Genomic DNA, 72,089 nt, shown 5'->3' with positions numbered 1-72,089 from the left:
CCATACATTGCTCCATCATGGGCAACCCATCTGAGAGGTGTTCCAAGTCATAAAATCAAAGTAGGCCTAAGTATATTTTAATACTTCAGCTCTGTATTGTCCATTATTCGTCTGTCCAGAGGAGATTTTTTATTTTTTTTATGATTTAAAAAAAAAAAAAAAAACATTTATGGCTCTCCTAATCAAGGGGATTACGTGAAGCCAGACGCAGTCTCCGCGGAACATATCCCCGACAAGACACAGACCAATCGGTCTGTAAATACGTCACCTTGTGCTTTGTGGTCTGTTGTGATTGTAATAACCTATTTATATAACTCACTGTTACATTGTACCATTACAAATGTATTGACATCCGATTACGAAGTTGGTATTGCTTCTCATTTTTTCATTGATATGGCTTGGACTATGGAGGGCAGTCGCATGCTGCTACTACTTCTAAGCTACTAGTACTAATATAGACTATAGTACTTTTAGTAGTAAACTTAGTTAAAATTGCTTCTATACCTGCAAGTGGGTTTTTGTAGGCCCCTGTGATCAATATTCTGGTAGGGTTGTCTTGTTAGTGTTTTAGAAATTTATGCGAGATGTATTGAATGTAATCCAAGAAGTTTTCCATTTCTATTTTCAAGTGAATGTTCTTGCTCTGCAGCTGGCAATGCTGGACACCCCTATTCATAGGTGGCGCCTTCCAGGAACACCAGAAGAGTTTGAGGTCTTTATCAAGCGTGATGATATGACTGGGAGCTCTCTCTCTGGAAATAAGGTTTGACCTTCTTCTTTTTTTTCTTTTATAATAGCTTTGATTGCAAAAATATGCCTGGTATTTCAGTCAACTGTATAATCGCCTCTCTTACATTTTTTATGATAAAATGGTAAAAGAAAAAGAAAACAACAAAAAAAGGTTGATTAGAATTCGTATTATGTGAATAAGCAAGCAATCCTTGTCAGTTCTCAAATTTTGATCATTGATAAAGTAAAAAAAAAAAAAAATAGAAGCTATAAGATGCCTGTATGTTCACAAATTAAAATTAATCATATCATTGTTTTGTTGTTATTGTTGTTGTTTTGCCCTTCTAAAAATTGCTGTTGTTTTGCCCTTCTAAAAATTGCTGTTGTTTTGCCCTTCTAAAAAAGTACAAGACCAGTCTGCAGTTGAACTTGCTGTTCGTCATATTGGCCCAAGCACAACCTGCACTCATATGATAATTAGCCTAGGAAAAAGACTACATATATTCTCAACTTTGATTCCTTAATGTCATCCACACAGATGTTTAATTGATTTGCTTCTTTTTGCTTCAAATTGATACCACTTCACTGCACATGTTGTGAAAGTAGAGACAATGCATGAAGTAGTTATCCCATCGAAGAAAACTTTTATTGAAATTTTAATTTTGTAATGCTGACATAAGGCAATACCTTAATTTCTTAATTTTGTGTCTTAGATCCGTAAGCTTGAATTCCTATTGGCTGATGCTGTGTCCCAGGGCTGTGATACTGTAATAACATGTGGTGGAGTGAGATCAAATCACTGTCGGACAACCGCAGTTGCTGCTCGCCAGCTCGGTATGGACTGCCATCTACTGTTGAGGTCTGACACATCGGTAGGTCTTTACAAGGTTTAGTGAGCTGTTCTAATCTGTCACCAGTGACCTGGAAGGGAAACCCTATACATGTATTACAAAATACTATGTTGGGAGATGGGATGGTATCTGTGGATTTTGGCTGTAATTGGTCATGAACCAAATTAGAAAAAATGTCAACAATAATGGGACTATCAGAAAATTGTTTCTATTTTTTTTTTTTTTTTTTTGGGGGGGGGGGGGGAGGGCACAAGTGGCACTTCAAATCCAGATGATATTATATCGGTATGAGAGATTTTGACTTAAGTTGTCATTTTAAATATCAAGGTTTTGTACAGTGGGGAATGAAATGCTATTTCAGAAATATGTTGAAACTAAACAAAACATGTCAGGTCTCCTGACAGTAGCTTTTCTATCAGTGATTACACTTTGTCAGATGTGAAATATTGCCACTTCCAGTAGTATCTGCTAAACTATGTATGACCCAGTATTTCTTTGCTGTATGCCTTCAGCTTTCCAGATACTCATAATCACAGTCTAATATATGACAAAGTCATTCATTTATATTTTGCAGTATGATAAGTGACAGTTGCTTTCAAACAATGGAATGTGATATTGGCTGATGTGCATTAAAACCATTGATGGAGTTTTTACTGTGTTGGCTGGTGTTTATGAGTTCTTATGTACTTGATACATCTGAGTAAAATGTACATGCAAAAGACCCAAAATACTGTATGTGGGAATTTTTATGACACTTTTTTCTTGAATAGAAATTAATTCATACTATTATAGCAATACTTTACAAGTCATAGTAAAATTCTAAGTTTATTAAATTGCTTGAATTTGTTGATGTTTGGCAATGAAGTGACTGTTTAGGCATGAAGTGAAAAAAGCAGGGTCATTTGTAGAATTGAGACTACGCTAGTTTCAGTGAAAGTCATTCTGATACCTAGCAGCACTATGCAGCCCCAAAGTGCTCTCATGTCTTAGTAATCATGCAATAATGGTTTCGTAACAGAGCAGAGCGGGCTCTGAAAAATTCAAACAAGCTGTTAGTTTGACTCGACGCGGTACCGCCAGAATCAATATACACGTATTGTACGAAACCATTATTGCATGATTACTAACACATGAGAGCACTTTGGGGCGAGTGAGTCTCACAGTGTTAATTATATGAAAGGTACTTTAACCTGAAACACAAACTAAGACAAGGAAACTCAGGGAAACTTTTGAGGTACCAAAACTTTATATTATCTTTAACATGGATTTCCCATTGAACCCTGCCTGAGGATACTCATGACCTGTCCTCAAGGGGTTAATACGATATCAATGACATTACAGATTTTGGACTTGAGAAGGTTGAAGCAGTGTGGAAATTGAGTGGAAGTGTATCAGGCCCAAAGTGGAATGTATAGGGAATATTCCTAGTTTTGTGTTGTCAATTTGTATATGAATATCTTGAGTTACTTTTCTTCATCAATTATTTTTCAGAATCTGAATGGATCCTTCACTGGTAACACCTTGATGGATAGAATGGTTGGCTGCCATTTTTACTTAATACCAAAGAAGACTCCCTACAGGACCCAGATTCGCCCAAGAATGCAACAGCTCACTGAGTATCTCGGGTACCGTCAACGTATAGAACATACAGATGCAATATTACATTATTAACACCATTTTTAATAGCATTCTGAGAAAATTGTGTGTGGAAGAAAAGAATGGAAAAATTAAGATCAAAACTTTAATATTTCATCTCTTAAATAAGCTGGCCAGACATTACATGTGTGTCTTTTAAGAGCTATCACTAAATCGATAATTCAGTGTTTTGATTTCCACATAGAGAATGGATAGATAAACCACAATTTTTTTTGAAATGATGCAGTATTCCTCTTTTAGACTATATTAATGCCATCATAACTGTCTTGCAATGTATTGGAAATAACATAACACATGTATAAAGGTGCATGGTCCCGGTGTTTTAGTCAAATGCGTACGCGGGCGCACGGCGCAAGTTTCCTATAGAGACCTACGCTATCGACTCCTCTTTAGGGCTTACGCTTTGGCCCACTTCACCAAGTCCGAAGAAGTCCGATCCTCTGTAGTCAGTGGTCCGATCACAGTTCGGCTCATGATTCGGCTGAGGGGGATGACAGCTTTAGCAAACTTCTTTTGTGATGTCATAATAACAAGCACATATGCACGCACCCTGGCATTACCACAGACTGCGCAATGCGCAGAGAAGACAGTGAAGGCAACGTTACTTAGCAACACCTACGCACTTTACTCTTGATGACAGCTCAACTTCGGTAATCTTCGCATCAATGCTAATGGTGACCGGCAGTATCATCAACAGCGCCCTCTACACTACCAGGACTATGCCCCTTTAAAGCATGATAAGTCCTTAGCATGTCAACGATTTGGCAATACACGTATCATATTCAGTATTCAGTGACTTTTTGTGGCAAAAGGTCATATCTTATGACTGCAGTGATTCCTCGACTTGTAGTCATATCTGATGAACATGAGGACAATGGCTGAGTAGTATAGATAAAGAATTCTCTGAACATAGTTGTATTTCGCCGTTTTACTATGCTTTTGCATAATATCTATTCTTGATGTGTTTGGAGAACTCTTTATCTATATCCAACAACCCTCTTCATGAACTACTGGCAGTAATTGTATCCCCCGAACAGAGTTCGGGGGATACTGGTACTATGGATTTGGCCTCGTTGCGCCACGTCCGCCGCCGCCGCAGAGATTTCATTGTTAGCGCTCTACCAGCTGCATTTTTTTTCCCGATCATCTTCAAATTTGGCACGAAGGTGTATTATGGTTAGACGAAGACGCCTATTGTTTTTGGTGATGGCGCCCTCGCTTGTTCCGTCTTTATACATGAAAAGGTAAATTCAATAGGGTCTGCTTGTGAGCGCTCTACTGGCTGCAGTTCTTCATCAATCATCTTCAAATTTGGCATGAAGGTGTATTATGGTAAGATGAAGAGGCCTATTGTTTTTGGTGGTGGCGCCCTTGCTTGTTCCATCTTTATACATGAAAAGGTAAATTCAATAGGGTCTGCTTGTGAGCGCTCTACTGGCTGCAATTCTTCTTCGATCATCCTCAAGTTTGGCATGAAAAGGTAAATCCAATAGGGTCTGCTTGTGAGCACTCTACTGGCTGCAGTTCTTCTTCAATCTATACACCTACACCTATTTGGATTTTATTGTATCCTGCAACAGTTGCCATATCATACAAAATTCTGGCCTAAAAAGTAATCCAGATGGAGTATGGGAGACGTGTTCAGGGGATACATGTGCTCGATTGCAAGTGTTCTAGTTTTGCAAGGGTTGTGGAAGATCAGGGTACCTTCATTCTTGATGATCAGTTTGACATGCAGGCATTCTTATTTCTGTCACACTTCATATCATTGCTGAAATAGGGTGTCTAATGAAGGCCAAATATTTGCATTTCTGTCATGTGACACATTGTTGAAAGATGATGAATTATGTTTCCTTTGATTGCCTACATTTTTCTTCCCAATACCAGTATATGTGATGCAAATATGAATATCATGTATCAGTTTCGTAAATCTGAATTTAAGCATTTTGTTCATTTTTTTTTTTTTTATGTTGAAGACATGCATCCTTGTGCTTGTACAATCCTGTGTATATACTATAGCAAAAAATGAAGAACTGCAACAGTGTGGAGAGAACTCAATTATCGGGGTAACCAGGTTAAATCCTTTTATTACTTTGATTGCATTAAATTTCTGCAGAACTTCACAGGGAAAGAAGGCATACCAAATTCCAATAGGAGGATCCAACAGTGTAGGTGTCTATGGCTACATTCATTGCTTTGAAGAACTCCTGCAACAGGTAATTTTGATATGATTAGTATGCCATAATAGACCTGTTATGTTCCATTAATTCAATTTTCAAAGTTTAGTGGGCTATCTCATAGGTATTGTAGAATATTTCAAATGCAACGGGCAAGAAAGAGAAGAAAACTAAAACATTGCAATAAACCAATGAACATGTCAAGACTGTAGTGATAACTCAGCTGATGTATAATTGTGTATCTGTTGTCATTATTTCATAATTTCAGCATTCCTCGCGAGCTGGCTTCATCACATAATACCTGCAGATAGCATTTGATTTAAACCAGACTACAATGTGTCACAGAGTATGTGGCATCTTGCTGGTGTAACAGTATACAGTGTACTTCATGAGGTAAATGGCACAATATGAACTGGAATTTGATGTTTCGGTGTACATGCTTAATTTGTTGCTGTTAGCCAATACATGAGCCTGTTTCTTACATGGCAACTCTCGTCCCACCCCCCCCCCCCCAATCCCATCAGCTACCACAAGGCATTGCTGCCAACATGAAAATGATGGTGTGGGACTATCAGTGTTGTGTTTGTCACCCGACATGCTATTTAGGATGTGCAAGACCGGTTCACAGATATTGTCATAACAACTGGTAGCAGTGGATCTTTAGCTGGGCTTGCAATTGGCAACTACCTTACTGGCAGCAAACTGAAGTGAGTCAACTAGAAGTTCCTTTATAGGTGTGGATAAACATTCATAGAATGATGTAAGAAGACTTTAATGCTCTTGAGAGAAGGTCAATGGTCATGAGATGTTTCAGAGGATCTTCTTTATCAATCAGATATTATTTCAAAGAAAAATAAAATTAGACCTCATCCTAATAGACATCAGTTTGAAACAAATGTTTATTCGTGATGAAACGACACAGGACTGGATCTAAAGGACTCTCTGAAAATTTTGAAAAAAAAAAGTATCTTGTAATTCATAACAGTCTTCCCATTCACAAATTTTTGGACAACATCGAGACTTGTACTCTGTCAATTAAAGTTCAAGTGAAACATTTCATTTTATTTGTCAAGACATTTTTAAGATAATTTTTCACAAATTCATAAAATTATAGAGCAAATCTTACTTCACAAACATATAATTGAATACTTGTATATGATTAATACATACATACAGTATTAAAATGTGTTTGGTACTACCACTAATTATTGCAAAATATGAAAGTATGAACTATCACAATATGAAATTGGAGCTTCACCCATCTTAAAAATGAATGGAAAAAAAAAACAAGTCTATGAATATTGAAAATCATATGCATAAACTTAATCCAATGTGATAATTTGGTGAACTATGATTTCGTAGAGTTTCATTCCTTTCTGCAGACCGAACGACAATCTGTGCAGTGTGTATCTAGATCCCATCATTACTGTGAGTGCAACCCCTAAATGTTGGTTTTAACATCCCCCACTCCCCACCCCCACCCCCCCCCCCAAACAAAAAAACAAACAAACAAACAAAAAAAAAAGAGAAGAAAGAAAAATTACAGTTGCATTCCTCTTTTGGTTTCATTTTCTGTTTCAGGATCCATGGAATGGCAGTGTGTGATGATGCTAGATACTTCCATGAAGAAATTAACCTGATTCTACAGAAGCTTGGCATACAGGGAGGTCAGGGGTCAACCCAACTGAGGTCAGAAGACATTGTGGATGTTGTTGAAGGTGTGAAAGGTCTTGGCTATGGTGTTTCACAGCCAGAAGAGCTAGGTAAGATTTGGTTATTTGTTCCACCTCAATGTCCTGTAGGCTATAAACATATATCTACAGAATGTATTTGCTATCATGTGATCAGACCTTTGAATATGATGGATTCATCAGCACTTTGACTCTCAGAGAAGTTAATTAGCTTCATTCTTTTGACACCAGAAACCCTGTGGTGTCCCCTTCTTGTAGTATCAATTTTCTAAAAGGTAGGTTGTAATGTGTTAGTAGAAGCAATTTTTTTTTGCGATCGTTTCATGGAATGCCATAATGGAGAAAGACAAGAATATCACACTAACATCAGTGTATTTGTATTATAAATGATTCAATTTTTTCATTTATCTAATCAGAATGCATTGAGCAGGTTGCAAGAACAACTGGGATCTTTGTGGATCCAGTATACACTGGTAAGGCAACATACCACTTGATCCGCCTCCTGCGAGAAGAACCACAGCGATTCAAAGGCAATAAAGTTCTCTTCGTACATACAGGTGTGTGTGTGGAATTATTACCCCTTATCAATTTCAAGGTGACAAAGGGTGTGTTCAAGCGCTCTCCTAAAGCGAACTGAACCGTACCGAACCCTCACCAGAGGAGCGCTCGAATACTCCTAAAGTGTACTGAACCCTGCCACAAGTGGACCACTTCCCAATGTACTCCAAAAGGGTACCAAAGCGCACCAAAAGTTTGCGTGTATCATGTACATACGTCATAATGCAAAGAGTTCATTCTCTTTGTTGGGAACATCTGTATGTAGTTGGAGCGTGCTAGGTGAATGACCTTCTTGCTTCAAAATGTGTGACCCTCTCTAAAAATAATGCATGAGATACGCTTTCTTCACAGAGCGCTGGAACGCTCCAAATCTGGCACAGTTCAGTATGGTAAGCTTTGGTTCAGTTCGCTTTGGTTCACTTTAGAGCCCTCAAACGCACCCAAAGTGTTTGCTAGCACCAGCTTTTATATACAGTGCACTCCCGGTAAAACAAATATGGTTGCAACAAAATTTCGGATATAATGAAGTAAAATTCAAGGCCCAAAATTATTATGTAGATACCTTTATACACTTTACTTGTGTGGATATGATGAAATTTCAATATAATGAAAGAAAACCGCCAGTCCTGAGGACTTCATTTTAACAGGAGTCGCCTGTATTTGTGATTATTGGTTTTGCATTGAAATGCATTCACTTTCTTTGTGTCATTACCATGTTCATGTGTAGATTTTGTAACATGATGGAGCTGTATTGACCACAATATATAATATATGACAGCTTCAGGGGCTGCGGAACTTGGGGGGGGGGGGCTGGGAGTGCTGCAGCTCCCTACTTTTTTTTTTTTTTTTAAAGTAGAAAGAAATAAAAAAAAAAGTAATCAAAAAGTTATAACAAAACCTGTGCCTTCATGTGTGCAAACTCATGCTATTAAGTGTGCAAAGCTACAAGTGCAAATCACTACTTTTTTAGTGCAGAGTCAAAATCTACTTTAAATTCTAGTACATGTACAAGTACGCTAACTACTTTTTACAGTTTATACCTTCTCTAGATAATCTTTGCTGTCTGTGTTATGAAATCTTTTTTTTTTTCTTTCCCTTCTTCCCGCCATGTTGCTTTAGGTGGAGCATATGACGTGTTCAGTGGCACATTCGAATCTCTCATGGAATCAAAGAGCACAGAAGAAAACAAAGTCTATGACTGGATGGAACTAACGGACAAGACACCTCTGGATCACTGAAACATACAGCTTCGATGCAAACTTGTGATTGTTAATGCTGCATATCATTGTTTCTCAATGCAGAGAAGAAAAGATACCATGCTTGTGGATTGCTATATTGTGCTATGGACAGCCAAGGATTGATTGGTTAGCAGGAGGAAGTCACACTTTTATCCCATGCTCTGAAGATCTGGATAGATGATGCAGGGATCCTTTCAGTTTTCAACTAAATATCTTCTCTTGTACTTCTAGTGCCAACGAGAGATGCACATTTTTTTTTTCTTTTTTTTTTTTTTTGGGGGGGGGGGCGTGAAAATAGCAGACACACACAAAGCATTATCTTTTTTTTATCCATGGACAGACAGAAGTGGAGTTGACTGCACCTTGCATTCCTTGGTCTCAACCTGGTTCTGACATCCTTAACTCAGTCGTAGTTGCTTACAACCAAATTATATACTACAGTATAACTAATATCACAGGCGTTGGAGGTGCTGCCGCTGAGATGGGTAAATTGTGTGATTGTGTTGCCAGTCACACTGGCTAAAGATCACAAAGTTTAAGATTGCAATTTTAAAGATCTAGAAGATTTGCCTGTGTGACTGCAAACTTCTCGCAAAACTTTTGTGAACTTTTCCACCAAACTTCCTACTCAGTCTAGGGATATTTCCTGGACCCTGCCAATCTTCTTGATCTTTAGGCAGTGTGAACGCTAGCAACTGAAACTTAGCAAAGTTTGTTGCGTGACCAGTCCATCATCTGTTTGCGGATGGTGCATCTGACAAGCGCGCGCTTTCATTGTGATGAACACACATATGCATTGTTACATCACAATCACCAGCTGTCAGACGGTACACTTTTTCTGTTTTTTTTTTCTCTTTTTTTTTGCGCACGTGTACCAGTGACCCAAACTTCAAACTTAAAGAGCAAAAAGGTTGGCTGCCAGTGTGAACAGGTGTGCAAGCTTAGAGAAGACCTTATGATCTTAAACTTCATAATATTATGTCAGTGTGACTGTGGCTAATGATAGCACTTTGCAGGAACCTAATCAAACATACAACAATTGAACCTGCTTAGCTGGTTACATATTATGGAAGCCATGCTGATACAGTGCACTCCTGTTGTGACGACCACTGCTGTAACAAAATTCTTGTTACAATGAATTGATAAAACTTCAGGTCCCCAAATTATCATCTATATATCTTTATATACTTTAGTGTTCAGCTATAATGAAAGTTTGATATAGCAGAAGACATTTCTGGTCCCGAAGACTTCCTTATAACAGGAGTCACCTATATGTGATACTGTACAAGCATACTCTCCTCTCTCTTATTTCCATCCCGCCACCCATTTTCACCATTTTAATGATGCTTGACTAGATTATGACATCCTATATATTTGTTTCCCAGGAAACTCTTGAGAATGTTCATCGACCACTTTCATTCATAATATTTTATATACACGTGTATCTTTACCCTCCCCCCCCAAAAAAAAAAACCCCAAAAAACTCACCATCTCTTCTCATATTACGTGATTCATTGACATTTGACAATTGACTTTATACCATGCAATATCTAATCATGGAGCTACTCTGTTAGTAGCTCCATGATCTAATCTTGTTAGAATTTATTTTGTGCTTTTTTTAAAATGATTATCATTTTTTCTGATACTAAAAATATTAAGATCTTTCGTATTGATTCTGCAAAAAGACTTTATTAGATAAATTTGCTTATCATGAATCGAGTACATAGTTCATAATTACATGTGTATGTGGGTGTAATGGTAACTACTTGAATGATTGAACAGATGGCAGGTACCGAAATGTCACCAGTAGAAATGAACACCATCAAGTATACCTGATAGCAACTGCCAATAAATGCTGCTCTTTTTAAATACCAGTACCCTGTACAAATTCATCCAACAACTGTTAAATGGGCCAAAGAAAAAGAAAAGGACCCTCCACTTGAAATGTGTAGTAAACCAGCAGGAGGTAATGCCACAAAAGTGACTCAAGGCAAATGGGGTTTTTGTTCTAAGACAAAGTGATGCATATGCCCCAAGTGGAGATGTTATGTCTCAAGGAAGGAAATCCCTTAAGCTGACAAGACTGATGTGGATGATATTATAATTTAAACCTTTTTGCTCCGTGCATCCTAGTGTTGCAAACAGGAAAATTTCTGTCTTGTCTACTTCTTGCAGCCACAGAAGTCGAAAGGCTTTGCAAAGTGAAATGTCACAAACCAGTATGGGTGAATTGGCGGTACAGCACAGAGCCTAGGAAAAGGGTTGTTTGTGGAAACCTGGAGAAATGACAACTAAAGTCAGAATAGTGTTGAGGTGTCATCTAGTTGAGGTCATGCAGACTTGTCCTTTTGGGTGAAAGGGGATGCCAGGACCAGGACCCAATTTAAGATTTACATCCGCAACTCAGAATCCACTGTACAAAACAGTTAATAAGACAGTTAATCAGCATTTAATAGCCTTGATCTGATATGATTTTGTATGTATTTTTGTTTATCACCAATTTATCTTGATGTCTGAAAAATTATACTATATTTTAGCTCAGTTAATGAAATTTAACTGAATAAGAAAATAAAAGATTTGTTTCAGTGTATCATGTAGACTGTCAGTGAAGCATAGAACCAGTTACGTGAAGGTTTGTAATGGCGAGAGTCCTTTGTGCCCTCTTGAGCTGTGGAATGGTTTCCCATCATGAAAAGCTCATGTCAGTAAGTGAAGTACACCGCATAAACATTTCCTCTTCCAGAAATCTGTAACAATATGCTCTCTGCTGATGATTCAATACAGTTATTTCCTCATTTCCTGCCATTTTTCTCAACTTGACCCTGGCCTCTGACACTTTCAAACTAAGTGTAAAATCTTGAATCTCTCTCGAATTGGAGCGCGCGCTTCCTAGGGAAACCTGCAACACTTCTACTACCTAGCTGCTTTAACCCGTTGAGGACTACTCCCGAGTATACTCGGGCATGTGTGTATGGGAAATGGTTGTTGTGGCAAAATCGGTCCGTCCTCAACGGGTTAAAGAGTACAGCAGTAAAAAACAAACTTTGCTAGGGGTCATGTTTACCTCATAGACTTGTGCTGTATAGACTGTTAGCCTTTTTGCTTCCCTTCTCAGTTCTTCTGCATCAACTTTCTTTTGAAATGTTGAGTAACTTCTTCTTTGGACTCTGAATTTGGATTTTCATTAAAACAAATCAATCGGGCGAGATTGAATGAAATATTTATACACATTTTTAGGGATCTTATTTAGGATATATTATCAAACAAGAGTCAGTACATACAGCTGTATGTAAAAAATTTCATTCAGTCGTTCGTTTATTTCATTCTTCAGGTAAAAATAGTAAAATAACAAATACTCATATTATACACAGTATGTACTGGTGTGGAAAAAAAAAATCAGCAAACAAATAAATAGAACAAAGAGTTGATTACAAAAAAGGAAAATGAAATAGGATGTACCAGTAAAAGCCTATGAGGCTCGACAGGTAGATACACCCATTATGACATAAAAATGATTACAGCACAAAATTACTCGTGTATTTACGTGTGAGTGTGTGTGTGTGTGTGTGTGTGAATGTGTGTGTATGACAGATGTTCAACAGGAGATTGAGTTCAACATAAAAAGACAAAAGATGAGACTTATACTTGGGTTTAAATGAGTTCAGAAATTGAATATTGTGTAACGATGGAGGCAGGGAATTTCAGTCCTATTTGGCCCAATATACCGAATAGATTTATGAAGGGAATGGGAAGTCACTTTAGATTTGTAAAAAAAGTTGCAGGCAGGTAGTCTAGTATACATCCAAGTTCAAAGAAAATATTTCCATCAAATACTCTGGTACATAGGCCCTATTGGAAAAAATAACAATGTATTACGTATCATACAAATTGTTCAACATGCATTCCCTTTGCTGCCGATGCAGACACTGCTTTGAATCTGAACTACATGTATAAGATTTATCTTGGCGATTACAATCATAAATTTGAACAAAATATACGTGCCAGTGTAGTTAGGCGGACCTGTTAAATTGCCGATGTTATTACATAAATTGTATAAACTTGTGTACCACCTAAACATTGACGCTCCATCTTCCTATATTCCTAGTAGCCTTGGCAGTTGACCAAACTTGCTGGAATGTACAACTCTGTGTGACCTTTCAGTAGGTTAAGCATGCCGGTATAGGTAGCCTATACCATTCCGCGTACAAAGAGCTGTTGCCACTCGTGAACGCTGTTCCGTCTGTTCTGCCTATACATGTAACTGAAAAAAGAAGCCAAAGTTTCAGAAAAAAAACAAAAACCAACACATAACAAAACTTGTGAGTCAAGGTAAGTTGGTTGTTGCCCCTAGAATAACTGGAATAACCCCCTTTCCTCTCACTCTCTATATTTATACAATCTTCTCGCCTCTCACTTTTACCTTTTCCTCAGTCCAGTACCCCCCCCCCTCTCGTATAGTTACCTCCTTCAACTACATTGTACACCCCCCCCCCCTAATTCTTGGTCGCTGATCTAATGCGCTCCTCTTTTGGGGACCTCGACACCGATCATCTTCCCCTGACCGATGCAACAATCTTGACTCTTAAATGGAATGATTAGCGGGTGCTGATGAGTACTCTCCAGTCACGAGATTGAATAAGTGTTCGTTTTTATTGCAGCGTGAATAGTACAATAACTGAATTCACCGTTTAAATGCATGCTCTTCATCCGAAGCCACACCTGAAGCCACTTCAGCTCTCCGGGTCTCACAGCTGTAATTAGAATAGATAGGCATGAACCCCATCCTTTTGACGTATGCCATACTATAATGATGAGATACATCTGAAAGATGTCCAACCTTCCCAACTTAATTTTAAGAACTTTAAGCTGTTGGTAATTAGGATAAACCTCTCTGCATAACACCGTACAGGGCCGGCGGAGCGTTTTCAAAAGTGTGGGGCCCACTTCCGGGTTTCATGAGCTAACAAGCAAAAAAAAAAAAAAAAAAAGGTCTTCAGCTCTTCTCTCCCCTTCCATTTCCGGGTTTCTTCAGCTGACAATAAAAAAGGGGTCTTCAGCGGAAAAACATAACCTTACCGCGCTCACACTTCAAGGTCTCTATCTACATGTATTTCTTTTTAGTGCCACTAACGTACTTCCGGGTTAAAAACAAAGTGGGGCCAAAAGTGATGACACCGTATGTATTCTTTGTATGGTGCACAAAAAGTGTGAATTTTTAAAATCTTGGTGTTAGAACCGCTGGATGAGGAGACTACTAGAGGTTATGATGTCAAGTGTGTACAACAATTATAAAGAAAATGTGAAGGGAATTCCACAAAAAAAAAAAAAAAAATCACTTTTGTAGTATAATGAAAAAGCACTTGACCAACCGCTTTCAGAAAGCAGGGGGGGATAACTGCACCCTTAACATTCATGACCTATTTCAGGAAGTTGATGGAATGTGTAATTTTTATGAAAAATGCAGGGTCCGCCTGAACAAAATCTAATTTTAGAGTTTGTTTTTCTGTTTGTTTTACATAATGATTATATTTCTCCTCATGGCCGCGTATGTGCAGCGGGAGGCAGGTCACCTTCCCCACTCTGAAATGTTCACCCTTCCTTTCCGACTTTAGACTCAGATACCGGTACTAGATTTTCAAATGCATGTTGATAGGCCCTCGTTGATCAGTAAATGAGTAAATTCCCCAATATCAAACAAAATAACAGCAACAAATTAGGACTAAAAAAAAAAAAGATATGCCTAGTTTGCTTTGGGACTTTTTTCTAATGAAATTTGAATGAATGACCATGCCAACATATCGTCTTACTTGTTGATTAGAAGTATTCGAATTGTTCAGCCCAATTTGTGCACCAGCTGATCTTTGGATTTCACTTCTAAAAATCATAATACAAAAGCTCCCTCGTGTTGGAGGGCCGGGGGAACACGCGCCTCCCACATTGATTCTCCAACCGATCCTGCTCGGTTGCGCGCGGCTGCACTTAGAAATAAGTTGTTCAAAAAATGATAATAATAAGTAAATAAGAAAATCACGCAACAATTAATTTTTTTTTTTTCCGCTTGGGGTTCTTTCTTGTTCTCTACAATTTCAATAAAATGAAGAATGTATCGTCCTACTATTTTGATTGTAGCCTACATCTTCAATTCTACCAAGAACGCACTATAGAAAAATGTACATAAGTATCAGCTCTCTCGCTTGTGCGTCCCCCTCCCCCTCTAGCCCCAAGAATGAACATATTCTTGCTCCCAACAAAAAAAGAAAAGAATATTCAAAATAAAGAGAATGATACCATATCGATGATGATGATCAATAATAGTGATAATGATAATAATAATGATAACAATAACAATAACGATAATAATAATAATAATAATAGCTATAATAATAATAATAATAATAATAATAATAATAATAATAATAATAATAATAATAATAATAATAATAATAATAATAATAATAATAATAATAATAATAATAATAATAATAATAATAATAATAATAATAATAATAATAATAATAATAATAATAATAATAATAATAATAATAATAATAATAATAATAATAATAATAATAATAATAATAATAATAATAATAATAACGATAATAATAAATACGCCAAGCCCTTCCAAAACTCGCTTGTTGCTAAATTCACTCAAGGTCTACTAGTACATATGTATTTCCAATTTATTGTTACCCCCTCCTAAAAATCCTAATTAGGGGGAACAGGGGCTGCACCCCCCCCCCCCCCCCCACACACACACACACACACAACACACACACATTCAGTTTCCGAACGCAAACAACACACGCGTGCACCTAGCTACGCTGATGAAATCCGGTACAAAATACTGGTAGTGCTGTACACAACTAATATTTTGAACACACACGGACAGAAGTACCGCGTTTCATTCTGCCCTGAGCCCAAGAAAGTTACATTATAGCTGTCTACGTCTCTGTGGCTTCACATACGCGGACCAGTGCAGTATTACTGCTGGAGTGGAGTGGTAGAAGCACTGAGAGGGGAGATCAGTGGGTAGAAGACGCCGCCGCGCAGCTCGAGCCTCACATCACACCCACCAGGACCACGGGCCATAAATAGGGAAGGTGCATGGTTAGTAATCTAGTAATTATCGTACTTATAGTACATTTGTAATTTAATGTAGAGACGAATCCAGGCGGTTTTGGCGGTACGGTGTAGGCACAATCATACGCATGGACCATGGTTCATCATAAATTAACAGAGAGCTCGGAGGTGCGTGTACCACACAGGCACAGCAGAGAAAGTACAAAGAATTACTAAAGCGCATGTTGATGTTGGGAATACCCAGCTCAGCTCAGTCAGAATGTTTACAAGAGCCAGAGGTTATAGTGATGATTGCCTCAGTTTAGTGTGCGTGGAGTGCCTCCAAGTTAGCACCAACCGCTATGCCTATATATAGTATGAACGTTGAAAGATAACCCTATATCCCTACTTCTGTAGAGTGGTCCAAAGTCGACCAAAGATCGAGCGCGCTATATACGAATCTGTGCGACATTCCTTCATCACTGCTCATTACATGCCCATGGCATGGTACTACAGGGTTTACTAGTAGCCGAAGTACATGTATTGGGAAGTAGACCTACAAACTACAGGCTACACAGCGCCATACTTCCAATATCTTCTGAAGAAACTTCCAAGATTGAACAGTTCAAGAAGGTTTAAATTTATATTCGTAACTGTTAGGACCTAATTTGACTGTTGGACCTCTTGAATATTAAATTATACGTAAATCACCACCAATATTTGGTGCTTTTGTTTGACAGGCATGTACATGTACTGAACATCCATTCAATGACAGTGTAACTAAATTTGCTGATACTGATAGATACCCACTAAAAATCCTGCCCTGGCTGGTAGATGTGGCAGAACAAGAACAATCCTTGAGTTGATCTTTGATAGAGAGTACCGACTACCGTGATAATCTCTTGCCTGTTGCAGTTCTGAAATTAACCTCGGGATGCGTAAGCCACCAGTGCAGTGGTAACCACGTACATGTTGGGGATGCTGGTGCGGTCCTTACTCTGATGTGCAGCGCTACTGTATACCAGGATGATGAGCATAGGCTGTATTAAGTTTAATGTCATATTAGGGGGTGCCATTTGATGTACATACTTGTAGGATCTATACCCGGTACGTAGGGAATGTACAGTACAATTACAACGATATTACTTACATGTATTAGCCCGTAGAGATATTTTACTCTCTGTGCCATACATTTTCTGCACAGCGCCTACCAAAAAATTATTATAATTTCATTTACATTTATGACACCGAAGAGCAAATAAGGTTGGTTTTTAACTTCACGCTCACTTCCAAAGTGTATTGTAATTTTCCAAGGTAAAATGTAGGCCTTATAGATGTTTTAACAATTTAGAGCCGAGAGGTCGATGGTAAAAATACTATACACAGAAAAATCTGTCTGTCTGGAGGATGCTTTTCTATTTCTTGTGTTGTTGTTTTTTTTTCATGGCTCTCCATATAGGAGGGGATTCTGTGAAGCCAGAGGTAGTCTCGGTGGAACATACATTGTATATCCCCGACAACATCTACTGTACATACTGTACAGACCGATCTTTCGGTCAAGTACCTGGTACAGTGAATTACATGCTGTACAAGGTGTGTATGGACCTGAATGTTTAGGCACTGTACTCGGATTAGAAGTCTGCGTGTGATCAGGATTGTTGCGTTAATTTGATTGTCGGTGTTAGAGCTCAATTTAAGACAGTTGTTTGGGAAATAGCATTAGCAATGGCACCCAACTTGAAATTACCCAATATTTACGTGCCCTGAAGATTTCTAAGGTGGCAAATGAACAACAATACAGCACATGGGAGTAGAACTGACATTTAGTGCACTTAAAATGCAGCCATTCTGCTTTCATTTTAATATCATTTTGTCTCGAACTTAACTTTTTTTTTTCTTTCTATCCTTCGTTAAATAGTAGAATCACAGAGGGTACAATTCTGTATTCTTGTACTGTAATATTTCTACCATTCATGTACAACTAAAATGTGCTGAATTTTAATAGCTTTTTAACTGTGTTCAAAAACTTGGCGCTTGTGATCGTTGAAGTGGAGTGAAAGTGAAGTGCAAGTGTGCTGGGTTTGTACTTGGAAAGACTATGATAATTATGGTATCTAACAGTAACATACAGACACCATAGACAATTATCATTCAAGTGCACAGTGTATTGATTCAGTTTCAAGTCATTTCAATGTATTTTTTATTCAAAATGTTCAACTATTTTATCATTATTTTGTGTACATATTGGCATTAATCAGATTTGATTGAGATGTCGGCAATGATTTAATATCAAATATACAGTGTAAGATTAGCATTCAAGTTGTTCAAACCCTAAATGTGCCCATCATACAATAGAGATAATGGACAGTCCTTATCTTTACTGACAGGTACCTCGAGCAAGGCGTCACCACCACAAAGTAAATGGTGGAGGAACTGACAGCAGTGTCTTCTATTGGAGACGTAGGGGAAATCAAAATGTCGCCATTCAAGAAGAGGAAACAGAGTATACAATACAGTGACATCTCAGACTCAGAGGAGGAAGAAGAAAAGGAGGTAACTTTTTACTCCTTTATTCATCTCTTTTTCTTTATCATTGTTTACAGTTTAAGGAAGCAACATTTGTAGACTATTCCTAAATGGCTGATTTGCTGGGGATTGATGCATGGTTATTACCGGTGCATGAATTTGAGGGGTAGATAGTAGATACAACTATTTAGCAGCTAGAGGGCGTTTATCAAATGCTTTGCTTGTGATTGGTTGACACATGTTGTGGGTTCAGTGCGTCTAACTTCCAATTTTCCAATTGTGTTGGCTTCTAATGGTCTTTTACACTACCTGCAGTACATTTCTATGGAAGATCGCCAATATTTTACGACTGCATGAAGATTCATAAGTTTTACAAGTTACGTTTCTGTTATAATTATTAATGGAATGCATTGTTAATCTACATTTGATGTCACAAGGCTTTTTGGGCCTTTGCTAGATATACACTAACAATAAGGTAACTTTGACTTTGTAGTGCCAGCTTACAAATAACTGCAGAGACTCCAACTCTCCCACTTTTGATGAGAGGTCTCTAGCCAAAAGACCATTTTCGCAATTTAATCTCCCATTCTCACGCTTGAGATTTAATTTCTCCCACCCTGGCTCTGTGGTTCCGGCTTAATTTAACTTCTAAGATGTATTATGATACATGAAATGAAATTGTATTTTATATAAAATGAAGTTTTATTAAGCCCAAATACATGATATGAATCACTGAAATATTACTTACTTAATGCAATCGTATGTTAAAAATACAATGTAAGCATGAGATAGCACAAGAGCATTTAGAACCCTAGAGTTCCAGGGCCCTTTACACGTGGCCCTGGACCCCAGCTGAAGGGGACTTTGCGCTTCATGCTCGTGATATGCTGCTCTTTGCGCACATCAAGGTGGAGTCTCCAGTTTGCTAGGGTTTTCAGGTTGGAGAATCTCCAGATCAGAAGGTGCTTGGGGTTGGAGGCTCAGTCTCTGCAACTGTGATCCTTCAGCTGATTGCTTTGCTCTTGAACCTTCTTCGTTATACTGCTGTACATTACATGTGTTATGTGTAGTGCACTTGTTGGTTGGCTCCCAGTTGTATTCCTTGCCATGAATTACATGTACTTGTGTACATCAGCATGGGCATTCTATTCATCCTGTTTGATCCCCCCCTTCCCCAATTCTGGTTTTCTCACACCCCTTTCAATACCCCTCATCACTGTGTTCCTAATCTTGTTTGAGGTTGCCTCGCCATCCACCTTCATCATTGGCCCAATGTCCACCCATTAGCTTTATAGGGATCATCAATGGCCCTGCTTTACCTTTCCTTTCTGTTTGCTCACTCCATTGCTGTAATCTCTCTTTTCCATACCGGATTGGCCCCCTGCTAATAATGACACCCAACCTAGCCTTTTGTTACCATTGTTCTGTGTCCATAAACCCTCCCAGATAGTGCATGTTACATTGCTTTTAACCTGTTGAGAACAAGTCCCGAGTATAAACCCTCCCAGATAGTGCATGTTACATTGCTTTTAACCTGTTGAGATTAAGTCCCGAGTATAAACCCTCCCAGATAGTGCATGTTACGGCCTACATTGCTTTTAACCTGTTGAGAACGAGTCCCGAGTATACTCGGGCAGGTGTATACATTGTATGGGAAATGTGTGTTGTATCAAAATCAAACCGTCCTCAATAAGTTAACATTTAGGCAATGATGTTTGTTATCCATATCATGTGACCATCTACAAATTTGTAGCTCAAAACCCACAAAAAGTAGGCTGCAATATCTTCTTCAGCTAATTCACTTTTTGAATGATAGGATTAATGAATTAACCGGTCTCTTGTACATACAATGTACAAGTGTACATCAAGTTCTTGACATGCACCATTGTAGTGTATGTGAAGCTACAAAAATATTCAATGCTCCATGTACATGTAGTTCATGTTCAATCCCGGGATTTAGTGCCTAGATACAAATATGGCAGTTTATATTTTTCTGTGATTTGCACAGACATTGTGAAGTTGGTGTTAAATGTTAAAGGCATAATTTACAGTGTACCATTTGCAGATAAAACAAAAACCCAATAATGCTGAAATGTGAGTTAGGGATAAAAACAACCACTATGCAAATTTGAATCCAATACACAAAATGTGAACAGTAGTTAAAATAAAAGTGTTTCCAGACTAGACCGTCTACAGTTATGGTTTATTGAGAAAAATACTGAGTGATATCTCCTTATATTTCAGGCTTTATTGCAAAAAAAAAAAAATATATATATATATATGGTAGTGTCAGAGTACAGAATTTTGTGTTGAGAAAGTGTATTACATTGCACAGGCTTGATGTGCCTACAGTACTGTATAGGGTGTACCCCGTGTTCACATTGGTCCCCGCGACGCGGGGACAGCCACAAGAGATCTTATCTTTTTTACGACTGACCGTTCACATTAGCTACGTTCAGACGGCAGGCCCTAACCTCGAGGTTTAGCTCTTGCCCCCTAACTACGACGTGTGTCCACACGACGAATCTTAACCTCGAGGTTACGAAACATCGAGATTAAGCTTCTGCCCTCCGTAACGAGAGGGTCCCACTCGATGTTAAAACCACAAAACCGGAAGTTTCAGCCCACACTGCTAACAAGGCGTCTATTTATTCTTTAGTCGAACCCTGTCGGACTCGCTTACAGGTACTCTTTTTCTCTGTCATGGTATGCAGAGATAGCACTGCACTGTTGACTTTATGTCTTTATGAAGATATTCGTGGAACACATTTTTTTAGCGTCGGAGAAGAATATAGAATACAGTAGCGAGTGCAACGTGTTCAGTTTCAGAGATCAAGCGCATGGGAAGAAAAGATGATGTTGTGTCGTGCGTCATAGGTTTTTCAAGTGTAGTGTATTTGTGGTGTACGTTTGGGAGGTTGACCCGGAAGCAGAGGGAAATTGTGGGGGCTGGAGTTTATGGCGAGGTCACTCTTAACTTCGAGTTTGTTGTGTTTTGTGTCCACACGGTGCTTAACTACGAGTGGGGACCCCCGCGGCTCGTGGTTAGAGCGCTAACCATAAGATTTCTTGTGGCTCGAAACATCGAGCAAACCTCGAGGTTTGCTAACTACGAGTGCGTCTTCACGGTCCCTAACTACAAGCACTAACCTCGAAGTTTCCTAACTTCGAGGTTAAGGGCTCCCATCTGAACTTAACTATTGGTATCTCATCTGTCCCCGAGCTGTGGGGGCATTTTGGGGCTTGGAGCGAGCTCTGCCAGTTGAATCCAGGCATAGCGCATGCGCATATTTGATGACCACAGCTGGACGCTATCAATTGCGCCCCAAGGTCACTCTCCCCTCCAAATCTTGTCCCCATACCCGACCTCGCGGGACAAGGGGAGAAGTCCCAGCGAGCGTTCTGGGGCTGCCATTCCGTGCTAGTAATCCCCCAGCTAGTTTCACTTCACCACTTTGGGGCTCGTGTACTTGCACATGTTAAAATATAGTTCTGTTGGTTGATTAATGTTGAAGTTGAGATGCTATGGGAGAGATAGAAATGAGTATGCGCCTTGCAAATTACAGTTGAGGTTATACAGAATATGAAAATAATAACCACAAATACAACTTTTACGGAAAGGAGGAGTGATACTTTTGTGAGTGACCAGTCACAGAAAGTGCTGAGCCAACCAGTTTTGGTGGTCTGGGGCATTGCACCTTGCTCTGCAGAGAGGGGGAGAGGCAATAAGGTCACTGGAAGAAATCTGTTGGAAGTAGGCTTGTATTTCGTTTTCTAAATGATATTTATGTTGAGTACATATGCTTATTGTGTGAAGTTTACAAGTACAGTAATTTGAATGTATTTTACCGTTTTATTGTGTAAAGGGGCCCCGACCACAAGCTGTGCTTCACTGGGGTCCCAAACCTGTCATTCTAAATTTTTACAGTTATGTCTTGTATTTTTGTCATGTTTGATTTGGTTTGAATAAACTGAACTGAACGGTAAATAGAGTAAATGAACAGTGGAGGTGAATGAAGTTATTGTCCTCTCAGCCATTGACCCTGTGTCCAGTGTGTGTTAGCTGCACACAGAGTACACAGCAGTGCACTCAACCACACACTTGGCACAGAGTAGGAGTGAAGAGTTGTGTAATTTACACCGTGCGATGGAGTTTGTCAAGTGGATGAATATTGGTCTGAATGAATGGAAGTTGTAATAACCGTTGTTATTGGTTCATTTAGATATCATGTTTATATGATTAGAGTGTGTATCAGCGTCATACGGACCTTTACAATTACAGTATGAGTAAGTTAGTGAGGATAAATGCCGAACAACATGCGAGGTTGGCATGAATTAATGCAGGTCATTTTGGATCTTAGGTTTATGTGGGTATGGAGAACATTCGACGTATTGTAGGGGGCGCTTTCATGTAAACAATGAATCAGAGATGGCAGCGCCCATGGTATCGGCATATGTATTATGTGTATGAAACTGCCTACCTGTTGAGGTACACTGTACTGTCTGGTTGGGAGCATACTTGCTTTGGAATATCTACCATTTCATCTTAGAACCATGTTGTATGAGATGACACACAGCTGTACAGGTGAATGCTATGGTTTGAAAATCATTATGATAAGGACCATCAGTGAATGTACAATGTATGTTTCTTTTATTTAGGATAATTTCCGTTGTGTATCAGCAGTGAGGAGATAGCTTATCTTACGATACGAGGCTGATAGCTGTTGTGACCTGTCAGAAGACAAGTGGCATTTGACGCTGGGTACTGTACGAGCTGAAATTTTCGCGGTGGTTTTATTTTCGCGAATTTCGCGAATCGCCTTTGAATCGCGAAAATAACAACACGCGAAAATAACAACGCGCAAATAACTACGTTCAGTTAGACCCTCGCAACCGCGAAATTAACAACACGCGAAAATGTCCTCTAAGGACCAATTCGCGAAAATATCTGTACGCGAAAATTTCAGCTCGTACAGTATTTATATACAGCCATGTTTTATTTTCTTTACACATATTATAGGCAAGTTTATTGATTGGAACATGTTGTACATACGTTTTGTTGTTGACGAGTTGCATTTAAGTTTAGCAATAGCAGTCAATGATAATGTGGATATTGTAAACAGTATACCAAAACCAAGTGCAGGTTTTGTTAAGTTAATGAGGTGATTATATTATGAACTGATAAAGGTTAATATAGGAGAAGAATAAGTTTGTTTTGTGTTTTCATGCATGAATCATTGGTACCAGTATAACAAGTTAGTATTTGATGTGCAACTTAGTAAAAAAGAAGTTTTGGCATGGATTGTGTTAAGCAAGATTACTGAGGAAATGAAAGCAGTTGATAATGCTTTGGAAATAATAATTCAACTTTTCAATCTATTTGAAGGAGTTGATAAGCATTTGACATACCCTAATATTACATAAAGCAGTTATGATGTGCAATTCAGTGGTATTGTAAACCATAATGGAGATTATTATATATCACCGGTCATTGAGGAAGAATTATGCATTTTGAGTTACAGTTTTAATACTTTACTTTACTTTACTTTTTCCTTCCGCTTGTACCCTGGGGCGTCGCGGGGAGACATAAGCGTCTATTTGCTGCAAGGCGGGTAGCCTGGAGAAGGGACATATCGTGAGCATTCAGGGTATCTGCCACAGAGTCTCTCCAGCGTCGCCTTGGTGTGCCTCAGGTCTGGCTCTCGCACCAGAGTAGTCTGGCTTCCAGACCCTCTGCCCATACTATTTCGCTATCCATGATATTAACGCCCTCAACGTCGAAAACTAGTATAGTTTAAGTTGATTTTCTCGCGCAGAGGGTCTGGAAGCATTCGTCTTGTAGTTAATGGATTCCGCCCGATTTTGGGCGGAATCCATAAATCTGTCAGCGCTCCTGTCCTCTGAAGCGCGAAATTCGAATTATCCTGCTCAGCGTGTTATCAGAGCCGGGTGGTGGGAGGACTCTCCCTACTACCTGTGTGTTGGCATTGCGGCGTGTGTGTACCAATGGTGTGGATGCTGTATTTGTACTGTAGTATGCAGGATGAGGGTGATGGTATACATTCAGGGAGCGGAGGCGTATATTCTACCTCTCTGCACACGAACATTCGGACTTTTTTGAGATCTAAAGTAAGGTGGGATGGAAGAATCGGCGATCGTAGACAGTGTGTACTCCATGATGTGTATTCCTAAAAGTTTTCGATGTTTTTGATTGTTACGTTTTTTCCTGTTTACTACTATAGATGCGCACAATGGTCAAGTGAACTATGTTTCCAATAAAATTAAAGCAGACAATTTTGTGTCATTGTGTCTATCGACGAAATCAAAAATCACATAGGGAATAGGTGTCCAAGGAAGATTTTTTTTTGTTTGTTTCTTCATTTGTGCTGGGCTGTTTTTTTTTTTCAACTAATGTAGGGCCTATAGTGCAATACAATCAGTAAAGTTAACAACTGCGAACCACATTTCCCTTCCTTCCTTTACAAAGTATCTCAATCACAGTATTTTAATGCATAACCATCTGAGTCGTTTTCTCGTTTCCACTATGTTGTCTAATGGATTTCTTTTGTAGGCTCCACTTGGGGAAAACCAGCAACAGTTTTTTTTTAACCTTTTTTTTTAGTAGAATCTAGGCCTTATGAGTATGAATGTAAAAACCGTCTAATTTGACTACTAGTATATTGAATCCTACAAATAAAGCAAAATTCACGGATCTTTGACCAATGAAAAAATACAAAATGGATGCATATTTTGATAGAAACTGGCAATTTCAGATACACATTTTTTCTATATGTGATATTGAGTTCACTTCAATGATTTAATCTTAAAGGGTGTGTACAGTTCTGGTCGTGGTGAGGATATAGCTTTTAACGTTTTGCGAGATATTCAGAAACCTTCTAAGTTCTAAGGGGTATCAAAAGTTTATTCGATGAAAATCGGTTTTGAAATGGCCGAGATAACCAAAAACAAGGTGAAACAAAGAGATCCTAATAAAGTTGTGGCATGTCGCCTTTTATTATTAGCACTTTTTTTTGGATATCTCAGCCATTTGAAAACCAATTTTCATCAAATAAACATTGAATCCTTCTTAAAATTACATGCTCTTTCATATTTCATAAGAGGCTTTTCATTATCTCACTTAGGAATGTTCAAATGATGAATGCCCACCTCAACCAGTACTGTACAGTCCCTTTACGTGGAATGCAATCATCAGCTCAATGTAAATGAACATTATCTGAGGTCCCAAATCTTTCCGACATTCATCAATGTGCGAATTGGTGCTCAAATATCCAAATGAACAGCATCAACATGCAGTGAAGTATTTTAATTTGTTGCTTTTTTTTGGGGGGGGGGGGAAGGGGGGATGGTTTGGGTTTTTTCAGAGAGAAACAAGTTAACAATTCATGTAGACATTATTGTTGTTGTTGTTGTTGTTGTTTTAAAGAACGAAAGAAGAGAGAGAGAAAATGGGGCCCTATACAAATAATTTGCCCCAGACAGCACTTAACAAAAAACAAACATTATAAATCTTAGAGAGATATAATTGTTGTTCTCATGATATCAATGATCATTTTCGACGAACAATGAAAACTCTAAAGAGGTTTCCCAAATCAGGTATCCGGAATTGTGAGTTTCAAAATCAGGCATCTTTGTGGATGAAAAAATTGAGGCCCTCTAAAAAAGCAAAACAACAACAACAACAACAAAACCCTGCAAGTATAATAGACTTGATTGTGGCGATATTGATTGATGCACAACGCCTTCCGCTGTATTTGTTCGTATAACGTTGAGTCAGAGCGATGAGATACATTACAAAAACACACACAATTTCTCCATCTGAAAAGCATAGTGCTTCCACATGCTCTGTAAAATATGTTGATGACAAGCTATCATTATTGCGTAAGGCAGGCTAATATTCGGAGAAGAGCTATGATTCAATATGACCTGTGCACGGGAAAAATATAAAAAAAATTTTATTCAAGCTAAAAGTATCTGAATTGGACTTATTATATTCTTTAAATTTTTGTCAATGCTTTCATACGTATAATTCTCATTGTTATAATTCGTTACGTTCCGAACAAAGTTCGCTAATGCGAATGATTAAGTTTATTATTCCGAAAGTTTGTCAGTGCTAAAATGTAATAAGTTTCGTGAATCAAAAATTTATGATTAATCCCAAAATGAATGCAGAGTCGTAATTCTTCAGAAGGTTTGTTGATCAGATCATGTTTTTCGGAATGACGAACATTATTCAATATCATCAGATGATATTGAATAATGTTCCTTATTCCGAAAAAACTTAATTGGGTTCTTTATTCCAAAGTTTCGTTTATCCCAAAATGAATGAAGGGTCGTTATTCCAAAGGCGCGTCAATCTGGTGATGAAATAGGATTCGTAATTCCGAAAATAAAATATGTTTTATTTTTCAGCGAAATGCGGTGTTGTTATTGTTAAGATACTATATAGAATATTACGCAATGAAATTTAAGGGAAGAGCGCTGGAATACAATTGGAATTTTGGATTGCATTATTGATAGAAAACGAATATTTCCTCTTCTTCCTCCGTATCCCACCTTTCCCATATACTCTATAGCCAACATCGTCATCGGGATGAACCATTCTTTGCCACATTCACCATTCAATTATCGGAATCAGGAATGTAACAACATCAATATTTACAAAAGGTCACACAAGTGCTCGGTTTTTCCCACCTCCCTGGTTATACCACCTATATGGCCTACATGCTTACATCCTATAAGGTCCAAGGAGCATATCAACTAAAGACATGCGTATGGTGAAGTGGAGAAGTTTGTCGTCGAGGGATTAAAAAGCAAAAATTACAGGATGGAGATCAAAATTAATAATTGGTTGTGGTGTGCCATCATAGTACCGAACTTATTTCTGTTCTCTACTTATCTACACTCAATTTTCATTTTGCATTGAATGAGGTAATAAAAGCAGCCAACTTGCGTTGCTTCTTATATATAGAAATAAAAAAAAAAAAACAATTAATAGTCTTATACGATGGGGTGATAATTGTCTCTAAACATATCATTTGCCATAGACTTGGCACCTGTTTCTTTTATAGAAAGTTTATTATGATTAACTAATATGGACGGGTCTCTGAGCATATGAAAAACAATGAAAAAATAAGTACATGAGCATCTTTTGAGAATTTGAATTGAGGCAAAATATTCCACAAAACCGATACTTTCCTACATACAAGGGATAAATCTGCAATAAGCCGAAAAAAATATATGAGTTACATGGACAAATCTATATCAAATGCTAGAGCTTGTCATATCTTAATTATGTGAATACAAAAACTGTAAGTCAGACTCTATTATTGTTTGTAACGTTTGGCCGTTAATTTTGTTGCATGATGACCTTGGGAAATGAAGTCTTTCAGCTGAAAATATCCAAAACCAAGCTGCAATGATAATTCATTATGATTGCACTGTATACGTCCACTTGATATATGCCAGCAATGAACCATGTTAATTGCGACTTAAACTAAATAATTAGTATTCTTTCTTGCATATATACCCATTGATGTTCTTAGCAAAACAAAGCTTTTTAAGGGGGGGGGGGGGGGGCATAATTGCCCAGAAGCGCATCATGCTTCAAACAATGGCCTTCTGTCAAAGAAATATTTTTTTTTTTATTATTTGTTTCATTATACATAACCACTTCAGACAAGGTTTTTATCATCAAGTGACTTTAGGAAAAATAAATTGGAAATGAATAGATGTGGCTCTTATCGCGCGTTCTTTTAAAAACTGGTCCCCCTATAGATGCTATAATTGCTAAATGAATGGATGCTGGAGCATATAGTGGTAAGAAGTGACCTTGTACGGCTATCAAGCGGGCTATTTCAAGGGATAGGAGTGGTGTATGAAGACATCTTATAAGGGGCCACAATACCCCAGCTCACCTATACATGCAAGTGTACTTCATTTTTCTTGTGTGGGTTCATACATATCCCGATGTTATTATCTTGGTGATTATCATATGTGTGAGATGAAGAAATACTAGTAAACAATATCGTTATATTTTTTAAGTTTAGTCAGTTGCCGCAATGTTCCCACGAGAGGGACACGATATTATGAAGACAAGAACTGATCGGAAGAGCACGTTGCTATTAGGGTCATCTGTTTCTTTTTTATTCACTATAGCTGCTATTAAGTTATGGAAAGAAGGGTCTGAACTGAACCTATTCATCAGCAAACACGAACATAAAAAATACATGTACATAGAATATAATGGGCCGCCCACCCACAACTCATCTCCACATACAAAGTTTTTACAAAAAATTTTGCACAATACTCCGCTGCACTTTCTTTTTTCGACTTCATTTTTCGCTCTTTGGATGCCATGTGTCTTGGGCATGGTGTATAGCTCCGTGCATAGTGTGGATAGGCCCTATCAGAAACTGGATTATCGCACCAGAAAACCTTTCCATGCATTAAACAGTGCATGGAAATACTCCACGGACAGTGGATGCATGCATGTAATGTATATGGAGAGTGTCCTTGGGACCTCTGGGTGAGGATGCAGGGGTCACTAATGTGACCTCTTCCTTATTACGTAATGACAGAATGATCGCCCTCGCTCACTGGGGGTAAATTTAGGCTCCTCCCACTTGAAGCGAATGTGCCCAGACCCTTTGCCTTCGGCAAAGGCGGCGACCTCGTCGAGGGGCGGCGACTTCGTCGCCGCGGAGTCCAGTTGGCAAAGGGTCTGGAAACCAGACTAGCACCAGAGTATCTCAGGTTGTAAGCTTGTAAGGGTGGCTGGTTGGGTGGCATCCGTGTGAGGTGGCCAAACCATTTGATACGTTGTTGCTTGATATGATGTAGGACAGATGTGGCGCCTACTATGTCTCTGATCACCTCGTTTCGTATCATGTCCCTCCTGGTCTTGTTCACGGCTTTCCTCAGACACTTCATCTCGCACGTTACCAGCTTTTGCTCAAGAGTTCTTGTTAGGGGCCATGTCTGGCACTGGTAAGTGAGAGTTGGCAGGAAGATGGTGTTGATGAGCTTTGCCTTTGTGCACTTGGGGATATTGGGGTGTCTAAGAAGGGGGCCAGTTGGTAGCTGACTGCGTTTGCTTTCTGACAGCGTGTTTCTATTTCTCTGTCTAGTTTCCCATCTACTGTAAATATGCTGCCCAGGTACTTGAACTCAGTTGTCTGCTTCAGTTGAGCTCCATTGATGTTGATTTCAAGCTTTTCTGGGGTTCTACTGACTGTCATGGCTTCAGTCTTACTCACACTGATTTTCATGTCATAACTCTCACAGCATGCGTTGAGCAGATCTGTGTTTATCCTTGTTTTTGTTCATTATGGCTTGATCATCAGCAAACAAGAGTTCGTTTTAATAGTGCCTCCAGATTTGGGTTTGCCTCCTTTGTGATCTGGTCCATGTATATGATAAAGAGCAGGGGGGAGAGGACACAGCCCTGTCTCACCCCGGAAGATACGGGGAACCAGTTGGAAAGTCCACTAGAGGTGGAGAGAGTTTTAATAATTGCAGCAAATTATATGGACGGAGACAAACAATTTAGAGCTTGTGTGATTTGTGCCATGTAGAACCAAGTGGGTTTTTGGTAACAAGCTAACATATTGCTGGTGTAATCATGGCATATATGAAGTGTGTTATGATGTTTGTTTTTTCTCTCTGCTTGTTCTTTGCAGGGTTTCTTTTTTGTTTCTGTTTTATTACTTTGAAGTAATAAAACAGAAACGAACAGTAATAAACTCACATATCACTGCAGATCAACTGGTCCGCTCATTCATTTACGGGTACTTCCCGGGTATCTAAACCAACCAATCCCTAGGGTTCATCCCAGCCCCCAGCCCCCGACAGTAGGATGTTTTGTTATACAACAGACCTACACATATACAATTGTATACATGCATCTGATATCTTGATTTTTTTTTTTTTAGATCACTGCTCCCGAAGGTAAACCGGACCTTTGAATGCAAAAGCAAGGTTTTATCAACCTCGTTGTGACATTTACAGTAAGTGTGAACAGACCTACAATGTAGAAGGAGAGGAAATATGATGAACTTGCAATTAGGCAGCAGGAAGAAAAGAGAGAAAGAAAGAGAATCTGAGTGAAGAATGACATGATTCAATCTACCATAAAATGCCTCATTTGCAAAGTACTGTAATTGTAATTTAATAATGCATGCTGTCTGGTATCATCACATACTTGGCTGTAGATGATTGGCCGGTTGAGAAGAGTGGCAAATTCCCATATCAGATGGGGGAAAAAAATAACTTTAAAGTGCTTGGTCTGTGTGGGTATGGGAGATCGGCATATCATGTAGGAGGATGTGCTCAGACAAGGTGGGAAAATGATATCTGATCTGGCAGGTTGTGTGAAGGCATGGTACATGTAAGAAAATCATTTCTGCTCTGGTACTGGTTGTATATTAAAAACCCGGGAGCGTGGGGATATCATGGAATTGGAAGGCTGGCCCGGCTCGGATTATTTTCAAGAATCTCCGTAACCAACTGTGTACAGCTCTACAATTCACTGATCTCTGTGTAAGTTAAAGTATACACTCAGCCAAAAAAATCTTGACTGGAGTCGACTGTTACAGCTGTACTTGATAAGAGTACGCTTCAGTGCACATGTATACTTGCTGACATGTGCTACACCTTGTATTCATGGTTTTTAATTGTCTCCCGGTGAGCACTGAGTGAAGACTGATTCAATTGGGCCACCAACATCTCCCCAGGCTTCTAGTCTTTGATATTCTATATGATTGGAGATAGCATCACAGAAATGAACAAGATTGAATTTGTTGAGGCCTTTGTGCCTCATTGTTTTGCAATCTTAGTTCTGCACACACTGTACATGTATTCGGTTGCATTTGTGTAGTGTGTATTTCTGCTTAGTATCCCCTTTATGGTACCATGTATATACAGTGTAGTCTTTGATTACCTGTAACAGACATGGCTATAAGTTGTCATTATAATACCCTTGATTACATCTCTGTGGTGTACTTTGTGTACAAACATTGCAATACTGTAAAAGTGGATATTTTCGTGCGACTATAATTTTTTGCGCTTGACCAGGCAAGAAGAGTTTCGCGTGTTTTTAATTCCGCGGAATCAAGATATCAACTACTAGAACATATGGCGCGCAAAAATATTCACATGCTTTTATTTTCGTGCTAGCTTCTGGTTCCGCAAAAATTTCAACACTGCGAAAATTTCCACTTTTACAGTACTTGGGTTGGGTGTACCAGGACTCGTCACTTGTCCATTTGTGTACATGCAGTTTGCAGGATTGTGCGTGGTCGAGATCCAGCAGAGCAAACATTTTTTTTTTTTTTTTTTTTGACAATACATCATGAATCCTGCTACCATTTTATTATCCTGGCTGGTTGTTGAGCCTTCTTATCAAATTGTATCTGGAGAATCATGTAGACATGATAGTAATTTGTGAAAATACATGTATCTGTATGATTTTCAGCTCATGCAGTACAATGGCTGTGGGACACTGGTACAATATAAAGTCTGGGACCACCAATGGGAGATAACACTTGAACCTTATGCTTGGCAACTGCAAATTAGGAAACTGCACCTTGTGACTGGTTGGATAAAGATTAAGACTGTTACAAAGCATTTAAAAGAATAATTCAAATTTTGTTTCAGAATATGCAATTGTGTAGGTGTACTGTTTCAACATGGTTGTGATTCTTAGAAGAGCTACTTACATGAAAGGCCAGAAACTGAAAGATTGTGCATCGATGGGATTATGCATAGATCAGATAAGTTTACATAGAATGCAGCACATTGATTGAGCTCCACCTTGTCAAGAGAAAGAAAAAGAGGAAGAAAAGAAGGCGGTGCATGTATGCTTACAGTTATCTGGAAGCTCTTGTCAACAGAAATACAAAAGAAAACAACTTCTTCTAGAGAAAGACACATCCAGGACTTATTGCACTGCCATGTAATGGCAGCCAATGAACAAGACCATGATGTCTAGCAGTCTTGTTTTAGTCTACTTAAATGTAACTGTTGTCATCGCATCCTAAAATTTGTGTATTACCACTTGTCTTTTTTTATGTTTGTATATTTTAGGAAGATTTCATATCTCTGGAGGTCCACGAAGATCATTTAAAAGTGGACTGGCTGAAACAGCGACCCTCCCACTCTGGAAAAGTTAGGAAGAAGATATCTATGCAGAGGAGCCACATCAGAGCAGACGTGACCGAAATAAGTAGTGAGGATTCAGCCGCAAGCAGCATGCATGCCACTTCAAAGCTGACAAACTTGCATTTGAGGCTCGGCATAGACAATAGAACTGTTGCTCTCTCTTGCCCATCTGCTGCCGGTGCAGTGCCAGGGGTGGCGAAAAAGACATCTATCGCCTCAAGTAACTCTGTGTGCAGGTCTGAGAATGAGGGAGGGGAGTGGCCTGTCTCAGACGAGCCATCCTCTCGTAAGCTGGACGCGATTTCTCATCAAACAGATTCACCGGAATTAGTGGAGCTGTATACGACTGACAGCTCAGCAGTCAGGCAGGAGGAGAACTTGTCATCCGCCAGCTCTGACGTCATTTGTTTGGATTCCCCTGAGTCATGTTCACGTGTGAGGAAGAGGGCTTCACCTATTACAATCACTTCATCTTCTGATGCAGACGATTGTAGCCATGATGATAACAGTGATGTTGAGGTGAGGAGCCGTCAAGACATTGACTCTGCTGACAGTGACTCGGATTCCAGCTTATTGCCAGAATTGCCAATGAGCCCTAAATCATCACTAAGCCCTAAAATATCACTTAGCCCTAAAGTATCACTTCCAAGGACTCCGTCTCCCCCACCTTCGAGGGCAAATAAACAGTGTGAAGACGAGCATGATCATTCCGCAAAGACTTTGTTTGATACTCAGTCGCACGAAGACTGTGAAAAAGAAGAAAAAGTGAAAAGCAGCAACTGTTTGTGGGCATGTTGGTCGTCGCTAGAGTCTGCACCAGAGCACATGAAATGTGCTAACAGCTCAGTTAAATCTGTTGGACAAAACAGGGACACCGTTAAATGTGGGGACAGAATCTCATCATTTAGTACGATGAAGCTGAACACGATAGATACCTGCATTGAAGAGATCCCTGCAGCCATGGATTTTATATGTTCTTTCGCCACGTCCAAGTGTAAACCCGATGCCAGATTTTATGCTGACCTCATCAGGAACACACTTCCATCCTGTCGGACCAGTGTAGAGAGTGCCCTGGTGTATCAAACCATGAAGTTTGTGCAACATCTCCATCACCCCGGAGTAAGTGACATGCTTATTACGTGGGAGGACTTAAAGCACCTTGGAGATGTCCTCATACGGCCACCATGTAATTCCTTTGAGTGGCACAAGGACCTCGCTGCACTGCGCCTCGTTGCCAGCGTCCTTGAGGATGACGTGGAAAGGAAGCTGAGGTGGAATACAGCAAGGAGACCCACATGCCATGTACATGCCATTCTCAATCCAGATACCTGTAAAGACAAGTGCAAGGTGGTGGCAAGGTGGATCCATTCCCTGGTAGTGGAACTTCGACCGCCTCCCACGAGCAGCAATTCCACATCTGCCAGGCGGGGTAAGCCTTCCCTGCAGTGTAGGTGCCCTGAAGGCCTGTGCCATATGAACCATGTTCTGCCGGTCTTTGAGAAGCTGTTGCAGATCAGCATCGCCCTGACTGAGCGACGGAACCACAAGGACCATGTTGAGATGATTGCTCGAGAAATAAATGGCCTGCATCTGCAGGGTCTTCCTCAAATGCAGCTCATCTTTGAGGTAAACATAACTTTCAAAGATTACACTGGCACAAATAGACACTTGCTGTCACTTTGGTTAAAAAAAAAAAAAGAGAAATGATTCATCGTACAATCAACAATACAGTTTTCTTTCATGTGTTAAAGGGACTGTACAGTACTGGTTGAGGTGAGGATTCAGCTTGTAATGTTTTGTGAGATTTAGAAACCACTCTCTGAAATGTTGAAGAGCATACAATTCCACAGGGAATCAGAAGTTTATTTGATGGAAATTGGTTTTGAAATGACTGAGATATCTAAAAACAAGGTAAAACAAAGAGATTCTAATAAAAGGCATGGCCCATCAACTTTATTAGGATCACTTTTTTTTTTTTTAATATCTCAGCCATTTCAAGGCCTGTTCTTCATCAAATAGACATTGAATCCTTATTGAAATTACATTCTCTTTCATACTTCATAAGAGGTTTCTCATTATCTCACCAAAAAATGTTATATACCTGAATCCTCACCTCAACCAGTACTGTACAGTTCGTTAATCTTTAGTTCATCTTAGCACACTATAAACTGAACTTAAATGATCAATCTAGCGTTACATTGACCTTTATGAAAACTGGATACCAATATCATGTCATACTCTGTTAAAGGTGCATAGTCCTGGTAGTGTAGAGGGCGCTGTTGATGATACTGCCGATCACCGTTTGCATTGATATGAAGATTACCGAAGTTGAGCTGTCATCAAGAGTAAAGTGCACAGGTGTTGCTAAGTAACGTTGCCTTCGCTGTCTTCTCTGCACATTACGCAGTCTGTAGTAATGCCATGGTGCGTGCATACATCATGTGCTTCTTATTATAACATCACAAAAGAAATTTGCTAAAGCTGTCATCCCCCTTGGCCGAATCATGAGCCGAACTGTGATCGGACCACTGACTACAGTGGATCGGACTTCTTCGGACTCGGGAAGTGGGCCACAGTGTAAGCGCCAAAGAGGAATTGATAGCATAGGTCTCTATAGGAAGCCTGCGCCATGCGCCCGTGTACACATTTGACTAAACCACGGGGACCATGCACCTGTACCATGTACTGGATAGAAAACTTGTTCGATTCTAGTTAACCTACATTAGCAGTTATCCATCTGACATAGTAGGCTGGTGTGCAATATAGATCAGAAACATGAGTACAACAAAGTTCACCTTTAAAGTCATAATTTATTGCTTGTAATCATAATGAGTGAAAATGGGGAATGTTGAAATAAAAGGGGAAAAAAAAGAGGGAATGACCATTCCCATTCATAAATTGCCATTTAGAGAACTGTGAAATGCATGTGAATTTGTAATTTCTCCTCCAACTACTGTTCATCATTTGTTGGTCTCCACTCTCATTCTAGACACTCAAACATGACTTCCTCAGCCTCAGGCTCGCAGAGCTTACCTTCAACTGGCACTTTGAATCTGAATATGGTGACATTTCGTCATTGGACAAGATACTGTCCTTATCTAAGATTGTCGGCAAGTATTTTCAGTATGTGCCGAAACGGTGCAGAAATGACGAGAGTGGTGATGCCAGCGATTCCGAAGAGACTGACTACAACGACAACAGCCTTGGCTTTAAGGAGAGAAAGAGGGAAGATTATCTGCGTTGGTATCGACAACAGGTGGTGGTGATGGTGTACTTGCTGCTGATCATGTTCAAGTGCTATCTCAAGTGCTATCTTGGAGGTATGTTCAGATTTTATTCATCATTATATTTTATGCCATTTTTCATTAAACATAAACTTGTCAGAATGCACACAGTAATAACAAAATCACGGGAAAAATTGTAAAAAAACAAAGTTTGATGCTTGTATTTTTGGGTTTTTTTAGGCCCCATAAATAGTAACAAGTTTTTTTTTTTTTTTTTTATGAACATAAAATGTTTGTGTTCAGTTCTAACACAATCAAGCAGGAATCTTGCAATTTGTGTGCACCTTCGTGCAACCAGAAACAAGTGCAAAAATATTCAAAAAGCACGCCATACTTGCCATATTTTCCAGTATTTAATGTCTTGATTCCGTGGAATTAAAAACACGCTTAAACTTACCTTACCCGGCCGGGTGTGAAAAAATTACTCGTGCAAAAATATCCACTTTTACAGTATGCAAATGTTTGTTCTCTATGAAATTTGGTTTTTCTGTTTGGAATAGGAAATAAGTCTGGCGTTTGAAGGAAGGTTCCTCTCTTGTACATGATCCCAGTAAGCTGACAAACATACCAGATCATCCACCCGTAGATCTTATCTACTCTTACCCCTTGATACCACCATCCTAAAAGTTTTATTGACATTACATGTATCCACATGTAGCCTGTGGAATTTAAAGAGTGTTTCAGTAGTGTGAAGGGAAAGTCCTTGTTACAAATACCATTTGTTTAGATGATATATGCTTGTAGTATGGTGGTCATGATAACCATTCAGAATGATGTCTGAAATTGAGTGTAGTTGCTATTTAGTGACAATCTGATTTTTTTTTTTTTTCTTTTTACTTTTTTTCCTCCATTAATATCTCAAGAAGCTACGCAGCAGAGGAGCAGCTCCAGACCCGCCCCAGGGCTGAAGAAGCACGGTGAGTTGAAGCTTCTTCAAGTTGAGGAGGACAAGTTATGTCTCCTCCAGATCGGGGACTCGGTGGATCAGCTGAGGACTCGTCTCTTGCACGACTGCCAAGGTCAACTTGATCCCAGGGCAAAGCTGTGGCTGAATGAAATGAGTTTGCTCTATGAATGGGTGGCATGAAAGCAGCATCAATGCTCATCAAACTCTGACCTAATGGTATCCTTCTACATGTAGTTAGTTCTCTATCTTGTACCCTCATTCCTGATTGATTTTTTTTTTCTCTTCGGTCACTCGTTGGAAGCAAAGTTTGTTGCTTCTGGCCACCAACCAAGTGTAACGGATCTCAGTCTGATGAATCCGACTTGTGTTGGTCAACTATCAGGTCTGTGTCAGACATGTCACGCGTGATCCTCATGGGATGATCTCGTCTCATCGAAACATTGACCAACACAGTCGGATTCATTAGACTGCGATCCGATGCACTTCGGTTGGTGAGCAGGAGCAACAAACTTTCCTGCCGACGAGGGACTGATGAGAAAAAATCTCTGTGGAACTGAAGTATTTCCTTTTCAGCAACATGTGACCAGAATCTTTTCAGAGCGATTGTGAATATAGCTCTGTGTGACATTTGCACATTGTTAGGTGAATCAGGGTTATCTTGTGACTCTGACAATTCAAACTGTGTAGACTTATGCAGAGCCAAGTGAAAGATTCCTTGTATTCAATTGTACTTCTTTGAATGTGTATTAAAGATTTCCTCAAATTTACTTTTGAATAATTTTGTTGAGGAAATGATGCTTTGTGGAAGGGGATGCAAGGTGTGAGGATTATATCACATGGGATGAAATCAGCAGCTACAGCAATTACCTGGCTGTGTAACAGGCATAAAGTATTTTGACACGAAGGCTGATATCTTTAAAGCTCTGAAATCTTTGATGCTCTACAGCTCATAACAGTGCAAGGAAAAGAGAGACAGATATCTGTAGTACAGTAATGTTTTCAAACTCACAGTTTGCCTAATGGAGGAGAAGGAACAATTCAATGTATATCATGGGAGGGATAAAATGTTTGCAGGCAGCTATCTTCAAACATACATTGTAATCCATCCATAGTTCTACAATTTGCAAAATTATTTTCCCCCAGTTTTGGGTGGTATTCTCACAAAAGAATGGAAATAAAAAAAAAAAAACCCACCAACAACAACAATAAAAGCAAAGCCCTCCATTTATCATGTTTATGTTACGAGGGTGTAGAATTTGCCAGCTCACAGACAGGTGTAATGAAGTGCCCAGTCCATTTGACCAGTGGCGAGATAGTGATATATACAGATGTAGGATGATACATTGTAAGTGATACTACCTGTTTGTTGCATCTGGCTTTTATGATGCACAGTCACTAGAAGTGACACCCATTCAAAGTATGGACTTTGGAGATGGTGTGTAGTTCTGATGCATTTAGTCATGTGAGTATTGTTCGGTCACCTGTCCAGTGCTGAAACCTTGAGTTTAAGTTCTTCCCTTCAAACCATCCATGACTTGCCCAGAACTACGCCAAACTGCATCCTGCATCTTGCCACTCCTGTGACTTTATAGTGGAAATGCAGTCATTCTCAGCTACATCATATCCAAATATAGACCACAGAAAGTCCTTCGATCAATGTGAATTTTGGCTTACACAGAAGAATTAACACATGCTTATATCCATCTGGGATGGTATAGAATATTTCTTTGACTTTGCCAATTTTTTTGACTTTGCCAATTTTTTGACTTAGTGCAAGATCTGCTTTGGCGAGGTTGATTGTAGATCTGACTATGCCCTTTAACTGTACAGGGAGTATGAGCCTGTTGCATTGATAATAGTCTGTACATGGTGTAGGAGCTGAAATTTTTGCATACAGGAGATATTTTCACTAATTGCTACTTGTTAGACAATTTTGCATGTTTATTTTGCAGTTGGGAGGGTCTAGTAATCGTTACTTCACCTTTCTTAAATACATGAGAATGAGTAACAAGTGACAATACTAGTACTACTGTAAAAGTGGAAATTTTCGCTCTGTTGAAATTTTTTTGCATTTTGCGCAACCAGAAACAAGTGCAAAAATATAAGCACACAAATAGTTTTGCTTGCCATACATGTATGTTCCAGCAGTTGATGTCTTGATTCTGTGGAATTAAAAACATGCACAACTCATCTTACTTGGCCAAGTGCAAAAAATTAGTCGTGCAAAAATATCTACCTTTACAGTATGTACATGTATATGTTTTTACTCAGTGATTACCAGTATGTAAACAAGGAGTGCCCTCCGTATTTTAAGTACTGTACTAGTGTGTTGTTATGCCCCAGATATTGCTCCGTCAAGGCCCACCCAGGGTGCTAGACCTACAGAAGTTTATAGTTGAGTGCAATCCAATGCTGGCATGGCTTGTCTTTTATTTGTTTTTGTTTCTTTTCTTTTTTTAAAGGAATGATATTTTTAAGCATTGTTTATGCATGTTTTTATATTTTTGCATTTCTGTTTTCACAGTTCAAAGGCAATTTGCAAAATTCAGGAAAGTAAAACCACTGAAAATTTCCACTCTTTTAGTATCAGCTATTCTAGTGTAATTCCATGCTATGTTCAGGTTGACGTCTTACAATCTGACTACTGGTAACAGCAGTTTAGACACTTAATCACAACGAGACTCTAAGGAAGAGAGTTATTGAATTTTCACAAGGCTTTACCAAAAAAATAAAAAAAAAATAGTGCCTTAGGTCGCAGTCATATCCTCCCGTTGGCTGAAGAGATAATGTCATCAAATTGAAACCCTCTCATTAGTTTGAGAAAAAAACAACAACCCTGAAATGTAAGAATATTTTCTTTTCTATTTAAATCTAATGACTTTACCCATGCCCTTTAAAATTAATCGTGACTGAGTTATTGCATCATAGCAACAAAAAATAATGCAAAGGATACTTGCATGTTGTTATTTCTATGTCATTTGGAAATGAATTATTGAAGAGTTTTGCAGGTCAGTGGGAGACTTGTGAAACCATGATGTCATCGTTTCATCTTATTTGAACTTGAGGTTGCATGTATCAATAGGGAGCTTTAGATTGTATGGATGTTTAGACGATGATTGCGTTGGCCGTCCTCTCTCCCTGCATTGTGTTGCAAAGTAGCTTTTTCTAGATTATGCTGAGACGGAGCCTTATACATGCAAAGTAAAATGGTGCCCTGATACGATCAGTGGATCAAATAGCTCTCTGCATCGTGAATTGAGTGGATGCGAAAAATGGCCCAGAAGGCGTAGTGAAAACTCAAGACGACGTGAGATCAGAACATGCGCAGAACAGGTTTTTTCTTCTGAACGTCCACGTCACGAAAATCCAAAGCTCCCTATTGAAAGCGTGTGAAACTTTTAAACTCCTTTTTTATTTTAGATGCAATTTTAATGAAACCTCAGTTTTTTTATGCCTCCGCCACGAAGTGGTGCCGGAGGCATTATGTTTTCGGGTTGTCCGTCCGTCCGTACGTACGTCCGTAAGTCCGTCCGCTTTCGTTTACGCGATAACTTGAGTAATATTTACTGGAATTTTACCAAACTTGGTCCAAGTGTGAAGTATGATGGGGCAATTATTTGATTAGATTTTGGGTGAAATCAGCTAAAGGTCAAAGGTCAAAGGTCAAGGTCAAATCATGAAATTGTATCCGTTTACAGGGTAACTCAAGACTGGATGGAGCAAATTTCACCAAACTTTGTTGGGAGATGATGTATGATGGGACAATTACTTGATTAGTTTTTCAGTGAAATCAGACAGAGGTCAAAGGTCAAAGATCAAGGTCAAATCCTAAAATTCATCTGTTTACGTGATAACTCAAAACTGGATGAAGCAGCTTTCACCAAACTTGGTCCAAGGATGATGTATGATGGGACAATTAGTTGAGTAGATTCTAGTGACATTGACAAGAGGTCAAAGGTCAAAAGGTCAAGGTCAAATGCTACAAATGTTGCTATTTCCCCCATATCTATGCAATGCCCAAAGGTATTTTCTTGAAACTTGGTGTAGACATGTACTACTGCGTAAAGATTCTCCAGAGAGAGTTTCATGTCATAAGGTCAAAGGTCAAAAGGTCAAAGGTTAGGTGAAAATGTTGCAATATCACTTTTCTTGCAAATGGTTCAATGTATCTTCGTGGAATTTGGTACATATGCATGTACTGTCTGGCAGGGATTATCTAGGGAATTTAGGGGTCATGGGTCAATAGTCAGGGGTCAAAGGTCAAGGTCAACTCCTCAAAATTTTACTATTTCCCTCATATACTAGTATATGCAATGCTTGTGTTATTAGTTTCAAAACTTAATACATGCATTACCTAATGGAGATTCTCCAGGAAATTTCCAGCCAGAAGGTCAAAGGTTAAGGGTCAAAGGCCAGGTTTCAATGCCCCCCCCCAAAAAAAAAAACAAAAAAAAAAACAAAACAAAACAAAACAAAAAAACACAAAAATCTATTTTGTACCATCATCACACTCTTTCTTCATACCTTGGAAATTACTCAATGCATAAACTTCCCCAAAATTCCTCAAATATGTGTACCTGCACTCTTAGAAAATTATAGCAAACCCAGTTCAAGACATTTCTGACAAATATGTCATTTCAATATTTGGCAGTTATGTGAAACTGTCATGGATCACACATTGTGAAGACATTGTACTATACGCCTATTGGGAGAATCATGCATTATGGCAGAGGCATCAGTCGCCATAGCGACATTTCTAGTTCATTTGATTTAGCTCCATTTAAGCTACCTTGAACAGGTTGTGGAATTAAGAGTTAAGTGACAAACAAATCTCAGAGAATTCTTCTCTTCTCAGTGTATGGAAAGATAAATGGTTCAAATGAGGGCAGCTGTGTTTGTATGTTAGTGTACATGAATCAGCTGATGCTGCATGTCTTGTTGCCAAACAAAACTGGAATATTTTGCTATAGTGATATCAGTCCATAATAATTATTATTATTATTATTATTTATTCGGCAATTCAATATACAATACAAGTTGACATAAAATACAAACAGAAAATCGTATTACATGAGATGAAAATGTGAAGAATGAACCATTTAGTTCATTGTGATTGGGGCTGTCAGGAGCTGCTTGGCTCAAATACAATCTCAGTAAGGCTGAATTTTGGAGAGTAAAAGAAGAGAAATAACACTGCTGAATATGCAATTTTTTTTAAACATCAAGGTGTCATTTATAGCAAGTATAGATATGCAAAGTAAATGCAATATGCTGTCTTTTCTCTTATGTGTCTGTTCTCAGATTTCTAGAACTGGAGGGATAAAAAAGAATTAAAGAATATAAATTTCAAAAGGGGAGGCAACATCCTGATAGCCATAGAACTGCATACAGTAATTGTCCCCCTGCCATCTGCACACTTCATACACTGTACGAAATAAAGAGTTTTAAATTTCAAAATATTCGTAGTCACTGAAAGTTGGTATGTTATAGATATATCGCAGCAAATATCAAGTCTTTTTTTTGGGGGGGGGGTGGGAAGGGGGAGGGGAGGTATGAGATGTTGTCAAAGCAACATCATGACAAGTCATATTTGAGAAATATTTTAGCAGTATTCACCTCATATATGCAAAGAGCATGAAAAGTAGTTTAGAATTTCACCAGCAATAGCCATGTAGTGTTTAGTATGTAATATGGTGTCTTTGTCATTCTGTGTAATTGTATTATTTTCTATAAAGTTCTTGCCATTTTTTAAATCTTTGTCTATGCCATGTTTGGAATTTTGTATTAAACTAGGGGACAAAGCCATCCAACCGAATACTGCTGCAGTTTGAAAGAGTTTTCCCAAATCAATATTTTTTTATTTCTGAAGTAGTGATTCGTGCTGGTTAAGACATTCTGTTCATGAATTATATTCATTCCTTCAACTCATTACTTGACAAATGAGCAAGACAGTGTATATAGAGTGTATCTTGAGGTTTTAGAGCCAAGATGCTATTACTTGGTGTGAGATGAAAATATGTTGGATAGAGAGCGTGCATTGTACTATTTTGTAGGTGTATTCAAAAATCTAGTTTTAGATTAATCTCAAATTGTCATTTGTAGTCTCAGATACACTGTTCTTACAGCATGATTCAAAATGAATTTCTGTTACAAGCTACCAGACCAGTATAGTGTAAGCATGGTGTTCTAATGTATTCTAAGTTCTAATGTATTCTAAGTACTAAAGTAATCAGTACATACAAGTACTCAACCATGCATTAAATCATGCAGAACCACTGGCAGTATCAATAAAATAATATATATATAAAAAAAAAACTCTTTTTCAATCAGTGTTGTATGATACAACACTGATTGAAAAAGAGTTTTTTTTTTTTTTTTATTTTATTGATACTGCCTGTGGCTCTGCATGATTTAATGTACTGTTGAGTCCATGCAGGCAAATTTCTCTATTTTTAAGAATACAGTATGTCAAAGGGTGTGGGTTTTCTCAGTTTGCAATTGATGCCACAGCCCCTTTACTATTAACCAACAAATATTTAAAAGGGTTGAAAAAAAAATTTGTCTGTATGATACTGATGAGTTTCCTTTTTGACGTAAATTTTAATCAGCATTGTGAATTTATGTTGATGAACTGAAAATCTAATTCGTCACTTTGCTTACTGCATGGAATGACTCGCCTGCATTGAAACTAGCACCATGAGGATTCCATTCATCTTCTTAAATTCATAACATCCATTTCATATGATCACTTCTTTCTTCAAATATGGAAAAATCGCATGAACATAATTTGTGCATTTTATAAAAGATAAGTGCAGCATCAGAAAAAAAAAGTGCAAGATCAATGAGAACAAGATAACCATGTACTTTTGGTTTGCGGCGTTTGATGTGTAAAGTGGATGATGGATAAATCCTGAGGGATGCAAATCCCCTTCGTCTGTTATGAAGGCATCCATTTAGACAGAAATTTGTGCAAAGGTTAAATATTGTCTCTACAATTACCTCCTTGTCTTTTGGATTGACAGGAGTCACAAAAAGGAATAATTGTGATGTGAATTATGTAAGGAAATGCTGTGGATTGGCAGTGAATTTACTGTCTACTACACCCTGTGACACAACCCCCCCCCCCCAGGAAAAAATAATCGCAATAAAAAAAGAAAAGGTAATCATGTAGAAATGCACACCATGCACACCTACCATTTCCTTCCTTAATTTGTCAATGAAGACTTCTTGTGGCTATCAGAAATATCAAGATGGACCATATCTGACGGTTCCATGAAATTTCATAGTCAATTACAGAAGAAAAGTAGCTGATTTTGACTCAAAAGTACGCCGATCGACGGCGTGATCATGATGGATGATCGATTATGTGGAAGAGCGATATAACGATGATAATCGATCGTTGTAGTCTGTGATACAGCCGCTTGTTTGGTGTTTAACCACAATAATTACTTCGGCTCGACAGTAAAATGTGGAAGAAAGAAAGTGATCTTGATGCGTCTGTTTTTTATCGTTTTAGTTAATTTTCTCCTGCGTGTGACTGTATATCTGTTAACATTTTTTGCTGACTAAATTGATGGACGGATGATATGTGTACAAAACAGTAAAAGATATATGAAAAAATGGGAATTATCCATCATGAATATTGCACAATAAAATGGATTTTTACTACAAAACAAAAGCAAATACTGGGGTTGCAGTTTTTGTATACATAATTAAAAAAATGAAATGGAAATATAAATACTATCATAAAGACAATTACTTTCTACTATAAGTTGAATTTATCAATTAAAAACATGTTATCATTTCAATTTCAATATTCTGTTTCTTTTTAGGTAAAATGAGCACGTTATGAGAAGTCCACAATAGTAATACATGATTTTATAACATAACATACACTTTTTGTAATACTATTCTCATTAATTTATTAAAGTAGGCCTATAAATTATGTAGATTACTAGAAACAAATCCCCTTTGAATTCAACTTCCTTCTCAACTTCTTTTCTCTCTCTCCCTCCCAATGCTAATAGCCTAACCTTTTTCTTCCACTTTTCCTTCAACCTCATTCTATTTCCTTCAACACTATTCAAATCAAATTATTATTATCAACTTTTGTCATGACTTCGACTCAGGTGAGCTAACAATAAGAAAAAAATGTGAAAAATGAAAGTAGGGACTACACGTATTGCACGACTCAAGTTCGATATTGTTAGTAAGCGGCTAATTAGAGACTACCAGAATCGATTATAATCGTTGACATCGTTCTCTGCGAAATCGGTGCACTACTTACGTCGGAGACTATGTTCACGACCGACGTACTTTTCAACTCCGATTTCTCATTTTTCTTACCTTTTCGGCTTTCTAATTCCATGAAAACTCTTTGATATGGTTCAATTTAGCATATCCAATAACTGCAAAAAATTTGATTGACAAACGGCAAAGGGAACGGTAGGTGTGCATTTCTACATGATTACCAAAGAAGAAGCAAGAAGTGTCTTAATGAGCTATGCAATAAACATCTGTGTGTAGTGATCAGTTACATGTACATGTGTGTATTATGATGTACTCTACCACCAACATGGTTGGTATTTCAGGAAGAAACTATGGTATGATGCAGTAATTTTTTTGTTTACATTTATAGGTCCTGTACATTTTTTTCTTTTTATGTATTTTCATTTTGTTTCACCCTAGAGTACATCTGCTTTTCATGTTTTTCCATTTTTTATTTTTATATTTTTTGTTCATGGGACATATGTGTCTAATGCCGCATGGCATGCATTACCATGAAAAAGAGGTAAATTTTATTGTGACCAGACATGTTCCACCAGTGATGAAACATTACACTTACAGCATGTCTTTCAAACAAATGTTTGCTAAAGGTAACAAAACACCATGAAAAATGATACGTAAGCACCACAATAACGAGTCTGTAACACATCTTTCAGTTGACTCGTACAATGTCCATTTTGTCAGTTATGGGGCACCATGATGGAAAAAAAAAAAAAAACAAACAAACAGACAAACACATATTTTAAATTTTATAATGATGTTCGCTATGATGATGTTTATAGATAAGCACTATGCAACATAATCTACTTGCTGTTGAATTGTGCAAACCTGTAGATCATAGATTGTGAATAAGGGAATTGAATTACCAGCCCTTACAATGTGACCTTCTGTATTAAAACATCAATTTTCAAATTCTATTTGAAACAATCTTGTCTATCTACAGGTTACCTCTTATAATTTACAATAACCTCCCAGCGTGTCAGACTCCTTAACATGATCATGATGTGCGTTTCCCAAAGTCTCTTTAAACGTTGAGGAAATAGAGGGCTTTCATGCAGTCAGTTTACTCATGAGACATTCCTATCATGTCGGATGTGAGGTACTGTATGTGTAGAATCAGATGTAGCATGTAGAGTATGTAATTGGCCGCAAAGTTTTTCTTTTTTTGTTGCACACCAGAAGTGTGTGTGTGTGTGTGTGTTTTTTTTTTATGTGTCTTTATTCCACCGCTTAGCAGAAATTTTAGCATCAGTGTGTGTCACACTTTTGGTTGTTTGATCCCTCTGTGCCTTTGACAAGTCAAGTGTAATGTGCTCCTCTTTCAACTATCCAAACAGAGCTTTCAAGATTGAGACTAAAGGGTGAAGAGTTTTTTTATAAACCCCTGGTCATCCTCATAGAGACAGATTATAATAAGTACCACCCAGAAAGCATGTGCCATTCTATTTGGGTTTGATCCTCAACCTGACATGATCTACATTATATATAAAGTGGAAAGTTGTAGCATTTGCAGTGTTAAAGGCAAAATTTGTTCAAGTATTAAGCAGAAAGTCTGTCGCGACCATACCAATTTGACAAGGCATCGTGACCAAGTTCATATCCGTCAGCTTAAACAAGACATCATCATAGCAAGGGGTGGCATGAGCATGCAAGTTGCATCAGCCACATGGCGGGAACCACTTATTTGCTCATACATTATCCTCAAATTGCTCCCCCTTGCAAGTCAAAGTGGCATAATTGTGCTTTGCTGGATAAGAAGTACCTAAAGTCCCCAGACGTAGTTGAAGGGCCTAGTTACGATCCTTTTACGTATCATGATGGCAGTCTATCAGATTTTTTTTTTTTTTTTAAAGACAACTGATATTTAATTACTATTGATAATAAAGAAAAAAAAAATGTTTTTTTTTCTATGTCCGTCCTGTTTCAATCACAAAGTTAATGTTATTTGAAAATTGGAACTTTGCTCAAGTAAAGAGAACACTCCATTGATTTGTGACAATGATGCTACATGTTTGTTACATTGTACCTTGGCATGAAGTTGGCACATAATCCATATTGCATTGTACCATAAGCAAAATTTTCCATGTCTTTCCTCATGTTAAATATATGAATCAAACTGTGGATATTTCATGATGTGTCAAATGCATGACTTCAACAACTTTTGATTGTTTTTTCCATTTCTTGATACTTCTTGATGATAAGTATCATGAAATAAAAGACCACATTTGGCAGTACTTTGATGGTTACTTTGACAGCAATCTGAAACTGCTTAATGTTTTGTTCCATTGTTTTTGTCTTAATCTGTCATCCCTACTTATGCTTCCACTTCAACACTCCAACAGAAGGAATGTCAGGAAAGGCAAAGGAGGCAATTAATATGTTCATTAGTGGAATGCTGAGGGAAAGTTTTCAGTCACCAGTGTCTTTTGAGGCGATATATTGTTGAGTGAGAAAGATAAAGGTGGTAAGTTTCGTGTGGTGTTAACACCCTTTTCTTTCTCATCTGACATTGTTTATCGCTACCCACAGACAACAAACAATGATTCTACAGGTACCACTACACTGTACAATATTTATTACAGACATTCTACTGCATTGTAGAAACATGAATTTCTGTGACTTTAAAACAAATGTGACTCTCTTCTACTATAGTCAAACCTGTCCTGTCTATAGAGGCCACCTGCCTATAGCAGCCACTGAAAAATCCCCTATATGAAATCGCTGTATTATAGACCCTTTATATAGAGGTGACATGCTTGACATGGCCATCTACATCATACCTACATCTAACTGTGTATAGTGGCCACAAAAATTTAGCTGAACCATTAAATCAGTCATGAATACGTTGGCTTTTATGTTCATTGCATGAATTCTACCAAGTCTTAGCTCAGTCACAATCACACAGACATGATTGACAAATGCAGCTCTACGCCATGAAAGCCATCTTACAACTAACTTGACTAGATCTAGGCTTCAGTAAAGCCGCCCTGAATATATGCTACCGTGGCAAAGACAGCATTTAATAACATCTCAGAATTTTACCAAAATGCCAATTTAATTAACTATTAATATCCTTTTGAATAAAGACAATGCAATACTTTTCAGGGTATTGTTTATCTCAGCTTCGCACATTATCAATCTCCTCGAACTTGCTAGTGAACGGCATTCATGCAAAATAGGTATGAATCAGTTCCTCGGGCTCGAAATGCTATAATAAAGACTTCCAAAAATATTTTAAAAAATGAAGACATAACTAATAGAAATTGAATAGTATTTTATGCCTATATAATTTATCAATTTAGTAACACCTTCATTTTATTTTTGAAATTGGTTCCGAGACACCAAATTTCCAATTTAAGTGATCAAAACTGTCACGCCCCGATACAAACAATGTCATTTTCCACACTTTCAGCCAATCGTTACACACCAGCTATCATCTTCCAATACAATGCAAGTGTTGAAATTAAAAATGGCCACCAACCTGTCTATAGTGGCCACTTTTGTCCTTTCCATAGTGGGGGGTCGCTATAGACAGGTTTGACTGTAGTATTGTATGAGACAGTAATGATCTTCGCTGATGTATACTTCACTTGTCTCAAAAACATTGGAAAAAGAGTGTAGACAAATAGTTCGCCAAAACACTGGAAGAATTGAACATATTAGGAATTGATGTCAGTAATTACATTGATACATATGTTAGCCTAATATGTTCCAGGAAAGGGTCAGTAGAAATGAAGACCAGTCAATATTAGGGCCCCTATTGGATTATACACATGCTTAGCAGGCCATGATAAGAGCCCACATAAATGTGACTGTCCAAGCACTAAAACCGCCAGAGGTTATCTCACAAAAGGCTTTGTTTGCAAACACAAAAGTTTACAGATGCACACAAACTGTTTAACTGTAGCCCAGAATACAGTAGTACAATTAAGTCTGATAGTTGTGTGTTTGTTTGTTTGTTTTTTCTCAATCATTTTAATCACTGTAGATTTACAGCAAAGCCACTATCATAGTACTCTTACACAAATATCTTGAGCGTCTCCCTGACTTCAATGCACTTTTGGTCAATTAACACTTTCATGCACATGGTGACATGCAATAGTATTTCTGTAAAACAATTTATTTTCAGTACTTAAGATATTTACACAGACACATAAACTTCATCCATTCTCTATAAAGAACATATAAATGTCCATATTTGTACATGTTTATCATGACTAGTAGAAGTAGTGATAATAGTATCTTGCCAACATGCAAATGGAAAGTGCAATAGAACTGCTACAAAGTTTTCACACCAGTACTTCTGGTTATTTTCTATAAACACACAAATTCAGCCTCGAGATACAAGTTTCATCATTAACAGTAGTATAGTTAGTAGCAGCAGTATCTTGCCAACTGCACAAACAATCAACTACATTAGGAGGATATGACATGAGGGAAAAAAAAAATGCTTCCATTTATATTTATTGTCTCTCATCTACACAATACATGTACCTATCATTGTATGTTGTGCACTTCATTTTCTGATATAACAATATATCAGCTATAAATACGAAATTTCATTATCCCAAACTCCCTGATAAAGTTTCCTATGTTTACATTTAGATTTTCACATTAAAGAAAATATATATATGTATATATATATATACATACATATATATATATATATATATATATATATATATATATATATATATATATATATATATATATATATATATATTTATATATATAATATCAGTATGGAATGAGTACAAACAGAAGGTAAAGTGATTTTGATATCTGTTGGGTACACTGAATATGAATGAATTACTGCTCAACAGGTTGTGAAACATAACTCAACACTGTTTACCAAAAAGACACCTGGCAAGGGAGTGTTATCATCATTAGCATGTTCCTTCCTCTTCACATACTCGAGGTATTTAGAATAATTTCTATACTTCATTTGAAAGACATGAGTGCTAACGATTGTCAAGAATTTTAGGCTGTGGTAGCTCTGGAAAGACTATGTGGAAATTGTGCTACTCTTGAAAGACAGTTTTGCAAAAGTTGATCAGAATGTGCTTCGTCGGTTGAGAATGAGAAGGGCATTAAGTTGTTTCAAACACTATGCGTTTAGTGGCAACTTAATGCCCTTATCATTCTCACCTGACGACTTCATATTCATAAGGCTGATCATGAAAGACTTATCTATGTTGGCATTTATTGGTAGAATGATCTGAATTTACGCAACTTTGAGAAAAGAAAACATAAGTACGAACACTTCCGTCATTAATCGATTCAAGTCTGCAGACACCTTGACTTTGTGCTAACACAATAATGATCTTTACCCTAATTTTCTTTTGCATTACCAGTTCAAAATGTCTACACAAGATGAACATATTTTGCCTATAATATCTGCCACACTCATAATCGGGTATGTACACAAGTGTTGCAGACCTAAAAGTGTATCAAATGTTGGAAGCATCAGGAACTATCACCATCCTGGGACAAGTGGTCATCATAGACCTGTTCAGTTTGGATGCTTTATTATTTTTTTTTAAGTTGATGTCTCTTCAGCCATAACTGGGGGGCTTCACCAGTATGCTTAACAATTTTTTTTAATGCACTGACATAGCAAAATATTAACTCTGATCATGAAATTATTAACTGATCCCGACGTGAATGTGACACACACACACACATACATTTCCCCGTTCGGTACTGAACTCCACAATTGCAATTTAACCACTCAATAAATTGTTGGGAAGCCCCGATTTGCAAAAAACTAGACTCGCTAAATACACGGCGTATACAGTAACCCATTGAATCATCTTTTCTTCTTATTTTTGCAGCCCCTAGTTGTGTCTGGACTTAAGTTACAATGTTTTAAACTGAATAGGTCCTTATAGCACTGCTGCCAATCTCCTTGATTCAACAGGAGGTTTCCTGGAATGTTATACATTGTATGTCTCTTCAAGTCTGGACAAGGGAATTATGAAAATCTCCCAGATCTGAACGTAATATTTGCCCTGACTGGTCTTTGGGACTGTCCAGATTTTCAGTGTGAATGTAGACAGCCCTGGTATAGGCAGATACACTTGCAGCTCAACAGACTGGTTACAAAATCATAATTCCATTGAACAGTACGTTGTAGGATATTTCTAGTGAAAAGCAGACAAAATACACCAACCATGCATTCAAAAATTTTCCTTTCTTCCCTATGCAAATGGTACATGTATATCAAAGAATTGCACTGATTCTTGAAGTGAGTGGCCATAAAGTGCACTTGAATTCATTGTATTGACATTCCTACTTTCTATTTCAGAAGCACTTGGTTGAAATCTTGCCCAAAAGGCACTCTTGTACAACATTACTAGCTTATAAGTCCTAGGGTGCTTTAAAAATTCAATATCTCATGTTTACAACACCATCAGGACACCAGTAGAGTTGCAGATATCTCGCTTCATAGATTCTCCATGTTCAGCATTTTTTAAATATAGATGAAAGATGTCCATTTCAGCAATTCAGAAAAGTAAAGTAATCCTGCATCAAACTAGTATCAAAGTATGCTTAATAACAGATATAAATACATCCACCTTCTTAATTCCCCATAATATTTAGTTTCTTTAAAGTTCTTTATAATGTGGAGTTTTTCATCAGTACATGGGCCTTTATTTATACAATTACTACAATGGAATTTGAACACCAAACATTAAAGGTAGAAGAATTTCAGCAATTACACTTTTTTTACTGATACTTTACTTGCCTCTCAATAATAATATTTAATTAATCATTTCTTCATAGAACTGAGCTATAACATCTTTACCAAGACTTAGTACTTGTACAGCCGACTTGCACTTCCTTTTGCTTTGTTTTTAATTTAACTCAAAACCTCTATGCATGCACATTCATTTTTTTTAAAAGATATCTACATAAACCTCCTATAGGTTAGCTTCACATGAAGAGTTCAAACACAGAAATTGAATACAGTACTAACTTTGTTCTTTTTTTTGTTTGCTATACACTTAGCAAATTTTACAAATCTATGCTTGTTTGGAAGATAAATTTTCTGTAATACCACGGGACAAAACCTTCTTCAGGGCACCTTAATTTGCGATTCATTCACGATGAACAAACCAAAAATCAACTAAAAGCGGTTGACACCATTCTTAGCCTTCTGAATCTCCGCATAATGGTCAAATTCCTTCTCAATCTGCCGGCAAAGGATGAAAGCTAGCAGCATCACCAAGAGCTACAAGGAAAATGAAAAATTGGGGGAGGGAGAGACAAAGTGTGTAAGGAAGATCCATTAAGACAGGAAGTTAAGTATGAAAAAAGTAGGCATTCTTTATTTCAACCTTTACAATGCAAAATTTAGCCATTGCAAATCACACTGACAATTCATCTTATAGAGTAAGTGCTATGGTTGAGTGAGCAAGGCAGTTATGAAAAAAAGCAACTCCAGGTTCAAAATTCTGCCTGGCATGTTGTACACCCTTGGACAGGATCCTTCAGCCACAATGGGTCTGTTTCGTAAAAGTCTTATGAGAGACTTTTTAGCTCACAAGACGCACTCACAATATTGTATGAGAGATTTCATGAAATTGCTTGTACTTCTCTTTGAAAGTCTCTCATATAGCTACATATGAGCAACTATATAGCTAACCCTAGCTATTATGATGTACAGACTTTTATGGGATGACTTCAATGAAATGTACCACTAGTTCCTCCTGACCCAGGTACATTAAAAGGATGGTAAAGTTTTGGTCAAGATGGGGCTTCAGATCTTTTTTTTTTTTTCATTTCTATATAATGAGAAACTTCTTGTGCAATATATAAGAGCATACAATTCTTAGAGGAATTCATAGTTTATTTGATGAAAATCGGTTTTGAAATGGCTGAAATATCCAAGACAAACAACTACGACTAGTTACAAATCATAGAACTCCATTCAGAAAGGTTTGTATATATAGAAATCACCAAGAGTTAAACAATTTACAGCTGTTGAAGGACTTTGTGTACTTTCTATGCCTCCACCACGAAGTGTCAACGGAGGGATTATGTTTTTCAAACTGTCAGTGTGTGTTTGACTATAAATCCTTCTACACTTCATGAATCTGCATATCATGATTGGTGGAAACTTGAATCCTAAAAGGAAAAAAAGTAAAGATCAAGTCACTGATGTCTTTTACCTGCAAGAGGGCAATGCCAAAGATGGTTAGTCCAACGATGTAGCTCTTCTCATTTACCACCAGAAGGAATTTGTCTATGCATCCGATGGTATAGATGATGTTACTCACCTCGACTGGCTGTGGAAGGGGGGGGGGGAACAACAAGAAAATTGAGCTCTTTTTAATTCTACCACTCACAGCAGTTATGAAAATGGATAAAATATTTTAACCGACTGCTTTTAAAACATTACAAAAAACAGTACATTTAAAATGGACAACAAAAATCCCAAATTTCAAGGGTTGGATTGGAACAGCTTGAGCATTCCACACACAACTAAGGGAACAAAAGAAAATGGCTGAACAAGTTTACTCAAATTTATGATTACAAAAACAAACATTCAATATAAATCCAGCATGTTTCCATACTCAAAACAACAGAAAAGCAGCAATTAGACCTTCAATTTGATTTAGAAATGAAGGAAAAAATAATTGAAGCAGAGTCTATCGACATTCCATGTGATGATAGTTATTGCAATAGGAAATAATGAAGAAAGTGGGTCCCTTTAATAGGAACATTCCTTTTCTATTTAAAAACTAACAGAAATAATGCCAGCTTTGCAATCAAAACAGATGGATTAAATTGTCCATCAAGGTGATATGAAATACTGTATATGCCATGTATTTTGCGAGTCTAAATTTTCATGAATCAGGAATTCCCAATGATTTCGCGAGTGGTTAAATTCACGATCGTGGAGTCGTGTACTGAACGAAGAAATGTACACGCGTACGTCATATTCACATCGGGATCAGAGTCAATATTTTCACGTCTTTAATTTCGCGAAGAGCACCTGATTCGCGAAATTTGCGAAAACAAAAACCTCGCAAAATATTTGGCATAAACAGTAATTTAGGAATCACAACACACCTCTCTTCTCTGCACTCCAAAGCCGCACTGCGTATTGATGATTTCATCTGCGATGGCTGGGTCTGTACGGCAGCAGGAGTAGGGTACACCACATCTCTCCACGCTTGGGTTGGAGTCGGTGCAGTTAAAGTAGCGATTGAGACTCCAGTCCCGGTACCCTCCATCACCACCACAGCATTCCAGCTGAGTGAAAATGAAGCACATTGGGGGAGGGGTTAATGGTTTACGTGGTATCCAATGCAAATCTTTAACGACATTTTCAAAGACCAAACTTTCTTAAAGCTTTGGACTTTGTTCAAAGGAATTAAATACTCAATACTTCCATCTTTAAGGGTATGCGATGGTATGATCCACTTATGTCAAGTCAAGACTTTGTTAATTTGGCTTAAAACCTCCATCTGTCTCTTCATTTTGTAGATTTGCATATCCAATATTTATTCATTAATAAGACTGGCTAAGCCAGCTGAGACAAATTGCATGTACAATGTACACTGTAGGAAGTGAAAATGCAGTCTGACACTCTGTGGTGATAGACTCATTGGCCCGAATTCACGAAGGTGGTACAAATGAAACCATGGTTTAAACCATGGACAAAAACCATGGAGCGCCAAGTGTCGCACAGAATATTTCGCTACGAAATCAGTCATTTCGTCGATGAAATGATTATTTTGTAACGAAATGACAACATTTTGTAACTAAATGAACATTTCGTCCACGAAATGATAATTTCGTTAACGAAACGGTAATTTTGTCGACGAAATGACCAATTTCGTATCGAAATATTCCGTGCGACACTTGGCGCTCCATGGTTTTTGTCCTTGGTTTAAACCATGGTTTCATTTGTACCACCTTCGTGAATTCGGGCCATTAAGTCTCAGACAGAGTTTATTGTTTCGAAACATCTACAAGAATATACGCAGTAGGGTATTGGATTCTCTTATCATGATGTAAAACAAACATGTGTCAGATTTATCTAAAACTTTGTATTTCAAAGTTTAGTTGACTTTGAGATCATGTACAATGTACAGTATTTTCTTATTTGTAAGTCTTGTCTTGAACATAACACTTGAAATTTGACAAGACTTATCCACAAAATTTCAAGATTTCCTCACATGAAAAATAATATGATTACTGATGCTTTGAAATACCGGTATGTTATGTTCCTTCCCCCCTCCCCCATGCATTCTTAATGCCCTTACAAAGAAAAGATACAAGAGTAACAACCATCAATAGCAATGTATCACTGTCTGCCATAAAATTTAAACTACTCTGACCAGGTAACTTCTTCTATAGCCATGACTTCCACAGTGATCTTTTTAAAAACTTGTTTCATTTGATTTACCCATCAATACACAGTTTACAATGTTTTCAAATGCTACAATGCATACCTTGACAACAATTATAGACCAGTTTACTGACTCATTCAAATCTTATGCATACATGCACCTTTAAAACAAAGACTTTTCCTGATGGCCAGATAGCTTGCATGAGACTTGCCTATAAACATAGCAGCAACTACTGCACACAAAGCGATTTAAAATTTTGACAGGTATTGTGTACGTAGGCCTACAGACAAATATGTGATAGCTTGCTACAGTACAATGTAAGTCTTTTGGGGGAAAAATACGCTCTTGAACTGACCTTTTTAACAATCAGAAATTCTAGTCCAATGCTTGCATAACATACATGTAGCACCAACTAATACAAACAGGGTTCTAAGCACTGAAATGCACACAGTCTGCACAGGTACATGTCAATGATAGGCCAATACATTGCGGATCATAACTCGTTCATTAAATGATGTAATAATGTGTATAAATTTGAATACATTTGTAATCTGGCCTAGTTGGTTTACATACCAAATTTATCTGCTTACCGTTCTTTGTGCGTAGTCAATGAAGTTTGTTACATCACCATCTGTTCTGTAATTCACGATAGCATCTTCAACCACACCATCTACTGCAGTATAAAACTGAACGAAAGATACAGAAATTGGATATATGAAAAAAGCACATGAAAAACATACAACGTATTGTAATATAAGCAACATCAAAAAGGTCTTTGCATGATTTAGTGTTCTTGGTGCCAAACTGAGAGATTTTGAGACAAATCTTTATCAACTAACATTGATGATGATAAAAAGCAAAAAAGGTCAACATAATAGTGTTGTTGATGATAATAATAATTAATCATGCCACAAGCAATCATAACATACGTTTCATTTAATAAAACAGCAAAACAAAACATAACCCAACTTTATTACAACTCACACGGGCAAAGGTTATATACAGTGTATAAGCAGGGCATTTATCATAAACACATTATATGTTTAGAAGTTTCTGAAGCAACTTTTCCACAGTAAGTGTCATCATTGCTTGTGAAATTTGGTTTACCAGGTAATTCCTTTGCCAGCTTCCATTATGCAATGCTACAACAAATATGAGAGTAAAAATTATATGTAAAGATACAATAATGCCACTCCTTTTACCATAAAATTTATGAATTAGTAGCTCACATAACTGCATTTACTCCAATGACTGGTTTGATAGATTATTCACCGGAATTTAGCAGGAATTAAAGAGAACTGAGACTTACTTGACTGCTGAAAGCAAATGCCAAGATGCCAGCGGTGACTTCCAGGATGAATATGAGGATCATGGACAAGTAAAACTGGAAAACATGAGGAAATGATGGTTTAGACATATGATATTCTAATTCAATCCACAATAACAATGCAAATGATTGCAGGTTTGGATTGCTGGTCTGTATGTTCTTGGGAAGAGTTGTAATTATGATTAATCTTCAACAGAAATCACCTAAATAGTGGTTTGAACAGGAAATTTCTATGCCAACAAATTCCAAATTGTTTGGACAAGGGAAATTTTAAAACTGCTGAATGGTATTTTTCGTGCTTATATAACCAACATGGACTTATGATAATAATGATAAGTGCAGGTTATTTCTGTCATTCATAATCTTTTTGTAACAGGATTATTAGAATTTTCTGCAATACTGGTTACCTTTTAAGATAAAGTGGCCCTTGAAACAATTTATTTGGTAATGAATTCTTTTATGAGAATGAAATCAATATGATACTTCAGCTCCATTTGTGCATGGTTAATTGTATAATTTGAATAAATTTATGTTGAAACAGTCAAGTCGAGTACATTTTTAGTTCTAACAATCTAGCATTAATCAAAATAAGAGGCAAAATACATAAATTGTAGAATGTCACATTTTGTTGTTTTAATCCAACTGTGATAGTCAAAATGATAAAATACCAAAATTCACTAAACGTCACACAGTTTTTGCCTCACAATAAATCCAGCCAGTTTGAACAGTCAAAATTGTTTCTGTCATTAAAGTCACCACTGCATAACACCTTTTTAAGTAGTCACTTATAGCCATTACAGCTCTATGAAAGAAAAAAGTTTCTAAGGATAGAAACATATAAATGAATATCACTTTTCAAAAGGGGAAGCCTACAAAAGAATAGCAGAAAGCTCATAAATTGAGATATGTGGGGGTAGACTTACAAATGTGAGCAGGCAGCAGTTTTCCCTAAGAGCGCCAACAAATCCTGCAAAGTTGAGGATGACACCCAAGCCGCCTACGACCACCATCACAATAGCAGGGTCTGTGAAAAAGTCTAGATATGACGTCACTCGCACATTGTCTCCTCTCTCCACCAGTGCCCAGATACCAATACCACATACCGCCCAGCAGATTAGCTGAAATGAGGTGGTAGATAGGGGGAAAAAACAGTAACAAAACTCATGAATGGATCCAGTGAGGTCACTGTCACCATATTTACATAGCTCATTCTGTGAGGATTGTCCAAGTTGTATCATCCAAAAAATGCCAACAATACAATGAGGTGCTGCCTGATTTATCATGAATGGTTGCAAAAGGAAAAATGGCTTCAGAGAAAAAAAAAATGGCAATAGAGCAATAAGAGCTTGATGAATTGCTTTGAGATCATGAAATAGAGCTGTGTGTATGAATGCCTTTTGAAAAGTACATTGTAAGCAAATAGCTGGATTTGTGTTGAGACTCTTTACTCAAGTTGGTATTCTTGGGCTACCAACCAGAACTCTCAGCATTTCAATAACAAACAAATGAAAAAAAACACACACACCACAGAGTGGTATAAATAAAAGTCCATCTTTCTAATGATTTCTCAGGAATGGGATAAATATCAACAGTCCAGACTGATTTAATATTGAAGGTTTTAACATCAAAGACACAAATTACAGCTTGTTTACACTGTAGAGTCAAAAATGATTTTGTCCTTTCAACTGATCTACATGTATAACTCATACTTTGTTCATATTCTATTTCTATTTCATTTCTAGAAAGATGTGAGAATTTAATGTCATGAAAGTCAACAGAAAGACCACAGGGAAGAAATTCATGTCTTAATGGTACACAACATATAAAATATACTCTGTTGGGTTCACTCAATCTTTAAAGGACAAGTTCACCTTCATTAACATAAGGACTGAGAGAATGTAGCAATATTAGTAGAACACATCATTGAAAGTTTGAGGAAAATCGGACAATCCGTTCAAAAGTTATGAATTTTTGAAGTTTTTGTGCAGTCACCACTGGATGAGAAGACTACTGCAGTGTATGATGTCACATGCGTACAACAATATAAGGAAAATATAAAGAGAATTTCACAAAATTTCATCTTTTTAAAAAAGTACACATTCCCTCGACTCGTTACTGACATATGTTATGGGTAATATTATTCCCATTGCCCTTAGAAAGAGGCAAGTCAAGTGCTCTTTTATTATGCAAAAAAAAAGTGAAAATATGTTGAATTTTCTTTACATTTTCTTTATACTGTTGTACTCATATGACATCACGAGCCTTAGTAGTCTCCTCATCCAGCGGTTCCAACACAAAAATTAAAAAAATTCATAACTTTTGCATCGATTGTCCAATTTTCCTCGAACTTTCACTGATGTGTTCTACTAATATTGCTGCATTCTCTCAATCCTTATGTTTATGAAGGTGAACTTGTCCTTTAAAACTGCAAATTCCAATTAAAAAACAATAAATTAACACACAATTATATTCTTGCTCAATGGGAAATGAAAACACAAAAATGATTTGACACAATTTTGTGGTAATTCTGTATAAGTACCAGCTAAAGTAAAACAAATTACTGTATCTACAAATATAACACTGTACAGGAAAGCTGTGGTCTTCTAAATGTACTCTTCTTCATACATTGTAGATACAATATGAACATTGTAACCCTACTTACAGAACCCAATTTGGCCAGGAACAGTGGCTTCTCACATGAAGGGCCAAAGCACTAAATATGATCTCTTGATCAGTAATGGTTTTTGGACAAAAGACCTCAATTCTCTGAAAATGTATGATAAGGATATACATTGTAGTAGCAGTATGAATGGCCATAAAAAAAAAATGGCATTTTAGAATGCTTTTACCAAGTCAAAGAAATTTGTACATTTGCTTGAAAAAGAAATTGTGTCAAATTCTCTATACATTTCTTTACATTAAACTTCTGTGGTATCAGTTATGGTTGTAACCTTCCTACAGTACCTAGTGATAACGGCATAAGAATTTAAACAAAACTTTAAGAATTTATCAATGTTGAACAGATTATCTGATTTTCCTATGACTTCAGTGATGTGCCCTTCTAGTTTTCTGTATAAATTCAAATACAAATGTACAATCATATGGTCATATCCCCAATTAATAAATTTACATCCACAGATGTTTTTCCTATAGAGCAGCAAATGACAGGCATTTAACTTCAGTTCACTATTACTGCCGAGTTACAGTAACTTCATGTAGAAATGTTCATAACTTTTATCTACACTGTATGTGATTATAGTTTGCATGAATTTATCATTGCTTTAATTGTCAGATAAGTCTTTTGAGTTTTCAGACTGTCAGCAATAGCTGTTCTTAGAACGTGATGTACTGTAGAAAGTCTGAACATTCTGAATAACTAATCCAAAAAATAGCATATGTGACCCGCTACAACAAAATGGTCCTAAAGTCGCGCACGGTCGAAGCCGTGAAAATCGAGTTTGAAGTCACAGCATCAAAATTGGGCAAAACTTACGATTTTCTGAATTTGACATATCATTAGAGTCTGACATGTCTTCTATCATCTATCGAAATTTTGAAGCAAAATGATGAAAGGAAAGACCAAAAAATAGCGTTTTTCTGGGCCTTGGTTTTTGGCGTTTCAACGAAGCAGAAACTAGTTCGAACATTTGGATTGAGCGCCACACAAAGGCTCCGCCCCTAACAACGACCAGCGTGATCTCATTGGTCAGTTTGCCGCTTGCCGCCAACCGAAGCGTGAAGCTCGCACACTGCCCAGTCGACTGGTGCTTGCTGGCGGGGTGCGGTATGCCCAGCCGGCCCAGCCGCTTCTCCTGGCATCCTGGTCACTGATTGGTCGGTGAGGAGACCGCCGACGCTGTGTTTGAATGAGCATTTCGGGGGTTGCTAGGGCTTACCTTCTATTGTCCGGAGGTGAATACTGACTGCGTGTCCCGTGATCGTGATTGCGTCGCAAGGAGAACTTTTAGGACGCTTTTCTCGAAACTGTGATTTCCCAGACGTCTTGACATGCTCTCTTTTAAACATCGATATCTCCGCAGCCGATTATTTTTATAAGATGTGTTATATATCAATTTAAAGCAGAAAGATTAGGGAATTGTGTCATGCAATTTTCAAATAATCGACCTCGCCCGACTTTAGGATCATTTTCTTGTAGCGGGTCACATATATACTGTATGTACTTTGAAGTTCCAGCAACACAAAAACTTAGTGAATCAGTGCTCCACAAGATAAAGTTTGGTAGCCTATTACAATTGGGTGCTACCACCCCAAAGCGTATGTTTGCAAGGTTTGATTTGTGCATAAGCCAATTTGTACCAAGCCAGTCATAATGTGCAGAAGAATTGTGGCAATAGCACTACATAGTGGCTGGTAGGAGGGAACATGATTGTCCAATAGTATGTCAATAGGCGTTTCTCAGTCAAATCTTCGAAAGGTAATAGCATTATTTTCGCAAACAATGCTCTCACTATCCACAGAACATAGTGGGAGGTATACCTCATTGTTCCTGCCCAATGCCAGACAGGGGTGTACTGGCTTCCTTCCATGAAATTTGTTTTCATGAGTCAATCTCCTCACTTTTGTGTCAACAGAGTGAAGTACATTGTACATCTGTACTTGTACATGTCATTCATCAATGGGAAGAGGTCCTTCATTTTGGTTCTACGGATTTCTAAAGTGGCACACAGTCTATACATATGTGCAAGTATGCTGTATATCCACTTTGTACATTATACATTTTGTCTAGATATTTTTGAAGTACAGTGTTACATTACTCTCCTTCTGGTGAGAAATTGTTCAGGAGTATTGCACTGTACAGTATGTGTACAATTGTATTTTGGGACTAAGTTACAACACCTTCCATTTCCATTTTTTTTCTTGTAAATCAAAACGAGGGAGTAGGTGTGGAATAAACTACAGGCAATACTCCATTTGTATAAAACCTATGACACACATACAAGTTGTACAGTGTATAGGCATACCCCGACTAAACCTCTGTACATATATACATATATGTATATATATATATATATATATATATATATATATATATATATATATACATGTATATCCAGCAACAACAAAAAAGTATACACAAAAAAAACTACTGTATGCACACCCATCTTACATTTTTTTTTTTTTTTTTTTGTATGTACAATGTACCGGTACATCACATACACACATCTGTATTGAACATGTACATGTATGATGCAGTGGGGAACTCAGCAGTGAGAAAAGTGCATTCATACGTTGGTCTACAGATGCCATACAACTGTGTACTTCCAAAGAAATGTACTACAATATGTACTTCATTTATTACTCTTCAACTTGTCAATGAATTTTCATCTTCTGCTCCCTTTTTTTTTTTTACCTCTAGAAGCTGAGAAATACAATGTATGGGCATTGTACACTGCACTTATTAAAAATGTTTTTATTAAACCTGTTCCATATGTTAAGTTTTTGGGTGTAATAATTGATGAAAAGTTGTCTTGGAACCAGCACACTGATGTTGTCTGCAAGGAAACTTTCAAAAAATATTGGTTTATTGTATAGATTTCATTCATATCCAAAGAAGTTTTGTTATTATCGTATAATTCTCTAATTTTGCCTTATTTGATACAAATCTGGGCAAACTGAAGTGAACAAACTATGTCGAGGCTTTTAAAATTACAAAAGAAAGCAATCAGAATTGTTTCTCATAGCGATTACCGTGCTCATTCAATGCCAATATTTGATCGATTGAAAATTCTTAATATTTATAATATGTACATATATCAAAGTGCAATATTCATGTTTTCATGTTCTCATAATATGCTTCCTGTAGTATTAACAAATTACTTTAAGCTCAATAGCCAGGTGCATACATGTGTAACAACAAACTTTTTTAATATTATCACTTGCCATTTGTAAGATTAAGCTCTTATCAAAAGTCAAGATCCTATAATGGACCAAAAATATGCAATGAGTTACCAGAGAAAATAAAATCAAGTCAGACTTTTACCATTTCTAAGACCCATCTTAAGCAGTATTTGAGTGACAGACAATCTTTAGAATAAATGTATTGTAGAAAATATTCATTATAAGGTTATATATATACTTTTTTGTTTAATGTGTTTATGTGTCTATGTTTTTTTTCTTCTTGTGCTGCTGTTTATAACTTTGTAATTAATGTATTTATTTGGTACGTTGTACATGTTACAGGACTTGGCTTCATATAAGGCTTCGCCTTCCTGTCAAGTTGCTAATGTTTCATAATTTTTTGTGATGATGTTTATATTTTGTATCCGTTGCAGTCATGTCAGTTACTTTATACACACTTGACGACATGAATTTGAATGTAATGTATTTGTACTTATATATGTTGTGTATTTTCTCCGTTTGTTTGTATGTTGTTTTTTTTTTTTAATGGAGTATTGAATAAATCCACCTCCCTGATCCAATCCAATCCAATGTACTGCTATGGGGGGGGGGGGGGGGCACCAATCTGAAAAGTATATGTACAATGTACAGAGCTGAAGGCTCGAGTGTACTGTACAAATCATTTTTTAATCTAAATGACAGACAGTACTAATTACTGAAGTCTCTCCTTTGCCAATATAAGGCCAAGGATGCCAAATAGGCCTCAACTTTCTAAAGCATTTTTTTTTTCTTCATACAGGACATTTTTCAAATCATTCAAAAAATTTACTCATCGGTCATTGGCATTAAAGAGAAGATCTCAAGATATACAAGACTTTTGACCAGAAATACCCTGAATTTTGGGCTATTATTTGACATACATGTATTCCATAGCATACACGTGCACAATAGCTTAGCTTGATGAGGCCCATTATCAAACTGTACAATTTCATGTATAATGCACAGTATACAAATTGTACATCGTACCTCCCCCACTAAAGAGTAAATCTTCAGACAATACAAATGTACATTATTGTACAAGATGTACAGTAAGTACATTGCAGAGATAATGTACAATGTAATTTACGTTTAATTTACAATATTGGAGCAGGGAGGTTCTCTCTTTCACCTCCCTAATTGGAGATGGTTTATTTTCCCAATAGATATACTGTATGTGGGTTGTATTCTCTGAAAATCCGTTGATGAAGCCAGCTGGTAGCTGATGCCTATTAACGTGTATCTCGCCACTTAATCATCTGATTATGACCCACACACTGTATATAATGCATTAACATAGCTAAATTCATCATCAGTTTAAGTGCAAGTACAGATTCTCAGTCTGTGTTTCAAGTCAAGAAGATTATACCACATTCACAAAATCTATCTACAATTGTACATTATACTCACCCAAAATAAAAAGCTCAAGACGTAGAGAGTATATTTGACGCACGGGCTTATCGCCAAATTTGGAACCCGCGCTGGGTTCGGTGACGCCATCTTTTACTGGTATCCGAGTGATTTATCTACCACCTGTCGCTGGGGACAAGTGTAAGTGGTATATCCTATGACAGCTTCGCCGCTGTCTAACGTAGATATCAGTCGTTGGATACTGTATGTCGGGCATGAGCCAAACGACTTACGGTAAGATGGCTATTCGCGACTCTTATGTTATACCAAAACGAAGTGACTCAGAGTTTACGTGAAAGGGGTAGGGCATCTGCCTCCGCAGAAATTCACGGGTTGTGAGATTCCAACTCCACCCAAGCGTTCTCTTGTGTAAACCCGAGGCGTTTGTTTCGTTTGTGTGCACAGACGTTGAAAAGATCTCGCAGGCGAGGCAGGAGCAGGGGAGAGTTTACGAGGAGTCCGGGTACTCGTTGCATGCACTGCATTGTTGATGTTTGCTGAAGCGTGACGCATACAAAAACACTGAAGAGGGTGAACGTGCTACTGGTATTCGATCTAATCGGCGAAGGTGTTTCGGTGGAGGCCAATTGTCTGTGCGTATGTGTGTTGTTTGTGTGTTAAAAGTAAGATGTTTTCCAATAAAAATCTATATTAAAAGGGAATTTATTGAATTGATCACCTATTGAACAAAGGTTAGGCGTATGTTAAGCCAGTTCAATCGTTAATTTTCTAATCTAAGATGTAGTGAGTATGAATAGTACAGATTTGTTAACAATTGTTAATATTTATGATATATAAATGAATATTTACCAAATCATTTTAAGAATGAGACAATGATCATTAAATTTCAGCACATAGATATGGTTAAGTTTGATTTAGAATTGAAGGTTTAGGACAAAATATACAATATGTAAATAAAAAAAAATATGATATTTATTAACAATTAAAAAAAAAAATTGTATGATAGCAAGGTAAAAATGGTCAAAATATTTTGAGTATACTGAAGAAAAAAGAACCAAGGAAATGTTTGTTAAACCAAGATCTACACCTCTGCTTAGTAAATGCAGGAGAATTTCAATTAGAGTTTTTACATGGAGTTATCTATAGGCCTATTAAAGAGCATCTTTTGAAATGTTGTTTTGTAGCAAATAGTTTGCGCTCATTTTTTATCAAATTAGAAATAGAAACTTATGGAACATGTATCTTTGCAATGTTGTACAGTTAAAGATACATGGAAAGTTGTGATATCACATTACAATCTTATGGAAATTCAAGACATGCACTGGGCAATTTTTTTTTTCAAGGATTGTCCATTAGAGCAGTGAGAATGAAGTGTATCAACTCTTTGATCATGTTAATGATAATAAACCGTATTTGTATAGCGCATATCACAAAAATAGATTAATGTCTCTATGCACATTGGAGGAAAAGAACTTGTAGGAATTAGAAAAATATACATGAGAGAGAGAGAGAGAGAGGATGCAAAACAAGATGAAAAATTGACAGAGTTGTGACAAACATTGTAGTGTTAAGCCTAGTCCACGGACATGTTAAAGAGATATGCTTTCAACAAACGCTTAAAATCATCTACTGTGTTGGTTTGATTGAGATACGTGGGTAATTTGTTCCATAACTCTGCTAGTTAGTGAAATATGATTTTTTTTTTTAAAGTCAAGAAGTATAGGTATTCTACCAGCTTTTAACATAATTTAAAAAAGAATAGTAGAAAATAGTCAAGAGGAAAAGAAATTGGGAATCCTGAGAGGGAAATTAGGTTTGTATCTAATGTAGTGGGAATTATGTTAATTAATTAAAAACTTTTAAAGAGATGGTATAATTTTGGTTGAGATGTGGATTCAGATTTTAACTTTCTGTGAGATATTATAATTGGATATCGCTTACAATTCTACTAGACGATTTAACAGTTCATTTGATGAAAATCAGTTTTGAAATGGCTGAGATATCCAAAAGCAAAGCAAAATAAAATGGTCCGAATGAAAGAAGGATATTTCTGTCTGTGTAGGAGTACATAGGACCTATTTGTAAGTTTGTGTATGTGAATTTAAGATATATGTTATGATCTTACAGTGATCCAATTGATTATGTTTTGGTCTGATAATTTATTGTTGTTTATTGCATACATTCAAGATGAATGTTTTGTAATGCAAAATTATAGAAATCAAATACAGATTCTAAAAAATGGAAATAAAAGCGTTGCATGTTGGTTGGGGATGATTTTTAGTTTCAAAAAAAGAACAACATACACTTTTTTCATAATTCTGCTGTACTTTTTTTCATTTTATTTGTTCCAATGGAAAAAAGGAAATGTGTTTTTCAATCATTACTTTTTATCATTTTTATTTCCAAGTGCAGAAATGCTGCACATGAAAGGAACTTATTTTTGTTATGGTGTACAGTACTACCAAATTGAATTGCTGTTCTTGGTATTATTTGAATGAAACTGAATAAATATTATTGGAAAAAGAAAAGTGTGTGTGCAATGTGGGTGGATGGGGTTCAGAGGAAGGTATTGTAGGGACAAAAACCTCATAATAGTCAAAGTCAAAGCAAGATACGGTGGTGGATTCAGGAATTCTGTAAAAAGGGGGGGGGGTGCCAAAAAATTTCTGGTGCCACTTTCGGGTTTAACCAGCTGATAAGCAAAAAAAAAAAAAAAAAAAAAAAGAAAGGGGGGGGGGGGCTTTAGCAAAGTTTTCTGTCATTAAAAAAAAAAAAAAAATTAAAGGAGGGTGCACATGCCCCTTTCAGGTTTCTTTTTTTCTTTTTTCTTTTATTTTCAAAAAATAAAAAATAAAGGGGGATGCACCAGGGAGGTCAATCTATCATATCCCTGATCAAGTGATGCTTTGCCTTATACAGTGAACTCCTGTTAAATATAACAAGCATGGTTATAATGAAAATCTTGTTACAATAAAGTGAAAATCCAGGTCGCCAAATTATTGGCTACATATCTTTATATACTCTAAAATCTCAATATAACAAAAATGAACTGCCCGTCCCAAGGATTTTGTTACAATGGGAGTCGCTGTAATCATTAACTGGCATTTCTGATTCAATGTACATGTACATATGGAACAATGTAATTGCCCTAAATTTCCTCATTTCAGACATGCAAATGCAGTTTGTTGAAAATCAGGGGTATTTTATTAGATGTAAAACATATCTTGTTCCTTCGTTGTATAGCCGAAATTAATATCTTTCTTGTAGCCAAATATGTACGTGTGTGTGTGTGGTTGTGGCTGCAGCCTAATCCCTCCCCTGCCCTGGTGGCCATCCAACTTGTTTTAAACACTGAGGTGGCTTAAAAAAACAAACAAACAAACTTGTGGACTGAGCTATGAAATAATGTTCAAATGGATGACAAACACTCAAACAAACACAAGGTTTGACATTAATGGCATCAATATCAAGATACACTTGAATAAATGTATAAGGCAAACATTGAAAAAAATGTGTGTGTACAGAGTGTAAGTATATATGGAGAGTGGGAAAAAGATATTAAAACAAACAAGAAATCCCTTTTAGTAAAATTATTGAAATACATGTACAATGACCTCTTCTTATGGTTTGAGAGAATTAGACTAAACCTTATTCCTGCCTTAGAGGTACTGTTTACCATTGGGAGCAGTGATTTAAAAAATGTTCCAGATATATTTGATGCCCATAAAACATCCTACCATCTAAAAATTTTGCATTAAAGCCCAAAATATACGAAGATATCACTAGTTTTCTTAAGAAACCATAATCTTTGATGGTTGTAACAGTTTTTATCATAACTTATATTCACATTTTGTATATTTAAGATATTTAAGACAACATTTAACATTGATTATACTGATTCGATTTTTTTTTTTTTTTTACATACTGTTTGTGTCTCTAACTCACGCAGAACAATTTTGAAGCGCGAAAGCTGGCTTTTTGTTTCATCTGCAAATGGTATAATGCCTTTAACCAATTTCACACAAATTTTGCACAAATTCCACTCATGCTAACGTAGCATCAGACACTCCTGAGCTTGATTCTTTTTTTCATTCTCCACCATACACATTAAAATAAAAGAAAGCAATTTGTCTTTTTGCATAAAGAATTTATTATCTTCCACTTCAGATCACAAACACAGAGTAACATTACAACTCATGTCATTAGCATCAAATATCATTTTCATCACCCAGGATGTGATATTTGTAACTTATCAGGGTTTAAAATTTCTGAAGAATGCATTTGCAGAAGTATGAAAACAGTTTACATGCCTTTGAATATGTAGTGCAAACATGCTATGTTCATTCTGAGTCATGTCAGGCTATGACACAATTCTGAAGACATCACTGACACTGATATTTCTGATGAGCAGCAAGGTAATACATGTATATTTATTTGTCTCACAGCAAACTTGCCAGTACAATTGTACAGAGATGATTAATTATGTACGACTGATTCTCAAACATCTGCGCATGCAAACATTCATGATAACAATAAGTTTATTCCACCATGCTAAAGGTGTTTTAGGTATCATTATCTCGTTACAAAGTTAAACATGTCAGTGTATTACTTTAATGCAAGAATGCTGAGAATTTCACACTCTAACATTTTACAAGTGTATTAGGGTTAACATGAACGTAGAATTATGAAGATTATGTGAAGACAGACTCTTAAAGCAATGATGTAAATAATATTGTGATAAACAAAGGCAGATATGGTTTTTCGACATTAACCTTCTTTATCAAAATATTGCAAGACAACATACTGTGGAAATGGAAATAACAAAGAAACTGTGAGAAAGGGAGTACCTATGGGACCACCTGGCCGAAAGCCTCCCCAAAAAGTAGACCAAGATGAATTTTCAGTTTTCTACATACATTGTAGTTTAAAAGAATAAGCTCTAAGCTTTAAAATCATATACACCTTGTTAAAATTAGACCATCCTAAGCCATTCAAAAAGTGATTGAAATGGTATGTGTGTTGTGCAGAGGCATCAATGAAAATCAGTTAAAGTAGCACCTGTCAAAAAAAAAAAAACGAACAAAATGTATATATGGTCAAGAAAAACTGCTAATATCTCATTTCTGTTTTGTTTTAAGCTGCCAAATTTTAACAGTATGTAGATAGGAACTTACTCAGAATCTAGATAAGATAAACTTTACAAATTTGAGTAGTTCAACCCAAATGACTATTTTGGTCCATTACCGAAAATCAAATTCTATGACTTTTTACAGGTTTTGAGCTGGGTGGTCACAAATGTCCGACAGTACAGTGTATTGGGAGATTGGTCTTACAGCAGAGAAATTAGACTAGAAGAGAAAAAGAGATGAATTTAGGACCAGAAAAGAAACAGATGCAGTAATAGGACTAGAACTGACTGTGTTGAGCTATAAATATTCTCCAAACACAGACATAATCTCTTCAGCTGGTAATGTGTGAATGAAGTGATAGAAAATAACGAAAAGATTCACATAGCAATTACAGATCATACCCAACAGAACAGATCCATATTTTCTTACAAGAATATATATATAATATATCATATATAGTTGATTTTCTCTACTTCATCAAGTACATGCAAACCACGCACATAAAAACAAACATTTTACGCAATTGGTTTGCATACTCAAGTGTACATACTTGCTATTTCACAACATACTCTAATAAGGGAATAAGCTCAGCCTTTCCACTGAAGCAGTAACAAGCTTGGAGCAGTGTTATTGGTAGAACAAAGCATTATAGGATTCATGTGGTACATGGAAGACATGCAAAATATATACAGATAAATCAAAATATAATTTTGCCTCTGATCGTTACCCTACACTAACATGCTACCAATTAACTCTCAAATCTCAAATCTCAAATAATCTTTTTTAGCTCATATCGGGTAACCATTTATCCTACATTCTTCCAGTAGCACTTCTTGATAAAATTCTTCTTCTCTAATCATCAACAACAGTAATTAAAAATAAAATGATAACAGTGGCATCTACAAACTAATTACATTAAATTAGACTCGTCATTCTTATAGAGTTTAATACTACCTCCCTTGAGTCATTTTATACATCTGTACATCTCTTAGGCATGTGTATTCATAGCTTTGTATACAAAGTATATGTAAACATAATATATACTACAAACAAAATACAAAACTGCTATTTTAAGAGGTGGCAACTGCCAGATTATATCAGTAGTTTTACTGACTTATTCTATTCTACATCGAGTCACTTAACACAGTAGAATCAACAATATTTAGTCTTGTTCTCATCTCTGCTGATCCCTTTACAGTCATAATATTTCAGTAATACTTGAGGGTCAAACATGACAGACTATCTACACAATTACTTACTTGTTTCCTTCACCTAAATCCACTTTGGAACCATCATCACTAGCTTATTGGCTACCAGTAAATTTTGCTGTGTCTTAGTGGGCTTTTCTCAGTAGCCATATCAGTAGCCAGCAACAGGTGTTAACTAGTTACAATGCAACACTTTTAGAGTACTTGATTCTTGAAATAACTAACTTATTATGTTTTTAAGGCCAGTTGTAAGCTTTAGATCCAATACAACCTATTAAAAAAGGCAGGATTTCTCTGACAGAAAAAAAAAAGAAGAGAAATATATGTTACATATGCCACCTGTTATCTGAAAGATACATTTAACTCAATTAAGACCAGCTCAACTTTCATAAATGACAACAAACACTATGGCATTACTATGACCATTACCATAGCAACATATCATGATACCTCTCATTCTTTTGTTTCCAGTAACAAGATCTAGGCAGAAGAAGTCTGGAAAGAACTCATTGGAGTAATTTATCTTCAAAATATATCACATTCTCTAGATACTTCCTACTTTATGATAAAAAAAAAAAGAAACCAACACTATAGTGATTTCCTCAGGTGAGATTTTGAGTACAAATGAACACAGTAAAACAACAGCAAACAAAACATGAATACAACTAAACAATTTCTATCATAGTACTGTCATTGTTTAAAATGAGCAACCAAACAAAAAGAGGTAATATATTTTGAATGCCTCAACAACACACCAAAAAAACCCTTTAGTCAGATGCAAGGTATATCTTCATCAATGCAGGTTCATTATTTTATCATCAGTTAGACCAGTTTAAAGAAATGTCCTGTTCTCAGTCCAATCAAAACACAAATGAAGAGTGGATGTAATATGCCTCACACTTTTTAAATCACCAGTTTACTATTCATGTACCAAGAGACAGCATTCTTGATATGAAATGCACAGCACCCTCAACGAACTGAGTTTGGCTAATCCTTATAGAGGTAGGATAAGCCAGTTTGGGGTTCCACTTTGAGCATGAGCAGAAAAAGGTCATCTGTACCAGCAGAGCATGTTGGTTTTAAAATTCACTGAGATAAGCATCTGTGATGTAATAATTATTCAAGTGATACTTATAAGTGATGCTTGCCAGCACATCCACCTGACAGCAAAAGCGGTATTTGACAATATCAATAGAAAGAGATTTGTTAATACATTCAATGCAAAATAATGAAAGGGATGCTTTCCAAAATGCCAATGGAAGGATCATTCTTGTCACCTGGAAGGTGTTTCATAAAGCTGTTGGTAAAGTTACGAACGACTTATGAGCGACTGGTGATCAGTTCTGATGTGCTATACTTATTAGAATTTCAATAATTCAGCACAAGAACTGATCACCAGTCTCTCGTAAGTTGTTCGTAACTTTACGAACAGCTTTATGAAACAGGGCCCAGGTCTACGCAAGTTCATCCTTTGTTTGAAAATGACTGATGAATTTCATAAATTGTTAGGTTGGGCAAGCTGATGCCTTTTGTTGCTTGAAACTTGTGGAGTGCCTATTCAACTGAGAAAGAAGGAAGGTCATTTGTACCCATGCCCATGAGCTAACCCCGAACTGGCTTATTCCAAATCAAAGCCAGCTGCATATCAATGC

The 72,089-nt window shown here is 37.2% G+C and overlaps 3 protein-coding genes across 3 annotated transcripts in view; 2 read left to right on the top strand and 1 right to left on the bottom strand.

Moving 5' to 3' along the window:
* Positions 1-9,082, top strand: part of LOC140241775 (uncharacterized) — a 9,268-nt gene extending 186 nt beyond the window's left edge. Inside the window, exons 1-9 of the mRNA XM_072321525.1 lie at positions 1-60; positions 650-763; positions 1,443-1,601; positions 3,072-3,205; positions 5,353-5,452; positions 6,020-6,120; positions 6,995-7,176; positions 7,521-7,661; positions 8,782-9,082. The exon at positions 1-60 is cut by the window's left edge and continues 186 nt beyond it. Coding sequence (XP_072177626.1) covers positions 1-60; positions 650-763; positions 1,443-1,601; positions 3,072-3,205; positions 5,353-5,452; positions 6,020-6,120; positions 6,995-7,176; positions 7,521-7,661; positions 8,782-8,900 — 1,110 coding nt within the window. The 3' untranslated portion in view covers positions 8,901-9,082. The remainder of the gene's footprint in view (positions 61-649; positions 764-1,442; positions 1,602-3,071; positions 3,206-5,352; positions 5,453-6,019; positions 6,121-6,994; positions 7,177-7,520; positions 7,662-8,781) is intronic.
* A 9,289-nt stretch (positions 9,083-18,371) lies between these two features.
* Positions 18,372-37,064, top strand: LOC140242099 (uncharacterized). Its single transcript, XM_072321859.1, has 4 exons — positions 18,372-18,515; positions 32,592-34,292; positions 35,656-35,986; positions 36,814-37,064. The coding sequence occupies exons 1-4, from the start codon at positions 18,384-18,386 to the stop codon at positions 37,035-37,037; spliced, it is 2,388 nt and encodes a 795-aa protein (XP_072177960.1). The 5' UTR covers positions 18,372-18,383; the 3' UTR covers positions 37,038-37,064.
* Positions 37,065-52,272: 15,208 nt separating this feature from the next.
* LOC140241476 (tetraspanin-33-like) lies at positions 52,273-64,229 on the bottom strand. The gene is made up of 7 exons (XM_072321205.1): positions 64,140-64,229; positions 57,758-57,952; positions 56,817-56,891; positions 56,098-56,193; positions 54,222-54,404; positions 53,318-53,434; positions 52,273-52,377 (listed from the first exon to the last, which is right to left on the bottom strand). Exons 1-7 carry the CDS (start codon positions 64,227-64,229, stop codon positions 52,273-52,275), a joined length of 861 nt encoding a protein of 286 aa, XP_072177306.1.
* Positions 64,230-72,089: the final 7,860 nt, after the last annotated feature.

Source organism: Diadema setosum, chromosome 18 (assembly GCF_964275005.1).
Source record: "Diadema setosum chromosome 18, eeDiaSeto1, whole genome shotgun sequence".
Classification (NCBI taxonomy): Eukaryota; Metazoa; Echinodermata; class Echinoidea; order Diadematoida; family Diadematidae; genus Diadema; species Diadema setosum.
This window is presented reverse-complemented; position numbering and strand designations above follow the sequence as displayed.

Coding starts and splice junctions, on each gene's coding strand:
- LOC140241476 (XM_072321205.1), bottom strand. CDS start 64,229: ATGGCGTCACCGAACCCAGCGCGGGTTCCAAATTTGGCGATAAGCCCG. Junction 57,953..64,139: donor TCTTGAGCTTTTTATTTTGG/GTGAGTATAATG, acceptor ACCTCATTTCAG/CTAATCTGCTGGGCGGTATG. Junction 53,435..54,221: donor TTGGAGTGCAGAGAAGAGAG/GTGTGTTGTGAT, acceptor CCCCTTCCACAG/CCAGTCGAGGTGAGTAACAT.
- LOC140242099 (XM_072321859.1), top strand. CDS start 18,384: ATGGTGGAGGAACTGACAGCAGTGTCTTCTATTGGAGACGTAGGGGAA. Junction 18,516..32,591: donor AGGAGGAAGAAGAAAAGGAG/GTAACTTTTTAC, acceptor TGTATATTTTAG/GAAGATTTCATATCTCTGGA. Junction 34,293..35,655: donor AAATGCAGCTCATCTTTGAG/GTAAACATAACT, acceptor CTCTCATTCTAG/ACACTCAAACATGACTTCCT.